This window comes from Triticum aestivum, chromosome 4B, assembly GCF_018294505.1.
Source record: "Triticum aestivum cultivar Chinese Spring chromosome 4B, IWGSC CS RefSeq v2.1, whole genome shotgun sequence".
Classification (NCBI taxonomy): Eukaryota; Viridiplantae; Streptophyta; class Magnoliopsida; order Poales; family Poaceae; genus Triticum; species Triticum aestivum.
Window position 1 is genome coordinate 116,290,016 of NC_057804.1, and position 72,089 is coordinate 116,362,104.

Below are 72,089 nucleotides of genomic sequence, written 5' to 3' on the forward strand. Positions count from 1 at the left end.
GCGTGGAGGGATAGCCTCGCCGGCGGTGGGGTAGCGCTTCGCAGCGATGCATGCTAAGCAGAGCACCTAGTCGCCGGAGGCCGGAACAGGCCGTCCCGGCGACGCTGTAGGAAGAAGATAAGAAATTGAAGGTGCATGTCGGTTGTTGGATATAAATTCAATGGCTGGGGATGTTAGAATCATTTGTTGACTAAGTTGACAACGCCTTGCGTAGGCTTGGACCTATTGGCCCAGTTGTTAGCCTAGAAAATGTGGCATATATTTAACCCATGTTTTCTAGAATTTACAGCCCATTTGCTGGGCTGGGTGAACAATTAATTTTGTGTCAATCTGGCCCATTTAATATTTTCTAAGAAATCCCAGCCCATTTACACTTTCTTGAAATACACAAATTAGCTGAGCTTGTTCTACATATAATGTTAGGTTAGAATGAGCAATTAATATCAAAAAATAAACCAGAGCGACACATTTTTTATATATAAAATTAACAAATTAGCGAGTTATTGCTCAAAATAAAAATGAGCGCGTTATTATTACATTGGTCCTTAAAATCTTCGCAAGCTTTTGTACGCAATCACCGGGATTTTCCTTGCATGTGAGTCAAAAACAAACAGGATTTTCCTTGCCAACTTTTGTTAAACATTTACATTTATAAGTTAATAAGATGTGGGATGTTTTATAATGTATATATAAGTCTCTATTAAATATATGATAGTAGTAATAATATAAATCTATATAATGTGGTTAGAAGGGAAAACATAAATTGGACACATCATTATTATTCTTATATATAGATAAATAGAACAGAGATCTACGTTTTATTAAAAAATACATTGGGATACAGATCTTTAAGAAAAGTAAAACCTACACTAGGAGGCCCATTGGCCGATATGTACATTATGGGCCTCAAAAATATGTTGAAACCACTGTCTCTGTAGGTCGTGGGCCACGCATGTTAAAAAGCAAAACCTAGGCCTAGCTGATACTTGTTCGCCCTCTGGAAAAAATGATACTAGCTAGATCCCCGATACCCCTTTCCCGCAACAACAACAAAAAAAGATCTCCGATACCCCTTAAAACAAAGCTCCCTGATGGCATTGTTGGAAATTTATTTCGTTTATTGACTATAGGTTGACAAACCCGTGGGCCCCAATGTTAGTATACAATTAGGAGGAAGATTTTTTCCAATGAGGCACTTGCTTGCGTACGGCTTGGACCTGGTGGGTCCCCACTGTTAGTCTCTCAGCGTATAGTCCTCTCCTGATTCCTCTCATTTGTTGAGCATGTTGACAATGACATACGGCAGTGCCACGGCGAGCGCACACGAACGGGAAAGAACCGGAGCCGGGAAGACGCCTTCATTCTTCCGAACATACCGCACTAACCCGGTGGATGCAACCCTCTCACCCAAAAGTAGTACTGCCCGTGTTCGATTCCAACTGGTGCAGTTGAAAAACATCTAACACTTCCCAAAAATGCGTCCCTAGTTTAACCAGTTTTTTGCACACTCAACATTGTCTTGCCATTTTGAAAATAGCATATCTTTTTGACTTTGCATCATATGAAGATGTGCTATACGGAATGTTGATCAGGATGATGTTCACTTGTTGTTAGTTCCAGTTTTACCATGAATAAAATTTCCAACATTCTGTTATCCATGTTTCAAAACTGCATGTTGATTTAAATGTTCTGCCTCTGAAACATACAGTTTCTTATATGAAAATCTCTTGGACAAGCAGCCATCAGCAATGTTGGATTTGAAGTCGCGCTTCTTCAATCCCCCAGCAACGCGAGGGGGAAATAAACTTCCGTCCCATGCTGCCGGTTGGGGAATGGAACAAACTAGATTAAAGAGGGGGTCGGCGGCGCGACTAAAGAAGCACATCCGACGCGATTATTTTTCTCAGTGGATGGCTCTTGATGGTATTTTTTACTTGCCTCTGCACCATACAACTTGTATTTTTAGCCTCCCAGACCACGGTGGACCAGCAACCCCATTTGCTGGGCGAGCCAGCCTACAGAAAGAAGCACTCCATTTTTCAGAAAGCCCCGAAAACAATGCAGTACTATGTTTGTTTTGAGGCCGAAAACATTATGACAGGGGTTGAGCGAGGGAGGGGAAAGACAGAGCAAAAATATAAAAAAAAGAGCTGATGCGCCGTTGCTACCCTAACAAGCAGGTGCAATTCTTCTCGGGAAGGTGTGATGTTGAAACCCACAGACATACTAACAAGTTCACACACAAGTACAACAGAAAAGGTAATTATTTGTATCAAACTCAGGTTCACAGGACACGTTCATATTCATAGCCAACATTCACAATCAACAACTCAAAAGATTCACATATACACAAGTTCAACATGTCTATGCATCCAAATGATTGATAGATCACAAGACAATATTCATAGATAATTCACAAAAAGATTCAGATATACGCATGTTCAGTATGGTTATGCATCCAAATGATTGAGATCACAGCGAATATCATCCATGGACAAACTTTAATTACCCAAGGTACATACTGCTAAATGATGTTTAGTCTGAGGTAGTTCTTGCTAAAATTAATGCTTGTTCGAGTAAACTTTCGAGTACATAAGAGGCAGCACAGACAATCTGAAGTTTTCTTGTAGGTTTATCCTCGATATAGTGGCCTCGATGCCGAGGGGTGAGGGAAGTTTGAGCAACTTGGCCACTACTTTCATCCAACTTGTTTACTGGCTCATCTTGGTCCTGTTGCTCGTCAATATTCTACATTGCAGACAAGAAAGGAGGCGGTCGATAAAATGAACCACCTAATTTTTTTTGTGTAGTCCAACTGAAATGGAGCATCCCTGGTGTGCAAATTGATTAAGTGCCAGATGAATATACGCATCAACCAACTTGTCTAGAATCTTTAGACTCCATGCCATACAGTTCGCAACCATGTGTGCCGATAACCAAAAGGCAGAAGTTGGGACCAAATACTAGACTGCGTTTTTCTGGGCTATGAGCCAAGCAATATTTTTGGCGTTCACTCCTAATACTTAGAGTTTGACAACTGGTTGACGGCGGTTGATACTCGAATGAATATACGCACTTCTTATTATCAAGATCGATGCTTGGCTGAGTGAACTTTGGAGTACATAGCAGCAGCATAAGTATCTGTCCATCAGATATTTTTGTGCAGTTCTACTGAAATCGCCCAATGTAATGATTTGCCTGCGAGTTCAGGCTCCAAGTTACTCCTTTATGAAATCGGAAAACAGTAGCACAATACCAAATTACCAATACATATGACAAGCACAATAATTAGGATAAAGACCGGTACCAACCTATGTGAGGTAGTATATCAATTACTATTTCCTTTGACTGGAAGCCGAGATAAGCGACGGACAGGAAAGGGAGAAAGCAAGCAAGCCGAGACAAAGCGACCGACAGGAAGGGATGGAAACGGTCGAGGCAATGAAGCACTCAAAGTTTTTGTGTAATTCCACCAAAATCGAGCATCCTTGTTGGCACATATATTGAGAGAGTGAGATTACTATAATAGTGGGACTAGTTGATGAAACATACACTAACAAATAGAAGCACCCTCATTATCTTAATGGGTAAAGTTAGCAACATAGTAGATATTACTTTATTTAATCAGTCCCAATAAGCTCAACACTCCAAGCATTGCCATGTATATATCATAGGTTGCAAAACTTTAACGTGCAAAGATAAAGGAGTTTCTCATGACAGTAGCAACACACTAGCACAATACATATATAGGTACAACAAACTAATATGGCTGAAGGCCTTAGCCCAGTACCAACCTGAGCAAAAAAGCTTATTCAAGTAGTCCCAGAAGAGGTGATAAAGCACTCACTGGAATCACCCAATAGTATATATTTTTGTGCACATCAAATGTATGGTTGAAATATATAACTCTTGTTTACCAGTGGTGAGATTATATCGAAAGATTATCAAGAACTTCCAGCAGAATTAAAGCACTGGCTGGGATACAGTTCATTGTATTCTCTTGTGCAGTTCCACAAAAATGTACGATTGGCCAACATGATCCCTGTTTGCACAAGTAGGAACAAGGTGAAACCTTCATTAGCTTAGTGAAAAAGGATAAAAAGACAATAGCATTATTATGTCATGACACTACCAAGATTCCCTCCCTGCTCCACCACATGATTCACCTCCACAGACACAGATATACACGTACATGATTCATCACAGGTGCTACTAAAGATTTGTTTTACTCCGACAGGAAAATTAGGCAGCAATAAATTAGTGCTACTTAAGTACTCCTAATTAATTAACTGACCTTGTAGGCGAGACAGCAGAAGTGGAACGGCTCCCTGGAGGATCGTCTCACATGTAAGGGAGACGTTGTTGGAGCCCTTGAATGGCCTCGACTGAGGCCTCAACTTCAGCAAGATCACCTTGGCACTGTTGATCATGTAGAGTTGGGTCACATACGCATCCACAATCCGGTTAATTAGTATGATGTGTCATCAAGCCAAGTACTACTCTGCTGCATTTCTCTATCTATCTCTACTTAATTATCTATTACTCTTATACTCTTACAAGAAATCAGAGTTGGTGATCTTGCTGTTAAGTGCATCTTGATGTTACGCGCAACGAACGAGCATCTTGCTATTCTTCCAAGTAAATTAAGACTAGTAGCAACACAACAATACAATACCACTAGCAACATGTCAGGATAACATAGGATGGTACCATCGAGTGATCTTCTTCATTTCCTCCTCCTCCTCCTTCTTCTTCCTCTTCATGCTCTGTTTCTCTTTCTCCGCACCAGTTGCTAAAACCAAGTACATGATTGGCCTTCTATTTCAGAATTGGTTTTATCAGTGAGGGAATGCAAGTGTACTAGTAAACAATAGCATTATTTTCTCATGGCAGTCCAAAACAGAGATGAACACATGCATTAAATATCATTCTTTTTAAGTTTGCAAACATTTTTTGAAAATAAGTGAACAAATTTCAAATTCTAAACAATTTTTCAATTTTTGGAAAAATTGAAAACAGGATTATATTTTTGGAAAAATGAACTAATTTAAAAAATGTAAACATTTTTTAAGATTCTGATTATTTGTTGAGAAAAGAAAAAGAAACCTGGAGTGAGTAAATTGGGCTAGCTCTTACTTCTCTCTATTACGTTCATCCATCATTATTAAGCCAGGTGCAATGAGTATGTCCGTTATTTTTGGGTCGTTCGATAAAAATGCTTGATTTATTCTCTCCAGCGGATCATTATAGAGCACTAGCCAATGCATGCGATGGATTTTCTTTCCTCTAATTGGTGCATTGTATGTGGGCCCAATTATCCCACGTGGCAGCCAAAATGTAATATTTACATGGAAACTGCTTCTTCACGCAGTCATTGGCTATAGTTAGATGCATTTAATCATCGGTTGTCTCATGGCCGTAGAGTTTTGGCCCTCGAGCGCTTTAAATTCAGATGAGAGGGTTTGTTTACTTGTCAATTTAAATACTAGCTTCCCTTTTTCTTACCCTAAATTTCATGAGTTTATATACGTTTTCAAGTTGTGTGGAAAATGAATAAACCGCCTCATGAATTGATAGAGGGTGAATAGGGGATACCGATTATCCCTTGAAAAACGAACGCACAATTGTTTTGTTACAGATGAGCAGAAAGAATTTAGCTCACATTTCTCAAAAAGAAAAAATTTAAGTCCCAATGTTCTAGATGCTTTTTACGCAGGATTATTGATGAACATGAGATAGACAGTATGTTACGAGACTATGGGATTATGATATAACATAATATAAGATTGCAAACTGACAATGTTTAACTTGGCCGTGTTGTATGTTCATCAACTGCACATTCACAACCTAGATTTAGGGTTAATACACATATATGATTATAAATTCAAATATAGTGGGGAGTGCCTTAGGGAAATTGAGTGTGTCATTTAAAACTACTTAGAGTTGATATGTCATGCCTGCACATCCAATATTCCCTAAATTTAAGTACATATCAATTTTCTCTCCCGTTGCAACGCACGGGCATATCTGCTAGTCTTACCTAACGGAAGGTTATGGTGCCAATTTGGATGGTGAATATTGGGAGATAGATCTCCCTTTGTGTAGTTCCACCAAAAAACCAATGTTTCCATTCTGACATTCCAGTTAAACAGCACAAAATTCACTTCTTTTGAGAAGTGTTTTGTGCAGTGCACCAAAAGGTCCCAATAGCAACAAGGTGAAATGGATATCCCTGTTTGCACAAGAAGCAACAGAGGAAACAGTCAGAGTATCAAACAATTACTGGAAAAAACAATTTGCTAAACTTGTCATGGCTTATAACAGTGTCATGGCTTCATTTTACCTGGGGCATTAGATTAAGAACAACTAAATATTTGCTATAAGGGCATGGGACAGTGGGTGCACCAGCAGTCCAGCACCTGTACCTAAACCGGGGCATAAAGTGGTGATTCAGAGTTTGTTGCCCTGAGAAACAAACATCCAAGAAACATATCTGGGTTGGTCCCATTTTTGTTCACTCTAGCCACCTACTCCTATGTGTGGATAACAAATCTAGTCCTAGTCATACCACTTTGTAAAGCATTTTCCCTATATTTCTCTTTTCAACCAAGAGATGGGTTGGATGACCAGTATGTACTACTTTCACCATCTTTCCTTCCTGTTTGTACCAAGTCTGATGTACGTACTAAATCCCCCCCTCCCTTCATTTTTTATTTGAACCAAGTACAACATTCGACTCCATGAAGTAGCTTTACCTCTAACAATAGAAAAAAAATTAGGTGACGTTGGACCATCCGATTGAGAGGGGCTGAGAGGTAGAAAATGATGCACATGCAGCGATGTAGCAAGCTAGCGAAGTAGAGCTAGGCCGGTTTCGAAGGAAGATATACTTGGAAGTCTTCGGGGTGTGGATAGGTGTGCGGCAGGAGGCCAGATCCGCCCACACTAGGGCAGCGACGAAGAGATCGGAGGACCTCCCGCGCCTGCACTCGGCCAGAGATAACAGTGCGGCCGGCAGTGGGTCTCCTCCCTCGCTGTCGACGATGGCCTAAACGCTGCCCCTCCTACCCTTCGACGGTGGAGGGGGATACGTCCGGATTTATAACCAGCGGTGAGGATAGAAAGACAGTGTTTATCACCGCTATCTTGTTTAGATCTAGAGACGATGAGAGTGTGTGAATAGAGCAACCCTAGCAAGCAAGCACGGAGGCTCCGGGCTCTATATATATAGTGGGGTAGTTTTCTTTTTTCACTCCATCAAAGCAATCGTTTAAAATTGTGTACATGCGAGGTCGCCGTTTTTTTTTTGAGTTGTTGATTGTTGTTTGAGATAGCTACCCGCTTATTCCAAGTGGTGTTACAGTGTGCCAGGTTGCACTTCGTATCATTCAAGTCTCGTACTAGACCCTCCATTAAGTGAACAACCACCGTCTCGTATAATTTGTGAACAAACCCACGGCTAAAATTATCGGAAACATGGGATAACCCAACATGTATTATTATTTATATTTTCTATGTGGGAGTATCCTCAAAACAAAATGTGAGAGTACAATATTTATTGGGCCCCTTTGTAATTTGTGCTAAATTTTGACCAAAGATTTAACTGACAAAACGGTAGTGCATGTTAACAAAAAATATATCATTTGGTTCATATTTGAACATAGTTTTCAATGATGTAATTTTTTGTGACATGCATGAACATTTTGTTAGTTAAATTTATAGTCAAAATTTGGCACAGATTTATCATAGGGACCAATAAACCAGGACGGAGTATTGTATATGACTAGCCGCTCTATCTACATGCAGGACATCAAAGCATCCGGGCCCACGTGCCATCCACCAAATCGCAGTGAGGTGCTACAGTTGAGACTCACCGGTCACCCCGGTGTGGCCGTCATGACCCGTCATATCACAAAACCCACACCTTTACCAGTAGTTGTAAAGTGGCCTCGAAGTTGGACTGGACGAAGCAACCATCATTTCGCTAGAACGCTCGTTAAAGCCCTTTCTCCCCTTGAAGAAAACCTCACTCCAGGCTACTCACTTCTGCCATTTTTCTTCTGTACCGGGGAAGGAAAGGTAGGCGAATCAATGATGCTACTATATTTTCTTTCCAAGAATCTTCTTTTTGCCAAGCACCGACCGATTCTCATAGCCTATTCTTTTCCCGTTTTCATTGCAATTATGGTTTCCTTTCAATTGCTTTTTGTTTGTCTGTTTATTGATGGATCCTGGAGCACTAGGCAAAGAGTTGCCGGAGAACAACCCACTCAAGGTATAGATCTCCAGGACCTGAGCACCGATCAACGAGTTGGCCATGTCGGTGGGCCAACCCATGGAGACGAAGAACTCCAAGAAACAAGCACTGGCCAAAGAGTTGACAACGTTGGCGGACGAACTCCTCAAAGAGAGCTAGAAGAATAGCAAGGGCCACATCGTGCCTACCCCAGAAACACTAATGGCCACCTATGAGAGGCTCAAGGCCAAGATTGAGGAGATAGTTGCCGTTGAGAAGCAGTATTTCCCTGGCAAGGTGATGGCCTTGGGAGGGATGGGATCCCCCGGCGAGATGCACAAGGTAAAAAATGGCTTACCATAGTTGTGGTTTTTGATTATTTGCAATGTGTTTGCTAATATGTTAGGGTTGTGCAGGTGCCGGTGGATGTCCTTGATGATTCCGCTGTCGCGGTCCATCCTATGGACAACACCCCAGAGATCGTTTTGATGCCGCGGTCCGTCCTGTGGACATCGCCCCAGAGATCGATTCCGACGCCGCTATCCGTTCTGTGGACATCGCCCAGAGATCGATTCCAATGTCGTGGTCTGTCATGTGGACATCGCCCCGGAGATCGATTCCGACAGTGTTGTTCGTCCTATGAACATCGCCCCAGAGATCGATTCCGATGTCACGGTCCGTCCAGTGGACATCGCCCCAGAGATCGATTTCCATGCCATTGTCCGTGTTGTGGTCACTGCTCGAGAGATCGATGAGAAGAAATAGTTGATCACGCTAATCCTTTGAGGTAGTTTCCATTGTGTTTAATTACCAGAATGATGTGTGTTATCAAACCATCTAAGGGCTAGTGCACTGTCTTGTGTGGGCGGTACTTGCTACTTTTGTTTGATAGTGAATCATCCAAACCCTCTCCGAGTTATGGAAACAGATGTACCCTCACCAGCTTTTGATGTAATATATGGCATGCTTAGATGTAAGTTTGAACTGTTTATCATATCAGCAGGGCTTGTTTGATGATTCTTGGTGTTAGTAGGCTAGCTACTGTGTGAGCTATAGTACTTGCAAAACACTCATCGAAGAGAAACGTTGGGGCTGATGAGCTCATGGTATGCTTATAGGTCTGATCCCTCATAGATCCGCCAATAGCCCAAGCTCCTAAAATTGTGGGCTTAGCGATCGATCAAACAATAGTCCATAATTATACATTAATTCACATCAAACTCAAAGAGTTGGTTCACAAATACATTCAGGCCTCATTTAGTTCATAGGGTAGGAAAATCGTAGCGATAGGAAAGTCATAGGAAATGACATGACATGTATCTTAAATCCTATGAGTAGGAATAGGAAAGGAGATTCCCTTTGATTCACATCATAGGATTTTTTCCATTGAGTCTAGGCTAATGTTTATTTTCCTATGAAATGTGGAGGATAGGAAGAATTCCTCCATAGGAATATGATTCCATTCCAATAAACCAAAAGGCTCTACAGAATCTTTCCTATAAAAATCCTATCCTATGAAATTCCTACAAGATTCCTCTAAACCAAAGGAGGCCTCACGTTAATAGCTAGCAAAACTTGCACGTACTTGTAAAATGCATGAGTGTGTAATTTTTTTGTTGGAAGCGTGAATGTGTAGTGACGTCGTACTTTCGGAGTGGCTACAGAGAGTGTGTACGTGTGCTAGAGGGGTTGTGGGATGGAGAGAGATCTAGAGAGAGAAAGACCCTCTTTCTACTCATAATCGTTAGATTGATAAAGGATATTTTTTTAGAACACAAAAACATAGCATTACAGAGATGTACAAATCCTAGGCGGCCTAGTTTGGCCTATTGGGTTTCAGTGATATGACGTGCTACAGTGCCATCCAGTCTTCATGTGTGGTAGCAGTATTGCGAGTACAGTAACTTCTCTTGAAGAAGCAGAATTCAATGAAGTCATGATGGCTCCTTCATCCGACCAACATACAGTGGGAAAGGTTGGGCCTGTGCTATGACCGGGGTGGACCAGGATAATTTTTTGCATGGCAGGTGGACCAGGATGGTCGACGTCCCACATGACGAGCAACGAGTATTGATTGTTTATTTTCTATGAAAGCTATTGTCTCCACTGTTATGATGGAGGAGTGTGAAACACGGCAGCCCAGTGAACTTGGCATGGGCACAACTCCCTCCTTCCTCATGTACCACAGTGTTGACTATAAGGTTGGCTATAAGGTAACAAATTTTTCTCACTTTCTCTATCTATTTCCTCTCAGATGTTTTTACCTTCTTTTTTAGACACAATTGTTTTTTATACCTCTTTTTAGAATTAGTTTTTTATACCTAGGAACATGTGTAGAGACTCCTTGACTTTGTCAATGCCTCTCTCTTCTCCACATAAGTGGGCTTATAGCCCAGTATTGTACTACCTACTTGCTATGAATGCGGGAAGCTGGCGTCTGAGGGGGGAGTGCACGTGGCATGGGGGAGGGGTTTTCTAGTGGGCCGGGGCGGTCAGAAGTGGGCTTGGAAGTGGTCTAGAATCCCGCATAGCCCACCTCACATTATCACCATATTTCTTGGAGTCCGTGCGCGGTGGGCGGGCGATCTCTTCTCCCTCCCCCGTCTCTCTCTTCTCAGCCAACGCCCGCCGAGCGATTATATTTCGGCTATCGACAGTTTATTCAATTGCAGTCCCACATGTCGGTGAAAATGCAAGACAACGTGTGTCCCCTCTGGTGAGCGACGTGCGAGCCAGACTGTCAGGGGTGCGACGCGAACACAACAAGCGTGCTTTAAGTGTGCCACCTTTTCCGTTTGAACTTGCAAAGCATAACATTTTCATGTGATCGATCGATAGAATCCAGAACAAAATGACAAGGGCGGGGCTTTCCCGCGCATTAGGCGTGCTAGTTTGAGTGGTATGACGTGCTACAGTGCAAACAAAGCAAATTTAAAATTAATCAGATGAAACTCATTACATTTTGAAAAGTTTTCCTATAAACTGGATGAAACTCATTACATCTTTCACACAAACCATACTAAAACCTACTATAAACCTAATCTAAACGATCGCCGGCGCCCGACCACCATGTCTGGCCATGAGCCCCGAGAACTGACGCTCGAGCTATTGCCTTTGCCTCCTCCTCATCCGCCTCGGCTTTGTCCAGCTCCGCCTCGATAACCTTCTCCTCCAGAGCACATGGTTCTAAAGATTTCCGCCTCCACATCGCCGTCAAGCGGCTAATTGTCCACAGATGTTTACCGCACCAAGCTTGGCATCGACTGACTGGAGGAGTGGTGGCCTTCCTGGGACCAGAGCAGCGGCGACCTACCATGTACTACTCTTCCTTGCTATCGTCTGCGCCCTCACACGCGTGCCAGCTTCATGGTCGTGACGGCGGAGGGCGGCCGGTGGGGAGTCGGCGATGTCCTTCGTCTGCTCCTGCGACAGTACGTCCAAGAGAGCTTTGGAGCATACCTGGAGTGGAGCCGCCAATGTCCTTCGTCTGCTCCTGTGATTGTACGTCCAAGAGAGCTTTGGAGCGCTAGGAGGCCATGGTTGGAGTTGTGCCGACAGAAGGAAGGGACCGGAGGAGAATGACTGTGGGTCTTTGGCTATGGCTGGGAGTTGGGGCTGAAGTTAATATACCGGACGAATGGCAATGAGCCGCAGCAGACGGGCGGACGGCTGGCGCCCAAGTAGTTTCATCGGTAGCCACGTGTCAGTAATGTGGGCGGCAGACGGATGGATGGCTGTGGTGTCGTTAACACGAAGCAGTCGCTTGCACCAGGATGCCGCGCGGGTGGGCTCTCTCGGTCGTCACATTGCTGCAATGCCGGCGCCTGTGAGAGGTCATGTCGGGTGTGAATGCGGCATTGACATTTTGGATCCACGGTGACTGTTTCAGGCAGGAAGCACGCGCTAGCGATGGAAGGGGTTTCGGTAGGATAGGGCAGTTAGACGCTAGCGTGGTGGTAAAAAGTGAACTCATGGATGATGAGCTTTTGAAGCATATGCGGCACGTACGGACAACCAGGCGTCCATGCAACAGCTCTTGTCGCCAGCTAGACTTCGACGACCACCACTAGACACCACACTACATAACTTATGAATAATGGATGAATCGATCAAACACACACTCGTGTGTAGTGGCACTATGACCGGTCACTCACGATACATATATAGGTACCATAGTACCCTCTCTAGTTACGTTGTTTTATAGATTGTTGTTGTGATGGATGATAAACATGAGCAAGGCACCGAGTCACGTCGTTGCGTCGTGTGCAGATCCATGGCTAATGTCGAGCAACTCGGCGCCCAAGCATGAGTACGACGTTGGTGTTTAGCCAGGTGAATACATGCTCGATGTTCACGGAGGCTGCCTCCAAACATCTTTTTTAGACCGCCAGGGCGCGCAGGTGACAGCCTCGCCGTTTGCGTTGTGCCATGAGCAAGACTTTGATTAAGAGGGTGATGTGCATGCATTAGCATGGTTTGACAGCATGAGCGTGAGTGTTTGCACATGTACATGCTACTTGTGTCTATGGACGGTGTGTGCTAATGTGTGCATCATGTATAATATAAAAAATCAGTTTGTGCATTTAACGCAAAGTATTTCATTTTAATTTGGCTGACGGGTGTGCGTTGCAGCGACGAGTCCGTGGTTTGATTCTTCACATACGCATAATTTTGGTTTTTATTTCTTTCTCCACTGATAGGTAGGCCCGCATAGATAGATAGATATAGAACACGAGCTGATGAGGCGCATGTGGACTATTTGGCTGGTAAACCAGAAAAATATGGAGCTATACGCTGAGCCTGTGACCATATAATCACCATAGCTCGTATACAATGATCAAAGTGATCTATTGAGACAAGTTCTATGACCGCCAATGCATTTTACTTGGTAATAAATAACCAGGATTGAAGGGGAATCCAAATTTCCTTTGTCTTCTGTCCTTGAGCTCTTAACAAATCAATGCACTATATACGGTTATCCAGCCACTCCGCCCCATAGCTCTCACCAAGCGTCGTTCATGCCACCGCAGTGCACACTAACCGGTAAGCAAGAGATGGCATTCCGCTGTGCCGAGTTCCTCGCTGCCCAGGACCGCACATAAAATGGTAGGGAAGCGATGGCATCCCGTGCCAAGTTCATCGCCGCTCGCTACCTCACAACTACATGGGCAGACTTTGAAGCTGCCATGGCCGAATGGGCGGTAGAGCAAGAGGCGGCCAAAGCCACACAGAGGAAGCGGAAAAGGCAGAAAGCATTCAAGAAAATAGAGGCCCGCTGCCGGAAGAAAGAAGAGGATGCACGCGCTACTGCAGAGAGCTCGGCGGAGATCCAAGCACGGTAGGGTGTCTCCGACAAAGCCGGGAAGGAGAACGATGGCGTCTGGCCAGCATGTGAGAAGTAGTAGTACTAGTAGTAGTAGTGTGTGTGTGTGTCTCCCGTACATTTGTCCAATTAATTACAAGCATATACCAGTACTAGTTACTATTGTAGTTTTTAGATCAAATTACCAGTACATTAGCCTAGACTCGATGGAAAAATTCCTATCCTATGCATCAAATGGCATCTCTTTCTCTATAGGAATTGATATGCATGTCATCTCACTTCCTATTATTTTCATATTCCTATAAAATTCCTATCCAATGAACCAAAGGAGGCCTCTACTGGAGTACAGTACTACTGTAGCTAGCAGTACCGCTGGTACAGTAGTTTTCTTCAAGAAGCGAAATTCAACGAAGTCCGAGCAACTTCATAGTGGGAAAGGTTGGGCCTGTAATTTGATGGCTTATTAGTCATTATTACTGCGGTGCGACGACTGCGGTGACTCTCCCCTGGAGTTCTGTGTGCATGGCAAGTGGACAAGGATGGTCGACATCCCACATGTTGGCGAATGGAAGTATTCTGTATGATATCAAGGAGCAAGGAAACTGTGTGGTATAGTATCACTTCCGATTTATATTTATTTTTTATTATTGATGAAAGCTAGTGTTTCAACTCTTACGACGAAGGAGTGCCAAACATGGCACGTGCTGGATGTCCTACACGTCAGTGAAAGGAGTGGGACATCAATAGTGTGGTAGAGCGTCTCCACTTCTTCCACTTCTAGGTCGGAGACCACACGTAGTACTAGTGGTATGAATGATACAAAGTGCGACCCGGAGAGAAAGACGCGTCTAGTTGGAAGGTCTCGAGAAAAACTACTCAATTATTGCACTCAGTTTCCTAAGAAATTGTGGTAAAAACATTACTTGCAATGCATGCATGTGCGACCAATATAAATGACCCATAAAAAACTAGTACGTGCACTCAAAGATTTAATGGACATTGTAATCTCAACATGGGATGGGGAGCTATAAATTTGAATTTGAAACTTATAAAACAAAATATTTCAAAACAAATGAACTGGAAGAGAGGGAGTATACCGTAGGACATCCCATACGAAACAAGTCCCCTGGTTTGTCACCGTGAAGATGCGGTTAGAAAGGAGCACATCATCTTCGTACTTGTACGGCAACAAATCGGCCGCAGACAGCATGGTCCACCTTTGACCACCATGTGCAGGGTTCGTGAGAGCAATCGCGATGTCGAACACCGCGATGAGAGTGTAATTTTGGTTGGCGAACGACCTTATCGGGGCTTCCAGGATTGCTATCTTCTTCAATATCACCATGCTTCCGTCGTACCAATTCAAGTGATGGCCCGTTGCATGGTTGATCCCAATGTTGGACAAAGGTTCTATGGGAATGGTGTCACTGTTGTAAATGTTGCGAAAATTGATGTTGGTACCCTCCCGTACATATGCAAGCCAATCTCCACTGACACCAAGCCTAACCTGTGAAACAGTGGGCGGCGAGGGAATTAGGAAATGGACACGGAAGTAGTCTTTAGAATGCATTTACTATGTGATCAAACTCATCACTTACCTGCTCATCGAACAAAATCCGAGTGCCCCTCAACGTCGGCATCTCGAGGGGTGTCAACTTGCAACTACGGCCACGCCACGCTGGAGAGACCCCCAAGGAAACATCCCCGTGTGTTGCACGTAACATCAAGATGCATTGTATGAGTAGTTTATCTTGTGAGAGAAAAGGATGAACGAGGGAAGTCCTTATGTGCAAATGTGGAGAGGGGTGTGGGTATATTTTTTCAAAATTGCCATAGTTTCCTTCCTATACGTCAGATATAAATCAGACGGCCTATATTGCAGGATGGCAGGCACACCATCATCACCAACTCTATTTTTATAAGAGTAGAGATAACAAGAAGAGTAGTAGAAGAAGAGTAGAGATAGAGATTAGGGAGCTGGCGGGCGGTTCATTATACGGCACGTTCGCATCCATCCACTAGCCCGGAATTAAAGCACGCACGACATTTACAACGACTGCGATTAGTTGTTTTTCGGGCACATGGACCAACGCGGACTAGCGGACCTGGTCGCCCTTTTTCGAGCACGCCTTCGACAAGTATGTGCATGACATGTGTGCATCTAAATTTTGCATGACCAAACCGTGCAAAGCGGAGCGGTAGGCTGTCGAATTGTAGCCTGCATGTTGCAGCCATGTCATCCACACACAACCTAAAGGCCAATTCATACTCCGCTAGACTATATTGTACAACTATGCATTGTTCGGCATGAACGTTCCTTGGAGCTCGTGCTGCAACAGGCGTACTCCACAGCCCGCTTCCCTTCTCCTTCCTCTTCCACCGCCCGCGCACGTCAGCGGGAAGCGACCGGTCAACCCTTATATAGGAGTGCTTAGCACAAAAATATGCATGCATGATCACTAAAATTTCCTTTCTCTTGTCTGTGTGAAATAAATATGGCGTGAAACTCAAAGCCCTTTAAGTCTGAGTATAATGGAAATCATCGTCCTCCTCCTACTCCGCTTCGCCCGCACCATATTAAAGACCTCCTACTACTATATATTGATGGTGCATGTAGGGGGGAATAAAACGAAGGGATGGTCTTATTGGTTCGGGGATATAGGGGAAGAGCGAGAGAGGGGGTAGCTAGAAGGAGATCGTTAAGTGTGAGTGTGTGTTTTACCCATCCAGGCGGAAGTTATGTGCACACAAGAAGATAACGATTCGATGTGGGGTTAGGGATGAGGGTAATTAACTATGTATGGAGACATAGGAGACCTTAAACATGCATGTGTGAGAGGTATACATGTATACATGGGATGTGTGTGTGTGTGCGCGCATGCGCGTGCATGATCGAGATAAAAGAAAGAAGACATAAGTCATAAGATCAAAGACATGGGAGAGATGGGTTGGTATGACAATATGCATGCATGTGAGAGTGGAGGGAATAAGGCCCGACAATTGAGCATGTGTTTTTGTCTTTAAGAGATAGTGGCGTGGGCTGGAGCATGCATCTATGGCGATCAGAGGGAGCGAGACAAAACGGTTGTGCAAAAGAGATCAACCTATAGATGCATGTATGGAGAGACAAATATAGCGTGCATGGTAGGAAGCAAGAGTGCATGCGAGAAAGAAATGTTGACGGAGAAACTACAGATAGATAGAGTGATAGAGATCCTAGCTAGAGGGACATCGGCTAGTTTGTGTGTTAGAGATGTCCGCTGAGTGGTTCAGAGAGTGAAGTTATGTGTGTGTGAGAGAAAGATAAAAAGAGGGTGCATGACTGCATGTAGAGAGAAACATATATAGTGTGCGTGATAGGAAGCAAGAGTGAGGGCGAGAAAAGAAGGTTGATGGAGAAACAGATAAATAGAAAGATAAAGATGCTAGCTAGTGTGTGTTAGAGATAAGAGTCGAGTGGAGCAGAAGGCTGAGTTATGTGTGAGGGTCTGAGAGAGATAGAGAGAGGGAGCACGTGAGTCACATAAAAACAAATATGAGAGAGAAATGAGATCCCATCAGACATAATTTTGTGTTTGCGAGAGAGAAAGATATTTCACAACCTGAGTGATAGCTAGAGAGACATATCAGCGGACGCGAGATATCTCTAGGGAGAGAGAGAGTGTGTGTGTGTGTGAGCGACATACAAGAGAATGTGGACAGATATGAGACCCTGGGAGAAAAAGTTTGTATTTGTGTGTGAGAAAGAGATAATTAAGAGGAAGCAGAGTTGTACCTTCTCATACCTAAGGAGCGCAAGACATCTCTGTGTGAGAGGGGGTGTGCTAGTGGCACACAAGGGAATAGTAGATAGAAATGAGACCCCGGGAGACAAAGTTTGTGTTTGTGTGAGAGAAAGAGATTTCACAGGGAGAAGCATAGTTAGAGACACATATCAGGGAGCGAGGTATACTTAGAGAGAGATAGAGTGAAGGTTGAGGGTGAGAGTACCGTTAGTGTGTTACAAAGATAAAAGGTCATTGTCGACATACAAGTAGCACGAGAGATACCCGAGAGACGATGAAGGCGTATAGGTCTAGAGAGAGATATAAGCGTGAGTGATAGCTATATGAGACGAATATCTGGATTAAAGGGGATTCAAATATTTAAACTAGAGACCACGACATTGATAATATCATAACGAAAATTGGTTTATCAAACATGCATATTCATTTGAATTTGGGGACACGTGTAATGTTATATAGTTTATCAATATTAGTGGTCCATAGATTCTTTAATTAGAGACAATGCATGGTTTATATGCAATTAATGTCTAAACGGGATTACACTATATGTTGCGTGTGTGAAACACATTATACATGCTTGAGAAGTAAAAAAGAACCGCATGAAACACAAATTAATTGGAGACGGTTAGCGAGGAATGCATACATTAGATTTCAACATAGAGTGGTTTCAAATATTTGAAAATCCAAATTAAGATGGATCCAGCCTTATGAATCTGAGATCATGCCATTTGTAAACCATATTTATGTATAAAGGGTGTTGTGCTTTTGAAAGTATATATAAAAAATGATGTATATATATTTTTATTCGGATACAAAATGGATCCTGCCCGAAAAGAAAATACAAACTGGATTTGAATTGAGTTGGCATGGTAAACTTGCACTCTTTCTCTGCAAAAATTTGAACGAAGCGGGGAAAGTCACAGTAACCGCCCAAAACCAAAATCTACGAGATGGAAATTACTGCCTATCCCTGACACGCAAAGCCTATTGGCTCGATTTATATAGGTTTCGATAGGGGTAGGCTTGTAATTTCACCCAAACGTGACATAACCGCCTCCACCTCTCACCTCCCCGGATTCAAACACCGTGGGCGCCAAAACACAGTTTCTCCTCGACCGAAATCGCCTCTGACCTCCCTCCCCGATTCATACACGGTGGGTGCCAAAACAAACTCTCGTCAGCCAAAATCTCTGTCGGCAAATATTTGGTGTATGCGAGATTACCGTCCTATCCCCAATCGACTATTATTGATGTGATGTAGGAAATTTTGAACGGGGGCTAAGTTTGTAAATTTCCTCTCATTTGAGACAAGCGCACCGTGAAAACATGGTTCCCCCCTTCCTATCTCCCTCCATTTCCCCATTCGTACCCTGTGGGCGCCAAAACACCCTTTCCACCGTAGTCTCCTCCATCCGCCACCCCATCCACCACCGTCCTCCTCCACCATGCCGGAGCTGATACCCTGATGCCTCGTCCATTACAAGAGATCGACCTCTCTCATCCACATCTTCAGAACATGATCATTGATTCACGTCCTCTTGCTTCATCCGCGCCATCGTCCTCCTTACCAAGGCTGCTCGTACAACCGTATCGTCCATCGCGCCTGGATATTTCCCTCGCCACCACTGTCTGCCCTCGCTACCGTAACACCCTCAACGCCTGGACGGATGCTTACACAGCGCCACACCAGAGGCGGTACTCTTTCGTATCTGCTCAAGTTATTTATCTCAACAAGAAAATAGATCGCCACTGCTTTACTGTGACTTCTTGTCCATCACTTAGAATCTTACTTGTTAGTTGAAACCAAACTGGTTGTGACGTTGCCTTTGTCCAGTTTGCACATTCAGATCTGTCGTGGCACGCGCACCACTATACTCGCAATGCTTATGGTTTTCGCCTTTTATATTCCACATTAGGTTAAATGACAGTTGACTGAATTTCCAATTGGGGTTAGTTCATTTTTGGGAGTTCGCCGGAGGGAAGGAAGGGGCTCGCCGGAGGGCTACCCCATTATCTATCTTAGGGTTTTGGGTGGGGATAGTGGTTGTGGGGGGGTGTCGTCGGGCTATGGTAGGGCCTCGCCGGAGGAAAAACTCGAAGCGGGTGGGGGTGGGGTTAGCTACAGGGATGGCCGGGGGTGGCGGAAAATTGGAGCTGGTGGCCGGTTCAGGGGAGGGCGGGTGTCAGTGTCAAAACCGGCGGATCTCGGGTAGGGGGTCCCGAACTGTGCGTCTAAGGCTAATGGTAATAGGAGACTGGGGACACGATGTTTACCTAGGTTCGGGCCCCCTTGATGGAGGTAATACCCTACTTCCTGCTTGATTGATCTTGATGATATGAGTATTACAAGAGTTGATCTACCACGAAATCAGAGAGGCTAAACCCTAGAAGCTAGCCTATGGTATGATTGTTGTTGTGTCCTACGGACTAAACCCTCCGATTTATATAGACACCGGAGGGGGCTAGGGTTACACAGAGTCAGTTTATAGAGAAGGAGATCTACATCTGAATCACCAAGCTTGCCTTCCACGCCAAGGATGATGATGAGTCCGGCGCGCAGATTGTCTTCGGCATTGCAAGGCGGGTTCTTCTCCAAATCCGGTGCACCTGTCGTAGCGAATAGTGTCCGGCCTCCCAGTAAAGGTTGTACTCCTTGGCTTCTGTGCCTCCATAATGGCCATCTCCATGTGTCGATCAAAGACGAGGGGCCAGGGCATTTTTGCATTTGCCACCCTAATCCCGTAGGTGGGTCGTCTATTTGAAGAGACGGGGATCTTCAGATCCAAATCACACCATCTCCCCCCCAAGCAAGCATTTCACATAGCGCGCCCAAAAGAGGCCATCTCATCATGACCGGATGTTGCAGCCCTGCTCGCCGCTCCCCTAGCCCGAAGCTAGGGGATTGGGAGAAGTGTTCCATCCCTCACAGCCGCCTGATAGAGCTACAGACCAAAGGGTTCCTTCCGCCCGCATATATGGTTCCCGTCTGATCCAGACTAGCAACCTATAATGGCGGGGAGCAAGCGGAGAGATTCCCTAACCCATCTCGGGGGGAGCGGGTATGCCTTGTCCCATATCTGCTAAGAGGTGTCGGGTTTCCAATCCACCCATTCCTCCGCGGGCTCCTGGAGTTCTATGGTCTCAAGTTGCATAATCTTACCCCCGCCTCCATACTGCACATTGCGGGCTACGTTGCCCTCTGCGAGCTGTTCCTGGGCTGTGAAGCTCATTTTGAGCTATGGAAGAGGTTGTTCTGCCTCGTCCCCTGCAACCAGGAGGGATCCATATATCAAGTGGGCGGAGCCAAAATATGGCGCATCGCCCAGACGAGATACTTGTCTGGTACTCCAAAGAAGGCGTCCGAAGACTGGCCCTCGGAGTGGTTTTATGTCGATGACGTTCCCCTTCTGGACCCAGCCGGACGGGCCTTCCTGAGTTCACCAATACTCCGCTGAAGAAACGCCAAAGCTGGCGCCCTCGGAGCCCCCAGGAGGAAGAAAACAGGGAAGTCTTCTATCTGATGAGTCGGATACAAACCCTGGCCAAATCAGGATTGGCAATAATTGAAGTCATGTGAGTATGCATTATAAGGGGAGTGCAACCACTTCAATATAGGGGAAAACCCATGTGGCACTTCAATGGAGAAGACGATGCCTCCCGCTGCAGTCGTAAAGGCCCGGACTCCGCCACATCCTTGGCAAGGATACTATCCGAATTGTACAAGGGAGAAGAAGAGGAGTTCCTCCGCATTAAACCGCGGGATGGATTTTCCATGTACAACCCCCGAAGCTAGGTAAATTGTTGTTTGTTACTCGACTCTACTCGTTCTTACCTTCTTGACCACAATTATTTACCTTACTGTTTTAAAAGCAGGAACTGAGGAAGGCCGTAAAAGAGTTCAACAGCCCTTCTCCGCAGCCAGAGGATCCCGGCCAGGCTCTCAACCCCGGACTCCAAGAAGATCCGGACATATCCGTGGAATTCGTCGATGGGACCTTCTACCAGGCAAGCAGAGGCGGCTCTAGTGGCCATCATCGCGGATTATCCCGCACTGCTACCTGTGTCACATGTAAGTAATGTTGGAGTTCCAACCTTTCGAAAGGATTCCTTCGTTTTTCCATACCTTATAATCAGATGCCGCACTTTTATAGAAACGGCGGTATGGATGCTGTGCGGGACCCGTGGGGGCCTCTCAGCAAGAGGCGCCTAGACAAGGCAGGCTTAAAAGGAAGGCGGTCAGGAGCGGCACACAGGCGCAAAGGTATTCATTGAACTTGCCTTGTGGGCTATTTGGTCTATTTGTCGAGACGTGATGGCCTATATTATGTCCTGTCAGGAAGCACCGAGCTGTGTCCGGGGACCCTACTGGCCGCACCTCCAGCAGCTGGATTCCTGGACCGGATTCATAGGTGGAGGCTGATGTGGGGATAGTGCCAAACTATCCTCCCGCGGAGGATATGGATATGCTTTCCGCCACAAATTCCGAAGTGGAAAGCGCCATGAATCACCGGCGCCGACGGGCCGTACTCCCCAGTAGTATTTTTTCCGAAGAGGCGTTCAATGCTTTTAATTCCGGACACGCTTATATCCGCGCTTCTCAAGATGGACTTGCCAGAGCAACGGACCAGTATGTGAAGGATATACGGGTAAGAGAATTTAATAAGTATGTGTAGTAGTAGCCCCTGAGACTTGAAACAGTTGACACAACTGATTTAAGGATCATTAAATGCATAGGTTCTTGTAGAGAAGAATACCCAGTTGTCTCAAGAGCTGGAGGAGTGTATGGCCCGGATGAAGGCCAATGTAGCCGAACAAGCAGAATCCAAAAAGGCTTCCTCTGGTAATAATTTCTTTCTACCAGTTTTATGTCTTCGGCGTGGTTTATAAACCTGATGAAATATTCGACAGATAATTCCGGAGGAAATCCGGAGACTGTGGGAGATAATGAGCTGCATCTGCGAAGTCAGCTGAAGGCGGGAGAACGCGTGCTGACGCGGTCTATCCAAGAGAGGAATAAGCTGCAAGATGCTAATCTCCAACTGAGCGTCAAATTGAAAGATGTTCGGGCTCATCTCGCAGACTCCGTGAAGGAGAACCGAAGGCTTCGACGCGGCATTTATAGTAAGTGCTTGAACGAACTATGGTATAGTTCGGCGAGGAGGCGTATTGACAGAGTTATGTCTGGAGGTATGTTGATGGGACGCCCTGAAGAGGAGATGCCCGGGTCTGTAGCGGATATGCTGCAAGAGCTTTCACAACTGCCCCAACGAGCTCGGTAGGTGATGCAGGGTATTGCCCAGGCTTTGTGGCCGTCTGCTTCCCTGTCAGGAGGCATGGGCGAACTTGTAGAGATGCTTAAAGGAGCACGGTGGCGCTTCCAACTATGGAAGATATCAGCTTGTCGGCAAGCTGCGAGAGAACCTTGGGCCATGGTGAAAATGTGATACGCCAAGGCTGACCTGAACCATATGGCCGAAGTCGGACCGGCTGGGCCAGATGGACAAGAGATACCCGTTAGTTTGGTATATGATCAAGTAGCATTAGCTGCAAAGTATTCCCAGCGGGATTGAAAGCTAGATAGCCTGTTGGATGGTATAGAGGAGGAGTACAACCAGCCTATATGATTATGTAATTTTGAATGGGCTCATGTACTCCCTAGCCGGGTTGAAAATCATTTTTCATGGCAGACCTTTTCGCTTCAGCCCCCTGATCCGACAGTCCGGGGTGTATCCGAATACCCACACAGTAATAAAAAACCGGGGTATGTGTGGAAACCAGGCGTAGGGGTCATAAACGGACAAGTACCCAACTAGTTATGTCATATTACATGGATAGTAAGAAACATCTTCTAGAGAGAATAGTTCCGTTAGGGGTTCCTTTCTCTGAGTACGCATGCATCGATGTGCATGTCCGAACTGCACATAAGAACACAGTAAACAAAGCATCTGGGTATTTTCGTTGTTAGGAACGAGAACATCTTTTGTTCACCGACCGAATATTCCCTTAAGAATGCTAGCTTTCGGCTTCACCCAGTCTGAGGTACACATCCGGCTCAACCGGCAGTAACAATCGTAGAGGTGCTCCCCTTATGCCCTAGCCGAATTAACGGGAACATAGGGCATAAATACAAGAGCCAGGCAACCCAGCATGGCCAAAACTTAAGTCATATCGATGCATATAATGGTGAAGAAAAGGCACATATGGAAAGAAAAATGCATATGTGGCTGGCAAGAAGCCATTAAAGTGGTTATATTTAGCTTCCGAATAGGAAGCCCCTAGGTATAGTGTGCACGCATAATGCGGCCGGAGTGCCTAGGGCATCCATACAGTTATAAGGCTGTAAAAAAGGAAAAGGGGGCGAGGAAGGAGGAAAAAGAACATAATCGAAGGGGCGGAGAGTAGGAGACGAACACTGGGTTCGGCGCTAGGCGTAGAATCTCCAGAGTCTGGTCGCGTTCCATGGGTTCGGCTCGAGTCTGTTATCAGAGGCGTTGCGCAGACGGAACACTCCTCCAGTGAGAAATTTATCAATGATGAAGGGTCCTTCCCACTTGGGTTTGAGCTTGTCCTTCTTCTTCTCCGGTAGGCATAGAACGAGTTCGCCAATGTTATAAGTCTTGGCCTGTACTTCTCTGCTTTGATACCTTCGAGCCTGTTGCTGATAGAATGCGGAACGGACTTTAGCGACATCACGCTCTTCCTCCAAAGCATCTAAGTTGTCCTACCGGTCTAGCTCGGCTTCCTTCTCTTCATACATGCGCACGCGAGGTGAGTCATGAATTATATCGCAGGGCAGTACTGCCTCTGCGCCGTACACCATAAAATGGTGTGTATTCGGTGGTGCGATTCGGCGTGGTCCGCAGCCCCCAGAGTACGGAGTCGAGTTCCTCGACCCAATGCGTCTCTGATTCCATCAAGGATCGCTCTAGTCTGGGTTTGATGCTGCTCATAATAAGACCATTTGCACGTTCGACCTGACCATTTGTTTGGGGGTGATAGACAGAGGCGTAGTCGAGCTTAATGCCCATTTTGCCACACTAGGCTTTCACCTCTTCAGCTGTAAAATTCGAGCCGTTGTTAGTGATGATACTGTGGGGGACGCCGTAACGGTGTACAACCTCCGATATGAAGTCTATCATCGGTCCGGATTCGGCCATTTTAACTGGTTTGGCTTCTATCCATTTGGTGAACTTATCCACCATGACCAATAAGTATCTTTTCTTATGGCTTCCCCCTTTAAGGGGTCCCACCATATCTAGCCCCCAGACTGTGAAGGGCCAAGTTATGGGGATCGTTTGGAGAGAAGTAGGTGGCATATGGCTCTGATTGGCAAATAGTTGAGAACCGATGCAATGTTGGACAAGGTCCTGTGCGTCCGCCCGGGCTGTCGGCTAGTAGAATCCTGTCCAGAAAGCCTTGCTCACGAGAGCTCGGGCTGCTGCGTGGTGCCCGCCTAGTCCGGAATGGATTTCGGCTAAGAGCTGCCGCCCTTCCTCTTCGGAGATGCATTGTTGGAGCACTCTAGTGGGGCTCTTATTGTAGAGTTCTCCTTCATGGACTTTGTAGGCTTTAGAGCGTCGCACAATACAACGTGCCTCATTTTGGTCCTCGGGGAGCTCATGCCTATTAAGATAGGCCAAGAAGGGCTCGGTGCACGGGGCGATGACAGCCATTATCTCGTGGGCCGAAGATGTTATTTCGGTGGCAGAGCCTCCGATTATGTCTGAAGGTTCGGAATTTGGGGTTGTGTTCGGAGCCGGACTAGTAGTGCCGGACTCCCCTTCCCATGCCACGGATGGCTGGAACAATCTTTCAAAGAAGATGTTGGGTGGGACGGGGTCGTGTCGAGCGCCGATGCGGGCGAGTATATCAGCCGCTTGGTTGTTTTCTCTGACCACGTGGTGGAATTCGAGCCCCTCGAGCCGCGCTGATATTTTGAGGACGGCGTTGCGATAGGCCACCATTTTCGGATCCTTGGCGTCAAAGTCTCCATTTACCTGAGATATTGCGAGGTTCGAGTCCCCACGCACTTCGAGGCATTGAATGCCCATGGATACCGCCATCCAAAGACCATGCAACAGAGCCTCGTATTCGGCTGCATTGTTAGAGTCTGTGTATAATATTTGGAGGACGTACTGCACCATATCTCCAGTGGGGGATGTCAAGACGACACCCGCTCCCAATCCGGCTAGCATTTTGGAGCCGTCAAAATGCATGATCCAATTGGAGTACGCGCCGTACTCTTTAGGGAGTTCGGCCTCTGTCCATTCGGCGACGAAGTCAGCCAGTACTTGTGAATTAATGGCCCGCCGTGGTTTGTATGTTATGTCGAACGGAAGGATCTCAATAGCCCATTTAGCAATTTGGCTTGTTGCGTCGTGGTTGTTTATTATGTCATTGAGTGGAACTTCGGAGGCCACCGTGATCGAACACTCTTGAAAGTAGTGTCATAGTTTCTGGGATGCCATGAAGACCGCATATGCTATCTTTTGATAGTGTGGGTACCAAGATTTGCATGGAGTGAGGATAGTGGACACGTAATATACCGGCTTTCGGAGCGGAAACTTGTGTCTGTCTGTTTCTCGTTCGACGACGAGCACTGCGCTCACAACTTGATTTGTTGCGGCTATGTATAATAGCATAGGTTCGCCAATGTTCGGCGCGGTCGGGACTGGGTTGGTGGACAAAAGTGCCTTTATTTCTTCCAGTATGGCCATGGCCGTATCCGCCCACTCAAACTGTTCGGTGCGTCGAATAAGGTGATATAGGGGTAGTGCCTTTTGTCCTAAGCGGGAGATAAAGCGGCTTAAGGCAGCCACACATCCAGTTAATTTCTGGATCTGTTTGAGGTCTGTTGGTACAGCCAAATGCGATAGAGCTCGGATTTTCACTAGATTGGCTTCAATTCCTCTATTGGAAACGATGAAGCCGAGCAATTTTCCATAGGGTACTCCGAAGACACACTTCTCTGGGTTGAGCTTGATGTCGTATGTTCGGAGATTATCGAACGTGAGCCTCAAGTCATCTATTAAAGTTTCGACATGTCTTGTTTTGATGACCATGTCGTCTACATAGGCCTCTACTGTCTTGCCGATTTGTTTCTCCAGGCATGTCTGAATCATGCATTTTTTTGAATATTTACTGTAGGGTAAAAACCCCACAGCCCTTTATTGCAGTCTCAAAGAATCAAACTGTACAGAGAAAGGTAAAGATTACTACCCTAAACTAAAGGTTAAGAAGGACTTACAATTACATGAGGGAGTTAACCCAATCTACAAGCCTAGTCTTAGAGCTATCCTTAAACCTATGTGACAGGAGAAGGAGATCATGTACAAAACTGCTCCTCCAGGAAGCAAAAGTAGCCTGAACGCCCCTGAAGGTTCTCCCATTTTTGAGAATCCAAATATTCCAAGTAGCTGTTAGCATAACTTCAAAGAAGAAAGGATGCCCAAATCTATGCCTTGCTTGAGATTTAGATTGTTGAATAGTAGAACCATGTGACCAATCGATCTGCAGGTAGTTCCAAAACCTGGCACGGAAATTATATCCAAAGAAGAGATGTGCCCTGTCCTCCCAAACAAAGGCATTACAGATGACACATACATTATCAGCTGTAGGCGATCTCCAGTGCCTGCGGACCAGCATGTCCTTTGTGTTGAGCCTGTCAAAAAATAGAAGCCAGCCAAAAACCTTAATTTTCATAGTACATCTGCTCTGCCAAAGCCACCTGCAAGGTTGAATAGTGGGGAGGTGTGTATGCATGATGTCATAGAAGCTCTTTGCAGAAAACTTCCCAGATTTACCAGGCCAAACCCAAACATCAGGCAATGTTGGATCTCTCTGGAGATTGAATAACCATCCTTCCAAGGTTTCCAATTCATTTGCTGCCTGCTGAGAAATGGGCAGATGAAACATGGAGTACAAATCCTGAGTTTGTAAAAAATCCCTGACAGAAACCTTATCATCCAAAACAAAAGAGAAAAGCCTTGGTAATCTGAGGCTAAGAGGCCTTGAAGAGCCACCTACATGCCAAGCATCCAGCCAAAAGAGAGCAGAATCACCCATATTAACTTGCACTGAAGCAATCGACCTATATGTGTTAGCAATCTTGATAATGTCTTTCCACCAGAAGGATCCAGTTAGGACTGTTGCATGGCGCACAACTCCATCATAATAACTATCCCAAATCAATTATACCTAAGGAACCTGCTGCTTGTTATAGAACTTATGCATTTGTTTGAGAAGCAGACCTTGGTTCTGGACATTGAGGTTTAGGATGCCAAGACCTCCCTTATCCTTCGGTCGACAAACTAAGTCCCAGGCAGCTAAAGACTGCTTAGGCACATCAGAATTTCCTCTCCACAAACACTGCCTGAAGATCCTATCCAAATGTTTGATAATACCAGGTGGGATATGCAAGCTGCAGAGGAAGTATATGGGCATTGAAGTAAGCACAGATGTGAGCAATTGCAACCTGGATCCTTGGTTGAGCATGGCAGAGCTAACAGACAGTCTTCTTTCAACACTATCCACTAGGGGCATGAAATAAATGATTCTAGGCTTTGTTGTATCAAGTGGAAAACCCAGATATGTGAAAGGTAACTGATCAAGCTTACATCCCAGGATGGAAGATAACCTCTGTGCCTCAGTGGGATCAACATTTAGTGGCACCATTGAAGATTTTGCAAAATTAACCTTAAGGCCAGTAGACTGTTGAAAAACATGGAGCATGTTCTTGAGAGCTACCAACTGGTCCTCAACTGCAGAAAGGATAATTATTGTATCATCAGCATACTGTATGATAGGAAAATCAGGGTCCTGAGATGGGATTGGAAGTGTTAGAACTCCCTTAGCTAGCATGTCATTGACCACTGATTGAAGTAAATCAGCAGCTATGACAAATAAGAGAGGGGATAGAGGATCCCCCTGCCTAACCCCACATTTACATTTGAACGGTTTGCCAGGCACCCCATTAAGCAAAACAGAAGAGGACCTTGAGGAGAGAATCTCTCTAATCCAAGAAATCCATTTGGCATCAAAACCTTTGTGTTGAAGAACTTACAATATGAGATCATGCTCCACTGTGTCTTAATAGGTTGCGCCGGCGTTTTTGAGCCTGAAGGGCATGGTGTTGAAACAGAAGGGGTCGTACGGAGTGATGAAGGCTGTTGCAGCCTGGTCGGACTCCGCCATCTTTATTTGATGGTATCCGGAGTATGCGTCGAGGAAACACAATGAGTCATGTCCTGCGGTGGCATCGATTATCTAATAAATGTGGGGGAGGGGGGAAGGATCCTTAGGGCAAGCTTTATTGAGGTCTTTCAAATCGACACACAAGTGCCAGGATTTGTCCTTTTTTGGTACCATTACCAAGTTTGCTAGCCAATCCGGATGTTTGATGTCTCTGATGAATACGGCCTCAAGTAGCTTGGCTAGTTCTTATCCCATGGCTTGCCGCTTAGGCTCTGAGAAGCGTCTAAGAGTCTGCTTGACTGGCTTGTATCCTTTCAGTATATTGAGGTTGTGTTCGGCCAATCTGCGTGGGATGCCCGGCATGTTTGAAGGGTGCCAGGCGAAAATATCCCAATATTCACGCAGGAAGGCTTGCAGTGCGGCATATGTTGTGGGGTTCAGCTGTGTCCCTATGGAAGCTGTCTTTGAAGGGTCCATTGGGTGGACCTGGAATTTGACTATCTCGTCTGCTGGCTTGAAGGAGGTGGATTTAGGTCGCTTGTCGAGTATCACGTCGTCTCTGTCCACTGTTGCTCGCAGTGTTGTCAGTTCTTCCGTCACGAGGGCTTATGATAATGCCTCCAGGGCGAGGGCGGACATTTTATTTTCGGCACGGAGTGCGACATCCGGATAACTAGCTAGAGTGATGATTCCGTTGGGCCCGGGCATTTTGAGCTTCATGTACCTGTAATGGGGTATAGCCTGAAAACTCGTGAATGCGTCCCGCCCCAAGAGGGTGTGGTATCCACTGCTGAACGGGGCTACTTGGAATGTAATTTCTTCGGACCTGTAATTCTCCACCATGCCGAATACCACATCCAGTGTGATTTTTCCCGCGCATTGTGCCTCTCGACTAGGGATAATTCCCCTGAAGGTCGTACTGCTTTGTTCAATGCAGCTCTTGTTGATTTCCATCTTGTTAAGGGTTTCCTCATAGATGACGTTTAGTCCGCTTCCGCCGTCCATGATTACTTTAGTAAGCGTGAAGCCATCCACGATTGGGCTAAGGACCAAAGCAGCTGGTGCTCGGACTGTCCAGAATTGGGGTTCGTCACTGGCATTGTAAGTTATAGCCGTGTCGTTCCATGGGTTTATTGTTGCCACATGGGAAACTTCTGCGAGGTTGCGCTGAGCTCGCTTGCGCCTATTATTTGAGGCGAAAGTCTTGAAGACTGTAAATACCGTATTGTTGTTTCCGGCGGGATATTTTATGAGGAGATCCTCACTGCTTTTTGCTACCTACCGGAGTATCCAACATGCTCTAAGGCTATGCGTTGGCACAGTATCCGGTGTGCTATGAATCTTACACGGTCCGTTTAGCCATTCTTCCAATACGGTTCCGCGCCTTGCGACGGGCTTTATTTTTTTGGTACTTGACTCAGGTGACTTACGAGAGTTTACCCTTTTAGTTCGGACAGGGGATTTGGCTAGAGCCGGATTGTCCCAAAAACTTATTTGGGTTTTCCAGGTGCTTTCCATCGCGCAGTACTTTTGCACTATGGCCGCTAAGTCAGCGAAGTGTAATATTTCACGGTGATTTATAGCGTTGAGAATCGCTTTGTCCGTGCAATGTTTGCAAAAGAGGGAGATTGTGTCTGCCTCGCGATAGTCCTTGACCCTGTTTATCACAAGGAGGAATCTGGCCCAGTAATGATGTACTATTTCTTGGGGCTCTTGTCTAATATGGGAAAGATTGGATAAATCTAGGTGGGTGGGCAGATTTGATTCCGAATCCCGACCCGATTTGGGACTCAAGGGCAAAGAAGCTTCCGAGCTTAAAGGCTCGGGTTCTGGGACGTTGCCCGATTTCTTTGGCCCACCCCCCGATCCTGAGTCCGGGATCGGGGTCATGTCCTCCCGCGAGCGGGTGTCCTGCTTGGAGAGCTCGGAGATCCGGACATAGTTCGTCCTCAAAGTCGAGGGAGAATTAGGGTGATGCTCTTCCACTACCGCTATCTCGTGGGTGACCGGTGGCGAGCGAATCTCCCTTTGATTAGGTTTAAGCCTGATCCAGTCATAGTCTGTAGCGACACCCAGGGCGGCGATGCGATCCAAGAGCTCATTGAGGGAGCAGAGCTCCATTGCGTCCATCTGTTTGGCAAATTCCAAATCAACATGGAGGCTATTTTTAATGACCTGAGAAGTCATCTTCGGCGCAACCACCAATCGGGCGGCCATAACGAAGCCGCCCAGCCGGAGAGTTTGGCCTAAAGCCAGGGCTCCCCTGGAGGTGACGTTGTCTTTGACAACGAGACGAGCCATCAGGCCTTATCGCGACGACATAGTGGAACTCTCAATGAAAGCACCAATGTCGGTGTCAAAACCGGTGGATCTCGGGTAGGGGGTCCCGAAATGTGTGTCTAGGGCTAATGGTAACAGGAGACTGGGGACACAATGTTTACCCAGGTTCGGGCCCTCTCAATGGAGGTAATACCCTACTTCCCGCTTGATTGATCTTGATGATATGAGTATTACAAGAGTTGATCTACCACAAGATCAGAGAGGCTAAACCCTATAAGCTAGCCTATGGTATGATTATTGTTGTGTCCTACGGACTAAATCCTCCGGTTTATATAGACACCGGAGGGGGCTAGGGTTACACAGGTCGGTTTACAGAGAAGGAGATCTACATCCGAATCGCCAAGCTTGCCTTCCACGCCAAGGAGAGTCCCATCCGGCCACGGGACGAAGTCTTTTGTCTTGTATCTTCATAGTCCAACAGTCTGGCCAAAGTATATAGTCCAGCTGTCCGGATACCCCCTTATCCAGCACTCCCTTAGCAGGGGTCGGTGGTTCGGCCGACAACCTGTGCGGTGGTCTTTAGGGGAAGAATAAGAGGCGAGGAAGAAGAAGCGTAGGATCTTCATCCAACCGCCTGAAATGGTCGACTGACCCAAATGACGAAAGTCAGCCGACTTGGATGTAGACATTCCCATATAATCAATACTATTATTGTAGGTGCTTCAAGACTTACGTGCAAGCAGTGCTCCTCAACCCATCAATCTAAACAACATGCCGCTCATAATTCCAAACTTAGTTGCTCAAATACGAATCTGATATGATGTTAACATAAACAGAGAATGTTTAATTGGTCAGTTAATGTTCCTACTTTACTTTCGAAAAGAACATGCACCACATATCGAGGGATAGCATGGAGTTGCATTCTTTATGTGCTCTGGTTCATCATGTGTGGCCAACCAACATTTTATTTTCCAAAATCTGCTTGCTCTTCTTTAGCATGCTCCTCTTCTGTTCTTCCTTTGTAAGTACTCACTCCGTACCTAAATATAAGTCTTTGTAGAGATTCCTCCATGGACTACATACAGCGCAAAATGAGTGAATCTACACTCTAAAATATATCTATATACATCTGTGTGTGATCCATAGTGGAATCTCTACAAAGATTTGTATTTAGGAACAGAGGGAGTATAATAGTTGTATAGTATGTTCTTTGTAGTGAAGAGGAGCAGGCACATTTGCAGTGTACAGATCAATTCTGTCGCTTGTCATGGACGCTTTCAACCCTTCGTGTTGGTCTTCATGTCGATTGTCATGGATGCTTTCAACTCTTCGTATTCGATCGTATGTTCGCCTTTGAGAGTTAGACTGATAGTAACAGTGAAAGGATCGATATGGTTGACTAGAGGGGGGGTGAATAGGCAACTAACAATTTTTAGACTTTTCTTTAACAATTTAAACCTTGCAATGAAATAGGTTGTCTAGATGTGCAACTACGTGGACAACCTATATGATGCAAAGACAATAAGCACACAAGCAAGCAATAGATACAACTCATGTAATCTTGCAAAAGTAAAGGGACAAGATAACCAAGAGTGGAGCCGGTGGAGACGAGGATGTGTTACCGAAGTTCCTTCCTTTTAAGGGGAAGTACGTCTCCGTTAGAGCGGTGTGGAGGCACAATGCTCCCCAAGAAGCCACTAGGGCCACCGTAATCTCCTGACGCCCTCAAACAATGCGAGATGCCGTGATTCCACTATTGGAGACCTTGAAGGTGGCAACCGGACCTTTACAAACAAGATTGGGGCTATCTCCACAACACTTGGAGGCTCCCAACAACACCACGAAGCTTCACCACAATGGAGTATGGCTTTGAGGTGACCTCAACCGTCTAGGGTTCTCAACACCCAAGAGTAACAAGATCCGCTAGGGATAAGTGGGGGGAATCAAATTTCTCTTGGTGGAAGTGTAGATCTGGGCCTTCTCAACCAATCCCGAGCAAATCAACAAGTTTGATTGGCTAGGGAGAGAGATCGGGCAAAAATGGAGCTTGGAGCAACAATGGAGCTTTGGGGGAAAGAGGTAGGTCAACTCTGGGGAAGAAGACCCCTTTATATAGTGGGGGCATCAATCCAACCATTATCCCACTGAGCAGCCCCGCACAGAGCGGTACTACCGCTAGGGAAGGGCGGTACTACCGCTCCGGGCGGTACTACCGCTCCGGGCGGTACTACCGCTCAACCCAGCGGTACTGCTGCGCTGACAGGGCCCTGACCCCAGGGCGGTACTACCGTGGGGGTAGGTGCGGTACTACCGCTTGGAGCGGTACTACCTCCACAACTACCGCCCTTAGTACCGCAAAACCCGACACGAAAAACATCGTTCTCGAATTGAGGCGGCAGTAGCCCGGAAGCACTGCGGTACTACGGCCGAAGACCCCAAGCGGTACTACCGTTCGGAGAGCGGTACTACCGCTTGGAGCGGTACTACCGCTCTGAGAGCGGTACTACCGCTGGGGAGCTTCGACGGTACTACCGCTGTGGGTCGCGGTACTACCGCTGGGGCAGAGCAAAGCATACTAAGGGGAAAACAGCAGCTCCAATGAAGCGGAAAGAAAACGAAGGGTGTGATATGGATGCACGTGTTGATTCCACCCTAGTCTTATAAAAGCGGATCCCCTCTTGATAGTACGGTGACTCCTACGAGACTAGTCCACCAACAACGAAATGAAAGAGCTACACCGTCTTGAATAAAACACCGAGGGGAGAAAATCATCTCGTGCTAAAGGATGAATCTCTGAAAGAACTTAACGCACGCGATTAGTCCGCACAAGTATTGTCATCAATCACCAAAACATCTTGGGGATAAATATGCCCTTACAATCTCCCCCTTTTTGGTGGATTGATGGCAATACAGGATTTGCACAATATGAGAGATATAGAACAAGCGCAAACACCCCAACGTCCTAAAAGTTAGATGTGCTCCCCCTAGATGTGTGCTATCTCGATAAGTGCTTTGGACTGCACGGCACACATACTAGGATCAATGCTCCCCCTACATTTTAGAGACCAACCACCTAAGTGGGGTAAACGAGAGTAGGAAAGATAATTAAACAGGATAAGCATGCAACTCATAAGTTAACTTAACAGGATAAGCATAGCAAAGATAACTTAACAGGATAAGCATGCAACTCATAAGCTAGATAGTGACATAGATAAAGATACTGGAAAGATAAGATAGCATATGTCTCACACCATATGACTCGAGTTTAGGTCTCACTGACACAACTTAGGTCTCACTGACACAAACCAAAAGCGAGGAAAACACAAACACAGAAGACGGAAGACACAAAGCACAAAGCACAAATCCCTAAAGTCTCTCCCCCTTTGGCATCGAGACACCAAAAAGGAGAGGGGGTGTTGCTACGGCTCCAGGTGAGAGCAAACGAGGAACACACACATCAGAGCTCAGAGGGATCATCTGCACCACCGTCGTCAGTCTGGAAGTGCTCGGCATCAGAATCGGTCCACGGGCAGTGCTGCTGAATCCACTCCTCCTCCTCGGTAAGCTGATCCTCAGATCCACTGATCACAGTAGCACCCATCTGACGCATGAGTTCCTTGTGGCGACCTCGGGCCTTCTTCTCAGCCACATGAGTCATGTACTAACCGTGAGACTCCACGCAGAACAGCTTCTTCACCTTGAGCTTGAGTTTCTTGGCCCAAGAGGGCTCTGCCTCAGAAGGCACGTAGTCATCATCTTCATCCTCAGCCTCAGCCCCAATCTCCTCCTCAGTCTCCATGGTAGCAGCAGATGAAGGAACTCCAGTCCTAGGGGTCTGAGTGCCCTAGTTATCCTTCTTCCTCAGACGCTTGACATCATGAGAGACCAACTCTCCAGTCTCCAGCAACACCTTGGGATAGACACGATCCCAGGCCTTCTCAATGAGCAGCATGATGAACGGACCATAAATCGGGCACTTGCGCTAGGAGATAGCAGATAGCAGCTCAGACCACATAACATAAGAGATATCCAAGGACTCTCTGGTGTTCTGTCCCTTCTCACGCTGGCAGAAGAGAAGCATGTCCACGAGATAGGAGTGAACCTGGTCCAGATTCCCGATACAAGGGAAAAGAGTCTCTCTAAAGATACGGTGAAGGATATCCAGATAGGTAGGCAGCTCATAGGTTTCCTTCTTCGTCTCAGGGTTGATCCTCAGAGTGCAGTATGGCCATAGGGCTTGCTTGTGAGTGGCATTGGCGCGACGGTGGGGGCGAAAGCCAACAGAAGACACAAGACCTAGATCTTCCACCCCAATCAACTCCATGAAAGCTTTCCACTTGACTGAAAGCAACTTGCCATTGGTCATCCAAGTCAGTGTCCTGTCCTCATCAGTCCCAAGGTGAACCATGGCATAGAATTGGGCCACAATATCAGCATCATAGTCCTTGTTGAATTGCATGATCCTGAGAATGTTCAGTTGAGTGCACATCTGAAGAGCTTCACCAAAGTATTTAGGATTGTTCTCCATATGCTCGGTGTCGATGGAGTGCATGTTGACATAGAGATTCTTCTTGGCTTTGAGAACATCAAATAAGATGGCAAACTGGAACCTGTTCCAGAACGGACGGTTGACCAAAGTGGGATCTTGGTCGTCCTCATACGGGTTGCGGCGGCGCCTTGCCCAGAACTCCTTGGGCGGCATTTCTGGCACGGTTTTGCCTGGCTTTGGCTTGACCCCAGGCTTGTTCTGCAGTTGAGGAGGAGGTGGAGAACTAGAAGATCCTCCGGTAGGCTTAGTGGTGCGGTAGTGCTTGGACGAGGCACGACCGGGGTTGACACGACGAGCCTGATGCTCAGGAACCTCATCACCTGGAACCACACACACACAAACACGCAAACAACCAGAAAGAATGAGCGTAAGCCACAAAACACGAGCAAAAAGATCACTAAGAGGTAGGAGCATGACAGAAACTGGTAGAGGGGCGGTAGTACCGTGACCCTTAAGCTGTAGTACCGCTCTAAGTGGTAGTACCACTCTGGAGAGAGCGGTAGTACCGCTCTGGAGAAAGCGGTAGTACCGCTCGAGGCGGGGAAACAGCAGTTTCCTACTTCGGTGGTCAGATCCGGTACTACCGTCCTACCAAATTCAAAAATACTCCAACCAAACACTAATCCAAACTGTCTAGAAGCAATCTCCATCCTACTCAAGCCTAGATCTGGCCAAAAATCTAGAGATGCAACTGCTATTGCCCCTAAGAAGCTAGATTGGAAATCTAGACAAAAGGAAAAAGAGAACGGGGGCAATACCAGCATCCATGGCAAGAGGAAACGGTGGGGATCGACTCCACCAAAGGAAATGGAGAGGAGCGCCCCGGAGAGGGAGATCCGCCGGAGCCCTCCTGCGGCGCTGGTTGCTGAGGAGAGAGGAACAGAGCGAGGGGTGAGTGAATGGGTATGGGGGAGAAGAAAACTCCCCCTGCCCCCAATATAACCCCCGGCCCACGCCTCACGGCGGTAGTACCGTGCTGGAGGGCGGTAGTACCGCTAGGAGCGGTAGTACCGCTCGCCACCAGCGGTAGTACCGCTTCAGCAACCACACTGCTCCTGAACCTACGGCTAACGCTCCAAATAAAACGAAAGCAAGGGCAAGAGAAAGAGAAGACCAACCAGGCAGCACACACACAAACAACGGAACAGAAACCACTCAAACAAAAACAAACACACGAAACAGAGTGAGCTCTGGCCTCTCTCAGGAGAGGACGGTGGCCGGAGCCACCTATGTTTGAGTCAATTGTTATGGCACCGCGAAGAATTATCCTTGGTGCCATGACCAACACTCGTCTTTGAAGCACAAGTACCATAAAAAATGGCTAATGTGAAAGGGTTGATCGATTTATGCATAATGGGGGGAAGGAGAGTTCATTGAGAGAACAACACTCCCCCTATGTCCGTGCCTACATCTAAGCTAGACACCAAGTTGAGTGGGGTGGGGTGTGCAAGGGTTCAAGTCACATTGCTCGAATCAATGGTATTTAGCTCATGCCTTAACTCGCGAAATCTTGCTTCATCCATGGGCTTCGTGAAAATATCTACAAGGTTATCATGAGTGTTGACATACTTGAGCTTGATCTCTCCTCGCCTAATGTGATCCTGGATGAAATGATATCGAATCTCAATATGCTTCGTCTTGAAGTGTTGCACCGGGTTGAGAGAAATCTTGATGGCACTTTCGCTATCACACCAAAGAGGCACTTTGTCACAAATGACACCGTATTCCTTTAAAGTTTGCCTCATCCATAAGAGTTGTGCACAACAACTACCGGCCGCCACATATTCAGCTTCGGTGGACGAGAGAGATACACAACTTTGCTTTTTGGAAGACCAACTCACCAAAGAGCACCCAAGAAACTGGCACCCTCCAGAAGTGGACTTCCTATCCACTTTGTCTCCCGCCCAATCGGAATCCGTAAATCCTTCAAGCTTGAAGTTTGCCCCTCTTGGGTACCATAGGCCAAAGTTTGGGGTATGAGCCAAATATCGAAAGATTCGCTTGACCGCCACATAGTGACTTTCCTTCGGTGCATCTTGAAACCATGCACACATCCCCACACTCAACATGATATCCGGTCTAGATGCACAAAGGTAAAGCAAGGAGCCAATCATGGAGCGATATACCTTTTGATCCACCACTTTACCATTGGGATCAATGTCAAGTTGGCACTTGGTGGGCATTGGAGTAGAGGCCGGCTTGACATCACTTAGCTTGAATCTCTTAAGCATGTCTTGAGTGTATTTGGCTTGGTTGATGAAGGTACCTTCTCTTCTTTGTTTGATATCAAAACCAAGGAAGAACTTCAACTCTCCCATTAAAGACATCTTGAACTTAGAGGTCATGAGAGTGGCAAATTCTTCATTGAAAGCTTTGTTAGGGGAACCAAAGATAATGTCATCAACATATAGTTGGCATACAAACAACTCCCCTTTGACCTTCTTAGTAAAAAGAGTGGGATCGATTAGCCCAACTTCAAATCCACGATCTTGTAACAACTCGGTAAGGTGGTCATACCACGCACGTGGGTCTTGTTTAAGGCCATAGAGTGCTTTATCGAGTTGATATACATGATCCAGAAAGAAGGGATCCTCGAACCCGGGGGGTTGCTTGACATAGACCAACTCATTAATAGGACCATTAAGAAAAGCACTTTTCACATCCATTTGTTGCAACTTAAAGTTGTGATGGGAAGCATAAGCAATCAACAAACGAATGAATTCAAGGCGAGCAACGGGAACAAAGGTTTCACCGTAGTCGATACCCTCGACTTGGGAGTATCCTTGTGCTACCAATCTTGCCTTGTTGCGAATTATGTTCCCATGAGCATCTTGCTTGTTCTTGAAGATCCACTTGGTTCCAATGATGTTATGGTTCGCGGAAGGCCTTGGCACCAACCTCCACACCTTGTTGTACTCGAAGTTGTTGAGTTCTTCATGCATGGCATTGAGCCAATCCGAGTCTTCGAGCGCCTCGTAGACCTTATGTGGTTCAGCACAAGAGACAAATGCGTGATGTTCACAATAGTTTGCTAATTGTCTACGAGTGCTTACCCCCTTTCTTAGGCTTCCAACCACATTCTCCATGAGATGACCTTTGGTGGTGAGTTTGGAAGCAATCTTCGCGGCACGACGCTCCAATTCCTCCTCGGATGTCGAAGGAGGAGGGTTCACTTGATCATCTTGAGCGTCGTCATGAGCTTGTTCTTGATCTTGAGCTTGCTCAAGATCTTGAACTTGCTCGAGGGGGAGAACTTGACCTTGGGCATCATGTGGAGGTTCACCACCATCTTGAGATTGATCTTGCCCTTGGTCTTGTTCCCGAGGTTGAGGGCCTTCACTTTGTTCTTCGGAAGCGTGTGGGTCTTGAGTAGGTGAAGGCTCCACAGAGGTGGAGCATTGTCCTTCTCCTTCGGCCACAAGGGGTTCCTCAATGGGTAGGATATGACCAATACACATTCTTCTTATGGCTTGGGGAGGAATTTCATCACCTACATCACAAGTACCACTTTGCTCCACTTGGGAGCCGTTATTTTTGTCAAACTCTACGTTACACGTCTCCTCAATGAGTCTGTTCGACTTGTTGAGAACACGGTAAGCATGAAAGTTTGTAGCATACCCAACAAATATGCCCTCATGAGCTCTAGCCTCGAATTTAGACAAACGAACACCTTTCTTGAGAATGAAACACTTACACCCGAACACCCGGAAGTACTTGAGATTGGGCTTGTTCCCGGTCAGTATCTCATACGGAGTCTTGTTCAAGCCTTTGCGGAGATAGAGTCGATTGGATGCATGAAATGCTGTGTTGATGGCTTCGGCCCAAAAGTTGTATGGAGACTTGAACTCCGCCATCATGGTCCTTGCCGCATTCATCAACGTACGGTTCTTCCTCTCCGCAACACCATTTTGTTGAGGGGTATATGGTGCAGAATATTGATGCTTGATCCCTTCATCACTAAGAAACTCATCCAAGGTGTAGTTCTTGAACTCGGTGCTGTTATCACTTCTTATTGTCAGGATCTTTGCATTATGTTGACGTTGAGCTTCATTTTTAAAGTCGATGACGGTTTGTTGAGTCTCACTCTTCCTCTTGAAGAAGTATACCCAAGTGTATCTTGAATAATCATCCACAATCACCAAGCAATACTTTCTACCCCCAAGACTATCAAAGGATGGAGGCCCGAAGAGGTCCATGTGCAGGAGCTCCAAGGGTATCTTCGAGTAGATGATAGTCGTGGGAGGGTGAGCCGTCTCATGAAGCTTTCCTTCAATACAAGCACTGCAAACACGATCTTTGGCAAAACTAACATTCGTTAGTCCATGAACATGGTCCCCCTTGAGAAGACTTTGCAAAGATCTCATATTGACGTGGGCTAAACGGCGATGCCAAAGCCATCCCACATCAACTTTAGCCATTAGGCATGTCGCGGTTTTAGTGGGTTGCTCTGAAAAGTTAATCACATAGAGACCATTCTCGACATGCCCAACAAAGGATACTTTAAGAGTCTTGCTCCACAAGAGGGCCACAGTATCAATATCAAAGAAGGTGGCAAAGCCCATGAGTGCAAGTTGACGAACGGAAAGTAAATTGAACGCAAGGGACTCAACAAGCATGACTTTCTCGATCGTTAGATCATGAGAAATGACAACCTTGCCAAGACCCAATACCTTAGAATGTGAGGCATCACCCCATTCGAGATTGGTGGGCATAGATGGGATCTTGTGCACGTCCACCACCAAGTCCTTGCTCCCGGTCATATGATTTGTTGCTCCACTATCGAGCAACCATGATCCCCCACCGGAAGCAAACACCTACAAGATATCAATGCTTGGTTTTAGGTACCCATTGAGTAATGGGTCCTTTGATGTTAGTAACAAGGGTCTTAGGAACCCCAATAGAGCATTCAATGTACTCACAAGAAGAACCAACAAATTTAGCATAAACATGCCCATCGCTAGCACGACACAACACATAAGAAGGGTTAAAGTCGCCGGCTTTGTTGGGAGAGATGGCTTTGGCGCTCTTTGGCATCACCACTCCTTGCATTGTCATTCTTCTTCTTAGGAGCACCCTCTCCCTCCTTCACAAAAGTTTGCTTGAGCGGGGGAGGTCGATTGGTCTTGCTATTCATCTCCTTGTTCTTCTTCTTGTTCTTGGACTTGGGCGTGAACCCAACTCCCTCCTTGCCCACAACTTCCTTTTGATTGCTCAAAAGGTCATTTAGGTTCTTCTCGCCTTGTATGCATGACACAAGACCTTTCTTGAGTTGTTCCTTCAACTTGGCATTCTCCTCCACAAGATGCACATGCTCACAACATGGGTTAGTAGCATTTGCATTATCAATTAAGACCATGTGAGGAAATGTGGCCTTTTCCTTGGTAAGCTTAACTTGGAGTTGAGCATGAGACTCCTTGAGGTTTGCATGAGCACCTTTCAAGACCTTATGGGCCTTGTCAAGTACATCAAACTCCTCCTTGAGTCTAGCATGATCAACCCCAAGTTTAGCCTTCTCGGAAGTTAGAACACGAGACACAACAAGAGCATGATCAAGATCTTTCTTTAATTTGGCATGGTCATCGTTGTGTGACTCCTCAAGAGCCAAACGATGCCCACGCTCTTTAGCAAGATCATTAGATAGATCCGATATCTCATCGGCGTAATCACGACTATGACCTTCCATCTTAGAGATGGTTTCTTCGTGAGCCTCTATCATGTCATTGGCTTCACCAAGTTGTTCCAAGAGAGCAACGAAGTGCTTCTTGGATTTGCCCTTGAGCTTACTCATGAAGGACTCAAATTCATTAATCTCCTCATTAGACCTCTTACCATTATCAAAGTCATCCGTTGAAGGAGGATTAGGAATAATGGTGGTTTTGATATTGGGGGTTACCTTGTTGGTGGCCTTAGCCATGAGGCACTTGGCGGTGATGTTCTCGTTAGGTGCATCGAAGAGAGACACCCGGGGAGTTGTGACAATGGCAACGGATGCCATGGCCATTGTTTCACCATCTTCATCATCATCGTCATCCTCATGGTATTCTTCTTGAACTACCAACCCGCGAGTAGGAGTCTTCTTGGTGAAGTTGTTCTTGTTGGGGAAGGACTTGGCTTTGTCTTTCCGGATGAACTTGCCACCATTGTCTTCCCGCTTCTCGTAAGGACAATCCGCAACGAAATGGCTAACATTGCCATAGTTGAAACAAGTTCTAACTTGTTGCTTTCCCTTGAGGCCACTTGAGTTGTTCTTGTTGAAGTTGGGTCTTGTATTCTTCTTACTCCAAAATTGTCTTGAGGCAAGAGCCATGTGCTCATGATAATCATACTTCGTGTCCTCGGGGTTGCTCTCCTCATCTTCCTCTTCTTCTTCTTCCACACTAACCTTGGCCTTCAAGGCAAGATTGGGCTTCTTTGCCCTTTGAGAATGGAGCACCGCATTGTCAGCGGTCTTGTCCAAGATGCTCATTGCAACAAACTCATCCAACACTTCACCTGAGGTCATGGAGTGGAAGTCCGGTCTTTGGCGAATGACGGAGGACATGGCCTTGTTGTAGGGCGTCATGGCCTTGAGGAACTTGCGCTTGATCCAGTTGTCATCCGTGTCCTTGCTCCCATGATCTCGAAGTGCGACCGCGAGTTTGGTCACTGAGGGAGTCCCGGATTAGGGGGTGTCCGGATAGCCGGACTACCATCATTGGCTGAACTATCATCGGCCGGACTATCATCATCATCGACCGGACTCCAAGACTATGAAGATACAAGATTGAAGACTTTGTCCCGTGTCCGGATGGGACTTTCCTTGGCGTGGAAGGCAAGCTTGGCGATACGGATACGTAGATCTCCTACTATTGTAATCGACTCTATGTAACCCTAGCCCTCTCCGGTGTCTATAAAAACCGGATGGCTCTAGTCCGTAGGACACAACAACAACAACCATTACAATCATACCATAGGCTAACTTCTAGGGTTTAGCCTCCTTGATCAAGTGGTAGATCCACTCTTGTAAACATCCACAATTTCAATATCAATCAAGCAGGACGTAGGGTTTTACCTCCATCAAGAGGGCCCGAACCTGGGTAAAACATCGTGTCCCTTGTCTCCTGCTACCATCCGCCTAGACGCACAGTTCGGGACCCCCTACCCGAGATCCGCCGGTTTTGACACCGACATTGGTGCTTTCATTGAGAGTTCCTCTGTGTCGTCACCGATAGGCTTGATGGCCTCTTCAATCGACAATGACGCAGTCCTGGGTGAGACTTTTCTCCCCGAACAGATCTTCGTATTCGGCGGCTTCGCACTGCGGGCCAACTCACTTGGCCATCTGGAGCAGATCAAAAGCTACGCCCCTGGCCGTCAGGTCAGGTTTGGAAGCCTAAACTTCACGGCCGATATCCGCGGGGACTTGATCTTCGATGGATCTGAGCCACAGCCAAGCGTGCCGCGCTGCCACGACGGGCACGACCTAACTCTGCCGCCGGACGGCACCTTGGAGGCCGCACACGAATCCGCTCCGACCCATAGTCCGGAGCCGATCGCACGGATCGAGGACGGATGGCTAGACACCGCCTCGGGAGCTGCAACTTCCATGGCGATGGAGCCGAACACTTACCTTGTCCCGCATAAAGCCCATGACTCCGAGGTGCCGGACCCCCTGCCGGACTCCGAACCTCCTGCGCCCTTGCCAGTCGAATCCGATTGGGCGCCGATCATGGAATTCACCGCTGCGGACACCTTTCAGGACTCACCCTTTGGCGATATCTTAAATTCGCTGAAGCATTTCTCACTATTCGGAGAGCCCTGGCCGAACTACGGCCAGGATGGTCGGGACGCGGACAATGAAGAAATTCAGAGCCCACCCACCACCCACTTCGTAGCCACCGTCGATGATCTAACTGATGTGCTAAACTACGACTCCGAAGACATCAACGGTATGGACGACGATGTCGGAGACAATCAAGAACCAGCGCCTACAAGGCACTGGAAGGCCACCTCGTCACATGACATACATATGGTGGACACCCCAAAGGGAAGCGATAACGAGGAACAACGGGACGCAGCAGAGGATAATCCCGCCGATAAACAACTAAAAGGGGGACGTAGACGCCGCCCTAAGTCCCGCCTCGATCAAAGCAGCATTCCTAACAACCCAGCGATAGAGCAGGGCAAACCAGCGGACGACGAACATACAACCAAGCAACCATCCGAACAAGACGAACCGGATAATGAACCACTTCACGGAGCAATCAACAGTCCGGACACAACACCGGAGCATAAGAACCTTCACAAAAGACTCGTCGCCACTGCAAGAAGTTTGAAGAAGGAAAAACGGAAGCTCAAAACAGCGGAAGACATACTCAGGATGAAGTGGAGCAAAGTACTCAAGACCATAGACAAATATGGCAATGGCCATCAAACAAAGAGCTACCCAAAGCGCAAGTTGCTGCCAGAATTTGACGAGGAAGCCATAGAGCCCTCACAGTCAAAAAATAAAGAGGCCGCCTGGCCGGATAGACGGCCAGATGACAGGCCAAAAGCGACAAGCGGCGCCACACACAAGCCGACTTATGATCCTGGGAAAACGGACGGCCCAACTAGGTCCATCTACGGGCCAAAAAAGAGGGCCCTAGGAAGTAACACAACACGACAAGTGTTCGAAGACAGCGGCACACCCAAATACAGGGGCGCCGCACACCCGCTATGTTTTACCGATGAGGTGCTGGATCATGAATTTCCAGCAGGGTTCAAACCCATAAACATAGAGGCATACGACGGCACAACAGACCCCGGAGTCTGGATAGAAGATTACATACTACACATACACATGGCTAGAGGAGATGATCTCCACGCCATAAAATACCTACCCCTCAAGCTCAAAGGGCCAGCTCGGCATTGGCTCAAAAGCCTCCCAGAAAACACTAGTGGAAGTTGGGAAGAGCTTGAGGACGCGTTTAGAGCAAATTTTCAAGGGACTTATGTCCGCCCTCCGGATGCAGACGATCTGAGTCATATAACCCAACAGCCCGGAGAGTCAGCGCGCAAATTCTGGAACAGGTTCCTTACCAAAAAGAACTAAATAGTCGACTGTCCGGACGCGGAAGCCTTAGCAGCTTTTAAACACAACGTCCGAGACGAATGGCTCGCCAGACACCTCGGCCAAGAGAAGCCAAGAACAATGGCCGCGCTAACAAGCCTCATGGCGCGCTTTTGCGCAGGAGAAGACAGCTGGCTAGCAAGATGCAGCACCAGTGACCCGAGTACATCCGAGACCAGAGATGGAAACGGAAAATCACGGCGCAGGAAAGATCAGCCCCGGAATAAAGAAAAAAGCCCAAAGGGCACGGCGGTCAACGCCGGATTCAAAAGCTCGCGGCCAAACAATAAAACACTGCCTCTTAAGGACAACAGCGACGAGCTATCAAATTTAAACAAAATTTTAGATCGGATATGTCAAATCCACAGTACCTCCGGAAGGCCTACAAACCATACCAACCGAAATTGTTGGGTTTTTAAACAGTCCGGCAGACTCAACGCCGGACACAAGGGGCTCGATGCGCCAAGCGAGGACGATGACGAACCCCACCAGCAGAGCACCGGAAGTCAAAAGACGTTCCCACAAGAAGTCAAAACAGTAAACTCGCTTCATGTGATAGTGCGGAAAACCAACACGGCACTCGCTAAGACAAGTGTCGCACGGTCCACCCCAGCGGAACACCGAGATTGGATGTCAAAACCAATCACTTTCGACCATCTGGATTAGTCCAGAAGTATCCGGAACGCAGGATAGACTGCCCTGATATTGGATCCCATAATAGACGGACTGCAATTCACGCAGGTTTTGATGGACGGCGGCAGTGACTCAAACCTGCTATATCTGGACACAATCCCCAAGTTGGGATAGACCCTACTACAATTCGGCATAGCCGCACTTCCTTCAAAGGAGTGGCGCCAGGCCCTTACGCCAGGTGCACAGGTTCATTATTACTAGAAGTTGTGTTCGGGTCACCTGACAACTTCCGACGAGAAAAGCTAACCTTTCATGTCGCCCCATTTAAAAGTAGCTATCAAGCATCACTGGGACGGGAAGCTTTCGTCTGCTTCAATGCAATACCACATTACGCGTCTCTTACGCTTAAAATGCCCGGTCCACGTGGCATCATTTCATTAAAAGGTCGCCTGAGACCCCGGACACGGCTGGACGAGTCCGGAATAAATAAGCTAGGGGCTACCTAGCCGCACACCCCTTCACAAGGGTTTGTACATATAAGCCATAATGAGCTAGCATAGGCTCAACTTTATTAATCTATATTTCAATTTTTTATGCACTTTCTCGCACAATTTCTTTTCAAACTAAGTTCCTCTCTTTTTACAGATGAACAGCGTGCACACCCGTCCAGGATACGGCACAACGGAGACACAGGTGCAGACGTGCAGTAGGGACCCGTTGCAAGGACTCTTTTCAGACTAAGACCCTACGTAAACCTTTCTTACTGTCTCTTGTTTCTATAATCCCCTGGTTTCTCATTATAACCAGAGTGGAGACTGGCGTTTTGGCATCGGCCGCGCCAGAAGAACTTGCCCGTACCTGGACACAAGGGGCTTAGGGCATTGTTTTGCCCGCTATTGTAAAGACCAAACACCTTCGGGAGTGTTCGGCGTCTCGAGTTAGGCCTTATATGCATCAGCTCCGAATCATGTCTTTGGTCAAATGTTGGGTTTGCCCAGCTCCTGTGTTTTGCTGCCTTACGTTCCGTATCACCGGCTAACGCGGCACCAGGAGAACTACTGCGATTGTGCCCCAGTTCGGCTGGGCGAGCACCTCAGTAGAGAAAGCCGAAAACTGACTGTCATGATACAGCGAGAGACTGGTCAACCACTCGATCGACCATGGGAATGTTTAGAATTCCTCCGCTTTGACGAAGGGCCGTTTCCCGGTCAGGCACATACGCGCCCCAAATTCGGAGAGCGCGGTGCCCCCAGGGGCTATGTCGTAGCCCCACCCTCGAACTCCATGGCTAAGTGAAAGTGATAAAGCATTATAGTCCGGTTGCCTCGTTTGCTACGCTACCACCTCCTTTACAGGACCGAGACATCGGATTAAGTGTGAAAACGCGCTATTTTTTGCGAACACCCCCGCACCTTGTGCATGGGGGCTGAAGCCGACGACTGCCATCTTTCAGGTTATACACACGTATACATGAACGGCCGCATAGGAGATATTCTATTACTTGAACGCACAAGTATAAAAGGCGCTTACATCATAAATATTGTTTTACATCATAAAAACGTTCATTCGAACGTAACATTTTTTGAGCACTGCGACTCTATTACACGAGCACCACGCAGCACTTCGCCAAAATAGTGCTCGGCGGGTAACCGGTTATCGTCCGAACCCGGGGTCGCAACAGCGGTGGCATCCATCTCTGTCCAATGTGTCTTCACACGGGCGAGTGCCATCCGTGCACCCTCTATGCAGGCCGACCGCTTCATCGCCTTGATATGCGGCACCACCCCAAGAAATTGCTACAATAAGCCAAAGTAACTCTTCGGCTCGGGCCTATCCGGCCAGACATGGGTCACTATATCCGTCATAGCAAGCCCGGACAACCTATTTAGCTCAGCCCACTCGGCCAAACGGTCGGTCAGCGGAAGTGAACACTCCGGACTATGGAATTGAGACCAAAATAGCTCTTCCGTCTTGTGATCCTTCTGGCTTTGAAAATGCACAACGGCATCCGCCGCACTCGCTGCTAAGTCCATATAAGGGTCCTCTTGACCCCCACAGTTCGCCCAGCTGAGCATACTTTGGGTCCGTAAACCTTCGGCGCAGCAGAAAAGGCTTGCCAGCTACAATATCTCCGGCCTGGTGCAGCTCTTCCTTTATAGCCCGCATTGCAGAGCGGGCATCCTTGGCTTCGGCGGTGGCCTTCCCCAGGTCTTCTTGCCCCGCTAGGCGCTCCTTCCCAAGAGCCTCATTGCGGTCGGTAGCATCTTTTAACTTCACGGCCATTTCGGCCATCTCTTCCCTGCTCCAGCAGTGTGCGACCCTTTCGGCCGCTAACTCCTCGGCCGCCCTCGAGGCCGCCGCATTACTCCTTCTGGCCTGCTCCTTAGCTTGAGCAAGTTCGGTCCGAAGGCTCTCCACAGCAACGGCACTATCTGCATTTCACACACATGTTGTAAGGAGCTGGCTTCGGCTCCCTTACCAAGTGACCGCACAGAAACACTTACCTTGCGACTCATCAAGTCGCCTGTTGACCAGCGTGATGTCCGCATCCGCAACAGCGAGTTGCCACTTTAGTTCAGCAACTCCATCAGTCCAGCTGGCCCCCGGACGACCCGCCACCTGCATCGGCACGACGGAAATTTAAACCTGCGATTTTGATCCTCGGCACGCTATCGATTTCGACAACCTACCGAGTCTCAGGGGCTACTATCTATACAGGGCGCATTCTATATGCAAAACTGTTAAAAGGTGTGTCATTTTAACGTACCTCAAACCCCGCCAGCAAACTCCTGACGGCATTATGCAACCCGCCTTCGGCGGATGAAATCCTTTCAATTGCCATGCTCATCAATGCGTGGTGATCTTCTGAGATAGACGCCTTCTCAAGTAGATCCTTCAGCCGTACACCAGTTGGCGCCGAACTATCTGGCTTTGCCAAACCAGGGGGCTCCCTCCGTGACGACACTTCAGGCTCGTCCACCCTATCCGACGGTGCCCCAGACGGAGGCGTCTTGCTCTCCATCATCTCCGGATGAAGGTCCCCTGAAGACGAGCTCATTTGCGAAGGACGGAGATCCGAACTACAAGGTAAAAACTTTAGTTATCCTCAGAAGCACAAATAGGGATGTCCCTTATTATAAAACTCCTTTCTTTCTACTTACAGCTCGTTGGAGGGCTGATTCTTTAAGGGATATTGTGCGGCCGGGGCCTCCCCGGACGCAGGACCCTCTGGCGAAGACTTCTTCCCCCGTTTAGGGGCTTTTGCCCCCGGGTCCTCGGAGGCAGTCCTCTTCTCCCCTTGGAGGGAGGGATTCTTGATCCCCCCTCTTTCAAGAGCCTCCTTAGGCGAGGCAGTAGCTTTCCTGCTTTCCCCTTCGCCTTCCTCTGGAGGCGCAACCTCAAGCATCCGGACCAGCACGGAATCCGGCGCGGTCTCGGGGAGGGGGGCCGGACACCATATCAATTTTGCTTCCGCTATCCACTCCTGTTTAGAAGGAAGTTGGTCATAAGGCGAATCATCGAAAGGCAAATAAACGGTATGTCCGGACTTGGAACTACTTACTTGAGTATCCAGGCGATTGCAGCTTAGGCCAGCATCCTCGGTCAATTCCGGACGCGCCTCTTGCGATCCGAAGAATAATTTGTACATCTCCAGGGGTGTCATACCCATGAAGTGTTGAAGAATCTATGGGCCCTCCGTATTGAACTCCCACAGCCGGAGAGGGCGGTGTTTGCAGGGCGGGAGACGCCTAATCAGCATAACCTGCATTACCACCACCATATCAACCTCCCTCGTTTGGAGATCTCGAATCCGGCCCTGCAGTAGGGGCACGTCCTTTGACGGCCCCCAGTTGAGCCCTTGGTTGATCCACGACATCAACCATCATGGAGGTCCCGGGCGGAATAAGGGCGGCGGCTTTTGTCTGCGGCCCCTCGGAACGGTAATATAGAACCACTCTTGCTGGCACGGGCCGAGCTCCTCTTGGAAGGAGCCAGCGGGCCACGGGGCATCGGCCCTCCTACTTATGGCCGCCCCGCCGCACTTCGCTTGACGCCCCCCGATCATCTTCGGCGCCACATTGAAGGTCTTCAGCCACAGGCCGAAGTGAGGGGTGACGCGGAGGAAGGCTTCGCAGACGACAATAAATGCGGAAATATGGAGGATGGACTCCGGAGCCAAATCGTGGAATTCCAACCCATAGTAAAACATGAGCCCTCTCACAAAAGGATCCATCGGGAAGCCTAAACCCCGACGGAGGTGGGATACAAAAATGACATACTCGCCGGGCTCGGGGGTGGGGATGGCCTGCCCTTCGGCAGGCAACCTGTGCGAAATCTCATAAGCTAGGTACTTGGCCTCCCGCAGCTTTAGCACGTCCTCCTCCGTGACGGAGTAGGGTATCCACCGGCCCTGCAGGTTGAAGCCGGACATCGTTGAAGGTCCGAAGCGCTCGAATCTGGAGCTCTAGGTGCTGGAACTTGGAGCGGGGAGAGGATTTGATGGAAGATTGAAGAAAAGAAACGAGCCTTGGTCCCGTTATAAAGAGGGAGAATACCGAGAGCCGTCTCCGTGACCGTTTGGGACTCGCCTTCGATAGAGGGGGCGTGGCGACAGGCGCGGTTGGGTTACCCACGTCCGTATTGATGAGAATCCCGGATTAAGGGGGAACACGATCTCTGCTTCGACAAGACGTGCCAAGGAAACCACTTCGCTAAATGCGCAGAGGTGGTAGAGTAAAAAACGATTCAAGTAATGGCTTGGTAGTGGCGTGACGTCATGCCGCAAAAAACGTCAGCAGATTGAACTTGTGTATATATTATTCTCTCTACGGTGGAATGTGGAACTTATTTTGCAGAGCCGGACACTATCCTGGTGTTCACAATCTTCTATCATTTGGAGGAGGAACCCGCCTTGCAATGCCAAGCAATATACGCGCCGGACTTATCGTCATTGAAGCCTGGTTCAGGGGCTACTGAGGGAGTCCCGGATTAGGGGGTGTCCGGATAGCCGGACTACCATCATCGGCCGAACTATCATCGGCCGAACTATCATCATCATCGACCGGACTCCAAGACTATGAAGATACAAGATTGAAGACTTCGTCCCGTGTCCGGATGGGACTTTCCTTGGCGTGGAAGGCAAGCTTGGCGATACGGATACGTAGATCTCCTACTATTGTAACCGACTCTATGTAACCCTAGCCCTCTCCGGTGTCTATATAAACCGGATGGCTCTAGTCCGTAGGACACAACAACAACAACCATTACAATCATACCATAGGCTAGCTTCTAGGGTTTAGCCTCCTTGATCTCATGGTAGATCCACTCTTGTAAACATCCACAATTTCAATATCAATCAAGCAGGACGTAGGGTTTTACCTCCATCAAGAGGGCTCGAACCTGGGTAAAACATTGTGTCCCTTGTCTCCTGCTACCATCCGCCTAGACGCACAGTTCGGGACCCCCTACCCGAGATCCGCCGGTTTTGACACCGACAGTCACTCTTCGAAAGAGCTCACGAGGTTCTTCATCCTCTTTCATTGCAAACTCATCAGCTTCATCTTGCACCACTTCATAGTTGGAGTGTTGAATGCTAGCACTTCCTCGATAGAGAGACTCAACACATTTCCATGCTTCTTTAGCCATGACATGAGGTCGAAGATGAGGGAGATCTTCGGGAAGGATTGCATCTTGGATGATGAAGAGAGCACTCTCATTGAATTGATTGTCCACTTCTTCTCGAGGGGTGAAGTTGCTTGGATCATGAGGATAGAAACCTTCTTCAATAATTCTCCAAAGGTTAGTATTCACATGTTTTAAGTGACGCTTGAAGCGATAAACCCAAGAGTCAAAATCTTCGTTTTTCACATATTTAGGAGGAGGACCGGCATGATTCAAATGAGTAGAGGGGATCGGTCCTCTATACACTGGGGGTTCCACATTGGCAAAGATGCCAGTGCCATTTCTACCACTAGTAGATGGACTCTTTTCACTGTTAGCTTCCCCCTTGTCGGAGGTAGCATCCGTCACCTTGTTAGTGGGATCACCCACTTTCATCGGTGAGGTAGATAGTTTAAGTCCGTCTAGGAATTCAGAAAACATGCTTTTAACCTCGGCCGTCATGGAGGTTTTCAATGTGTCTAAAGCCACATTGAATTCCTCATGTGAGACCGAGGCTCCCCCTTCGGCCGTGGACGAGATGGGATTCACACCGGAATGCTCCTCCACACCGTCGTGGGTGTCAACCATACTCTTCGGACGGCAAAGTCCTTAATAAAGAGACGAGGCTCTGATACCAATTGAAAGGATCGATATGGTTGACTAGAGGGGGGGTGAATAGGCAACTAACAATTTTTAGACTTTTCTTTAACAATTTAAACCTTGCAATGAAATAGGTTGTCTAGATGTGCAACTACGTGGATAACCTATATGATGCAAAGACAATAAGCACACAAGCAAGCAATAGATACAACTCAAGTAAGCTTGCAAAAGTAAAGGGACAAGATAACCAAGAGTGGAGCCGGTGGAGACAAGGATGTGTTACCGAAGTTCCTTCCTTTTAAGGGGAAGTACGTCTCCGTTAGAGCGGTGTGGAGGTACAATGCTCCCCAAGAAGCCACTAGGGCCACCGTAATGTCCTCACGCCCTCACACAATGCGAGATGCCGTGATTCCACTATTGGAGCCCTTGAAGGCGGCAACCGGACCTTTACAAACAAGATTGGGGCTATCTCCACAACACTTGGAGGCTCCCAACAACACCACGAAGCTTCACCACAATGGAGTATGGCTTCGAGGTGACCTCAACCGTCTAGGGTGCTCAACACCCAAGAGTAACAAGATCCGCTAGGGATAAGTGGGGGGAATCAAATTTCTCTTGGTGGAAGTGTAGATCTGGGCCTTCTCAACCAATCCCGAGCAAATCAACAAGTTTGATTGGCTAGGGAGAGAGATCGGGCGAAAATGGAGCTTGGAGCAACAATGGAGCTTTGGGGGAAAGAGGTAGGTCAACTTTGGGAAGAAGACCCCTTTATATAGTGGGGGGATCAATCCAACCGTTATCCCACTGAGCAGCCCCGCACAGAGCGGTACTACCGCTAGGGAAGGGCGGTACTACCGCTCCGGGCGGTACTACCGCTCAACCCAGCGGTACTGCCACGCTCACAGGGCCCTGACCCTAGGGCGGTACTACCGTGGGGGTAGGCGCGGTACTACCGCTTGGAGCGGTACTACCGCCACAACTACCGCCCTTAGTACCACAAAACCCGACACGAGAAACATCATTCTCGAATCGAGGCGGCAATAGCGCGGAAGCACTGTGGTACTACGGCCGAAGACCCCAAGCGGTACTACCATTCGGAGAGCGGTACTACCGCTTGGAGCGGTACTACCGCTCTGAGAGCGGGCTGGGGAGCTTCGGCGGTACTACGCTGTGGGTCGCGGTACTACCGCTGGGGCAGAGCAAAGCATACTAAGGGGAAAACGGCAGCTCCAATGAAGCGGAAAGAAAACGACGGTTGTGATATGGATGTACGTGTTGATTCCACCCTAGTCTTACCAAAGCGGATCCCCTCTTGATAGTACGGTGACTCCTACGGGACTAGTCCACCAACAACGAAACAAAGGAGCTACACCGTCTTGAATAAAACACCGAGGGGAGAAAATCGTCTCGTGCCAAAGGATGAATCTCTGAAAGAACTTAACGCACGCGATTAGTCCGCACAAGCATTGTCATCAATCACCAAAACATCTTGGGGATAAATATGCCCTTACAAACAGTACTGCGCCTTCAGTTGTAGAGAGCTGGTATTCGAAGCCTTTCTAGCCATACCGTCAATACTAGCACATATATTCCAGCAAGTTCCACTTTCCTGATTTTACTCCTGATGCTTAGGGTTTTCCCATTACATCTACACTATGATTTGTGTAGGTTCTTTGTGTCCTACTAGCAAATATCCATCCTTTAAGGCTAAATAACACACCAATCATACGTCCTAAGGTTCTTCCAATACGAATGTGATATGATACTGACATTAGCTAACAGACACACATTTAATTGGTTAGCTAATGCCCCGACTTGAGTTTCCAAATGCATGTGGCCACATATAGAGAGACATCATGGAATTGCATTTCTTTGGGCGCTCTAATTCATCATGGGTGGGCAACCAACATTGTATAGAAAGAAGGGGAATCTCAATAATATGATTCCCCTTCTATTCTTTAACATGTTCCCCTTCTGTTCTTCTTTAGTAAGTACAGTATGTTCCTTGTCAGGAAGTGGAGCACGGACATCTGCAGTCGATAGCTCTATTGGGCCGATTCTGCTACATTATTTCACACTTCAAGTTGGTCTGCCATAATATCCCGGAAATGATGGGAGCCGCGTGGTCTTTGATAGACTAGACTGATAGTAACAGTTGTGCGCCTTCAGATGAATAGAGCTGGCCTATAGGTGATCGATAGGTTGCATATTAGTAGAGGCAAAACCCTATATTTTCCAGCCAGTTCCACTTTCCTGATTTATTTATGGTGCTTATGGTGTAGCCTTATTATCTACACTATGATCTACCTGCTGGCTCTGCGCTTCATGGTTTGGCAATAAACTTTCTATATGGTATATTATGAACCTATCATCTGCCAACTATCCTTACATATGGAGCTCCCAATAGGTATCCTATTTTTTGTAGTTGTACCAGATTATATTAATATACTCACCATATTACAACACACATGGGCTCTCTCATCAGAATCCAGTGATAGCACACAAGGGTTTACAGGGAGCCCATATTATATTACAATATGTTCTGCATTACAAAGATAATCTCACTACTATTTATGTTTTCATGCTTTTCAGATATTGTACGTAATCACAATGAATATAAGAATGCACACATTAGAAGAATATTGCAGAACAGTTCAATGGGAAAAAAACTTGGCATCAAGGGATTGACGTCCATTGTGGATGCAATGAAACACACATGCTCCCGACCTATAGATTTGTATTCAGTATATGATCCTAATGACTATTCTGTGCTCAAGGAGTCAAAGGCAGATGGCCTATCCAGTTCACCCAATAAGGTGTTTGTTCTAGCAATGTTTTATTGGTTGCACATATCTTGCATAAGGTGTCTTGCATTTCTTTTGCTTTGTTGCGCCACCATCTTCTTAGTTTACTCATGATATATGTGAAGATGCCATGCCCATCCATTATCAACACCTATTCCATTTGTCGTCATACCATGTTTTTCCATTCAAATGTTATTCTTGTGTTTCGGACATCCAGAAGGAAGAGGGTGATTGCAGAACCTGAAGGAGTACAAGCAAAGTCCTTGAAAAAGGTGGTTCTACAGGAGAAATCACATAGTACTCGACATATATTGGTGATAGAACCAGTGCCGCAAAACCTAGGATATCACATCTATGTTGGTCGCTGCTTTGCTCTTGTGAGTACCTATTATCCTATCGCTGTCCTTACATTCATACATGGTGGATTATGTGACATCATTGTGCATTATAGCTTGCTTATCCACTGTTCGCTCCAAATTATCAGATCTATATGAATGCTTAAATTAATGTAGAATAAATCCAATGCTTATGAAGAAATTTAGTTCTACATTGTTCTTGTAAGTATCTGTTGTCCTTTGTCACTGTACTTAAATTTGTCAGCTAGTTCTTCAGTTACACTTTGCAGCTTATTTTCCCTTGCCCTCCATTTTCTACACATCAGATCTACATTTACTCTTGCCAAAATATTGAATAAAACCAATGTTACTGAAGAAGTTTAGCTCCACATTGCTCTTGTCAGTGCCTTTTGCCTGTATCCTGTATTTACATTTGTACTCTGCATCTTAAGTTAAATAATGGCCATTTGTTCCTACATTTTCACATCTATATTTACTCTTAACAAAATGTAGAATAAAGGAAATGCTCTTGAATAAGAGTGTGCGGTGAACTTCTTGAATTGCGCCCCCCATCAATATGGACAAGGGCTTTATAGAGCCTGTCTTCACTACTAATGTAAGTTTGTCCTCCTTGAGCCTTCAAACTTTGTTGTGTATATTTGGATAGCTATGAGTGCAAATGTTGTTTATTTTTGTTGTCTGCATCAAGTTGCTTGTTCAAAGTTTATAAAGAAGAAGAACATAAACATAAGTTTGTCCTTCTCAATTTCAGTCTTTAGCTGAACAACCTAGTTCCTTATTCGTACCATGTAAATTAAACTAAACATAGCAAGTTATCTTCTTTAGCACTATGTGTACGCTTGTGTTCTTGATTTTTAATCTAGTGGTGTGGTGAAACTACCAAGAAAAGCACAATGTCATATCCTGCTATGTCTCAACTATGAACAATGCCATATTATATTAATGTTATTTAAATTATGTCTCTTTATTTACCAATATGAAATGGTATAAATTGATATTACACTCACCATACATGCTTATACGTTGTTTAGAACTACATGTATGCTTGTGTTCCTGATATGTAATTCAGTGGTTTGGTGAAGCCAGTCGCTCTGCACAATGCCATTTCCTGCTGTCTTAACTATGGACAATGCCTATTATGTTAATGATATTTTAAACTGCATCTCTTTATTTCTGACAAAGAAATGAGATGAATTTACAATGCTGATGTGTATACGTGCAAAACCTGTTATCTGCCTACTTGTTTCTCTTTCAGGGTGACAGCACTGCTGCTAGGAAGAACTGCCACAATGATAGTGAGACGAACTCATTGTTTGTCCCTCTAACATATATTCCAGAGAAGAAGGCAACACATCTTGAGGTTAGGGATACAACCACAAAGTCATATCTTGATGTAGTGTTGAACTTACTCAGTGACACAAGATCGATGAAGTCGCCGCCTGAATCTGTTGTACTTCTTCAGTCTGAAATTCAAGCAGCAAGACATGCCTCCGCTCAAATCCGAATGGAACTCCAATCTCTATGCAAGATTAACCATAAGTACAGGACTCTATTGATGCTATGCAGCTTCAGTTGGTGGATTGAGCGTCAAAGAAGTACAGTCTCATCAGGTTGCTAAGATGCTTGCGCTGCAACTCCTGGGCCGGGCTAACCTTTCTTGAACGGTGTTGAAGTGTTGTCGGTTCTGTCTATTATTTTGTCGGCATGTTTACTTCCACTGGTGGCGACCTGCTCAGTTTATGGAATCTGTTGTCTGGTTGCCCTTTATTATCGCTAGCGGCGAACTTTGATGCCCGGGGGATGTAATATGCTATAATTTCTTTGTTGTATAGTCTAGGTTTATTCTTTGTCACGCTGTTGTAATTTATTTGTTGTTTATGCGATGGTTGCTCTGAAAAAAGGTCATAATCTTCGATCGGTGTGCAATGAGCCAATATAGGTTTATAAAATAATAATTTATGTACTAAAACTAGCCGGTCGCCAATCACTAGTACGGGCCGAACCGTGTTACATTCATCTTGGCCCATTAGTTAGGTCTAGTATTAATCTGGCCCACTATTAAGTTTCGGGCCTTCAAAAGGCCGAGTAAACTGCTTGCCTTAATTCGGCTGGAAAATTAACTAGGCTTTTAACAGCTTGAAACCTAGATTCAGCCTTAATTGTGGCCAACAAATCACGAGCCAACGGCGTGCTGTAATATAAATCGGCCCATTATTGGCCCATTCAGCTGACGAGCCATTAACAGGCTAAAATGTTTTTGGGCCTTGGCTGACCCAATTACATGACGGGCGGGAAGCATGCCGGATGTATAACAGGCCAAAAATAGCCCAACACTCTCAAGGGCCTTTAACATGCCAATAGGCAGCTTGGGCTAGAATGTAACCACCAAGACTATGGGCCGTTAAGAGGCTGAAAGTAACTACGGACCATAATTAGGCCCAGGAGCAACTCGGGCCTTTAAATGGCCGAAATTGAAACCGGGCCGAAAGAGGCCCATCTATAGATAGGGCCACTGACAGGCCGAAACTAATATCGGGCCGGACTGTTAAACGGGCCATTAAGAGGTCGATGAGAAAATAAGGCCCCCAATGGGCCCAATGGTACAGTAGATGTTAAAGGGTCGTATCTGTTATGGACCGTAATTTGGCCCAGGAAATGAAAGTCAATTAACGGGTGAGATCAGGTAACCGTAATTTGGCCCTAACTATTGGAGGCTATTAATGGGCCGGATCTGATATGGGCCATAAACTGGCCCAGAATATTGCAGTCATTTAACGGCCCGTATCTGATGTGGGCTATAATTTGGTCCACAAAATGTTAGGTTGTTAACGGGTCGGCCCATTAGATTTGACGAAATCTTGTGGGTCTGTTCCTGGGCCGGCTTTTAAACCTATTTGGGCCTTTATTGTGCCATCCCATGTGTCAACGTTTCATTGGCGATTCTTGTCAAATGGATGGTTGACATCTGTCCCAACCCTGAGCCGACACGTGGATCCTCTAGCCAATGAGAAATTTACACGTGGAAAATCCCCATTGGTCGTGGTTGTTAGCGGGTTATCGGATCCAAAACTGGACCCGATAGCTTAACGGCGACCCGTTACGGTGGATGCCACATGTAAGTCACCCTTGAGGAAAGCACTTCTATGACGCGTGATTTATCGTCATGGAAGTGGACACTTTCGTGATGATAATTTTGGTAATGTCATGGAACACTTCTACGATAGCATGATACGTCTCCAACATATCTATAATTTTTGATTGTTCCATGCAATTATATTATATGTTTTGGATGTTTAATGGGCTTTATTATACACTTTTATATTATTTTTGGGACTAACCTATTAACCGAAGGCCCCGTCCAAATTGCTTTTTTTTGCCTAATTCAGTGTTTCACAGAAAAGGAACATCAAATGGAATCCAAACGGAATGAAATCTTCGGGAGAGTTATTTTTGGAACAAACGTGATCCAGGAGACTTGGAGTTGGCGTCAAGAAAGAAGCAAGGAGGCCACGAGGCAGGGAGGCGCGCCCCCCACCCTAGTGGGCCCCTCGCAGCTCCACCGACCTACTTCTTTCTCCTATATATACCCATATACCCCGAAAACATCCAGGAGCACCATAGATCGGGAGTTCCGTCGACACAAGCCTCTATAGCCACTAAAAACCAATCGATACCCTATTCCGGCACCCTGCCAGAGGGGGGATCCCTCACCGGTGGCCATCTTCATCATCCCGGCGTTCTCCATGACGAGGAGGGAGTAGTTCACCCTTAGGGCTGAGGGTATGTACCAGTAGCTATGTGTTTTATCTCTCTCTCTCTCTCGTGTTCTTGATTTGGCATGATCTTGATGTATCGCGAGCTTTGCTATTATAGATTGATCTTATGATGTTTCTCCCCCTCTACTCTCTTGTAATGGATTGAGTTTTCCCTTTGAAGTTATCTTATCGGATTGAGTCTTTAAGGATTTGAGAACACTTGATGTATGTCTTGCATGTGCTTATCTATGGTGACAATGGGATATTGACGTGATCTACTTGATGTATGTTTTGGTGATCAACTTGCGGGTTCAGTAACATTGTGAACTTATGCATAGGGGTTGGCACATGTTTTCGTCTTGACACTCCAGTAGAAACTTCGGGGAACTCTTTGAAGTTCTTTGTGTTGGTTGAATAGATGATTCTGAGATTGTGTGATGCATATCGTATAATCATACCCATGGATTTAGGTGACATTGGAGTATCTAGGTGACATTAGGGTTTTGGTTGATTTGTGTCTTAAGGTGTTATTCTAGTACGAACTCTATGAGAGATCGAACAGAAAGAATAGCTTTGTGTTATTTTACTACGGACTCTTGAATAGATCGATCAGAAAGGATAACTTTGAGGTGGTTTCATACCCTACAATAATCTCTTCGTTTGTTCTCCGCTATTAGTGACTTTGGAGTGACACTTTGTTGCATGTTGACGGATAGTTATATGATCCAGGTATGTTATTATTGTTGAGAGAACTTGCACTAGTGAAAGTATGAACCTTAGGCCTTGTTTCCTAGCATTGCAATACCGTTTACGCTGACTTTTACCACTTGTTACCTTGCTGTTTTTATATTTGCATATTACAAATACTCATATCTACCATCCATGTTGCACTTGTATCACCATATCTTCGCCGAACTAGTGCACCTATACAATTTACCATTGTATTGGGTGTGTTGGGGACACAAAAGACTCTTTGTTATTTGGTTGCAGAGTTGTTTGAGAGAGACCATCTTCATCCTACACCTCCCATGGATTGATAAACCTTAGGTCATCCACTTGAGGGAAATTTGCTACTGTCCTACAAACCTCTGCACTTGGAGGCCCAACAACGTCTACAAGGAGAAGGTTGCGTAGTAGACATCAAGCTCTTTTCTAGCAGAGTTGCCGGGGAGGTAAGTGCTTGAAGGTATACCTTTAGATCTTGCAATCGAACCTTTTAGTTTCTTGTTTTATCACTAGTTTATTCTATAAAAGAAAACTACAAAAATTGGAATTGAGGGTTCCTCATATGCTTCATCTTTTTAATGTCTTTCGTGAAAATGATGGGAAGGAAATTGTGCTCAAGTACTAGAAGAAGAATTACATAGAATGATTGCCATACAATATGTGAATGATGAGCATGATTGCAATGTTGTTAGTATGAATTCTTTGAATACCCATGATGCTAATGATATGCAAAGCCACAAGCTTGGGGATGCTGTGTTTGATGAAGATGATATGTTTAGTCCCCCAAGTTTTGATGAGAATATTTATTATGATGAAAGCATGCCTCCTATTTATGATGATTATATTGATCAAAGTGGGTTTGGAAGAGTGTCAACTTTAGGAAGTAATGATCCCACTATTTTGGAGGATGTTGAATTATTGTGATAATTATGAAAGTGTATTTGGAGAGGTCATGACTTTATTTAGTGATGAATCCACTATTTTGGAAGAGGTTCCAATTGATTATGAGAACAAAGTTGCTATCTATGATGATTATTGTCATGACTTGTATGCTACTAAGAATAATGATAACCATGAAACTTGTCATCATGATTTTAGTTTTCAATTGGATTATGCCTCACATGATAATTATTTTGTTGAGTTTGCTCCCACTACTATTCATGAGAAGAAATTTGCTTATGTGGAGAGTAGTAAATTTTCTATGCTTGTAGATCATGAAAAGAATGCTTTATGTGATAGTTATATTGTTGAATTCATTCATGATTCTACTGAAAATTATTATGAGGGAGGAATATATGCTTGTAGGAATTGCAATAATATCAAGTTGCCTCTCTATGTGTTTTTTTGAAGTTATGCTTGTTTAGCCTTCCTATGCTAGTTGATTATTGTTCCCATAAATTGTTTGCTCACAAAATCCCTATGCATAGGAAGTGGGTTAGACTTAAATGTGCCAGTCATATTCTTCATGATGCTCTCTTTATGTTTCAATTCTTATCTTTTATGTGAGCATCATTGAAATCATCATGCCTAGCTAGGGGCATTAAACGTTAGCACTTGTTGGGAGGCAACCCAATTTTATTTTTGTTCTTTGCTTTTTGCTCCTGCTTAGTAATAAATAATTCATCTAGACTCTGTTTAGATGCTTTTTATGTTTTAATTAGTGTTTGTGCCAAGTAGAACCTTTGGGAAGACTTGGGTGAAGTCTTTGCGATCTTGCTGTAAAAAACAGAAACTTTTGCGCTCACAAGGTTAGCTGCCATGTTTTACTGGAGAGGGATTTTAGGCTAATTCTTTTTGCAGATTATTAATAGACAAATTCCTCAGGTCCAACAATTTATTTCAGAATTTTTGGAGTTACATAAGTATTCGAATGATACAGATTACTACAGACTGTTCTATTTTTGACAGATTCTGTTTTCTATGTGTTGTTTGCTTATTTTGATGAATCTGTGAGTAGTATCGGATGGTATGAACCATAGAGAAGTTGGAATAAAGTAGATATTACACCAATATGAATTTAGAATGAGTTCACAACAGTACCTAAGTGGTGATTTATTTTCTTATATTAACGGAGCTTACGAATTTTCTGTTGAGTTTTGTGTTGTGAAGTTTTCAAGTTTTGGGTAAAGATTCGATGGACTATTGAATAAAGAGTGTAAATATCCTAAGCTTGGGGATGCCCAAGGCACCCCAAGGTAATATTCAAGGACAACCAAGAGCCTAAGCTTGGGGATGCCCCGGATGGCATCCCCTCTTTCGTCTTCGTTCATCGGTAACTTTACTTGCAGCTATATTTTTATTCATCACATGATATGTGTTTTGCTTGGAGCGTCATTTTCTTTTGTTATTATTTGCTTGATGTTATTTATAATAATGTTTTGCATCTATATTTTCAATAAAAATGTCAAGGATATCCTTTACCATGCTTATTTTGCAAGTATACATGTTGTCGTTTCAAAACAGAAAGTTTACCATTGTTGCAAAAATTCCCTAGAAAAGTAAGAAAATGATAAAATGTTGAAACTTTTTGCATATTGAGCTCTGATAAATTTTATACAGTGTAGTAGTTTTGTAATAATTTTTGGAGTTAGGGAAGTGTGATAAATCTTGCATTCTTTACAGATTGTACTGTTTTGGCAGATTGCTGTTATGTTTGCATTCTTTGCATATGTTTGCTTGTTTAGTGATTCTATTTGAGGATAGGAGTATTAAATATGCAGAGACATTTAGTATGCAATTTTGAATAATAATTTTTGTGATTTGTTACATTAGAAAATGATAAGGTTTTTGCATTGGTTTATACTAACTTATCTCACGAGTTCTTGTTGAGTTTGGTGTGGATGAAGCTTTCGAGATTTAGGAAACCGAGATATAAAAGGAATTAAGGAGACACAAAAGCTCAATATTAGGGATGAACAAGGCACACAAAGATAATATTTCAAGAAGTCTCAAGCATCCAAGCTTGGGGATTCCCCGGTAGGCATCCCACCTTTCTTCTTCAACAATTATCGGTTGAACCTATGTTTTTGCATCTTCACATGATGTGTGCTATCCTTGAAATGTCATTTTGTTTTGTTTTGCTTGATGGTTGAATAAAATACCAAGATCTGAAATCCTTAAATGCTAGAGAGTCTTCACATAGTTGCATAATTATTCGACTACTCATTGATCTTCACTTATATCTTTTGGAGTAGTTTGTCATTTGCTCTAGTGCTTCACTTATACCTTTTTAGAGCACGGTGGTGGTTTTATTTTGTAGAAATAGATGAACTCTCATGCTTCACTTATATTATTTTGAGAGTCCTTAGAACAGCATGGTAATTTGCTTTGGTTATAAAATCAGTCCTAATATGATGGGCATCCAAGTTGGGTATAATAAAAACTATCATATAGAGTGCATTAAACACTATGATCAATTTGATACTTGATAATTGTTTTGAGATATAAAGGTGGTAATGTTAGAGTCATGCTAGTTGGGTAATTATGAAATTGAGAAATACTTGTGTTAAAGATGGCAAGTCCCGTAGCATGCACGTATGTGCTATGTCTTGAGCTTGCGTTGGTTTTCCTTGAATAGGAAAGGGTGATGCAGCAATAGTAGCGTAAGTATTTCCCTTAGTTTTTGAGAACCAAGGTATCACTCCAGTAGGAGGCTCCTCAAAAGTCCCGAGCACCTACACAAACAAACAAAGAACTCGCAACCAACGCAATAAAGGGGTTGTCAATCCCTTCACGGTCACTTGCGAAAGTGAGATCTGATAGAGATAGTATGATAAGATAAATATATTTTTGGTATTTTATAATATAGATAGGAAAAGTAAAGATGAAAATAAAATAAGATTGAAAGCTTATAAAATAAAGGATAGACCCTGGGGCCATAGGTTTCACTAGTGGCTTCTCTCAAGATAGCATAATTATTACGGTGGGTGAACAAATTACTGTCGAGCAATTGATAGAAAAGCGAATAATTATGAGATTATCTAGGCATGATCATGTATATAGGCATCATGTCCGTGACAAGTAGACCGACTCCTGCCTGCATCTACTACTATTACTCCACACATCGACCGCTATCCAGCATGCATCTAGAGTATTAAGTTCATAAGAACAGAGTAATGCTTTAAGAAAGATGACATGATGTAGAGGGATAAACTCATGCAATATGATATAAACCCCACCTTATTATCCTTGATGGAAACAATACAATACGTGCCTTGCAACCCCTATTGTCACTGGGTAAGGACACCGCAAGATTGAACCCAAAGCTAAGCACTTCTCCCATTGCAAGAAAGATCAATCTAGTAGGCCAAACCAAACTGATAATTCGAAGAGACTTGCAACGATAACTCAATCATACATAAAAGAATTCAGAGGAGATTCAAATATTTCTCATAGATAAACTTGATCATAAACCCACAATTCATCGGATCTTGACAAACACACCGCAAAAAGAGTTAGATCGAATAGATCTCCACAAGCGAGGGGGAGAACATGGTATTGAGATCCAAAAAGAGAGAATAAGCCATCTAGCTAATAACTATGGACCCGAAGGTCTGTGGTAAACTACTCACAACTCATCGGAGGGGCTATGGTGTTGATGTAGAAGCCCTCTGTGGTCGATTCCCCCCCCCCCCCGGCGGAGCGCCGACGAAGGCTCCAAGATGGGATCTCACGGATACAGAAGGTTACAGCGGTGGAAATTGTTTTTCGTTGGCTCCCTAGATGCTTTCGGGGTACGTGGGTATATATAGGAGGAAGAAGTAGGTCGGTGGCCTCCCGAGGGGCCCACGAGATAGGGGGCGCGCCCTGTAGGGGTGGGCGCGCCCTCCACCCACGTGGCTGCCTCGGCTGCTTCTTGGCTTGCACTTCAAGTCCTCTGGATCACGTTCGTTCCAAAAATCACGCTCCCGAAGGTTTCATTCCGTTTGGACTCCGTTTGAAATTCCTTTTCTTCAAAATACTGAAATAGGCAAAAAAACAGCAATATAGGTTGGGCCTCCGGTTAGTAGGTTAGTCCCAAAAATGATATAAATGTGTAAAGTAAAGCCCATAAACATCCAAAAGGGGTAATATAATAGCATGGAACAATCAAAAATTATAGATACATTGGAGACGTATCAAGCATCCCCAAGCTTAATTCCTGCTCATCCTCGAGTAGGTAAATGATAAAAACAGAATTTTTGATGTGGAATGCTACCTAGCATATTTCTCAATGTGTTTTTCTTTATTTTGGTATGAATATTCAGATCCAAATGATTCAAAATAAAAGTTCATATTGACAAAAGAAATAGTAATACTTCAAGCATACTAATCAAAGCAATCATGTCTTCTCAAAATAACATGGCTAAAGAAAGTTCATCCCTACAAAATCATATAGTTAGTCTATGCTTCATTTTCGTCACAGAAAAATGTTCCCAAATTCTACACCCCCGATGACAAGCCAAGCAATTGTTTCGTACTTAAATAATCTCAAACTTTTTCAACTTTCACGCAATACATGAGCGTGAGCCATGGATATAGCACTATGGGTGGAATAGAATATGATGATGGGGATTGTGTGGAGAAGATAAAAAAGGAGAAAGTCTCACATTGACGAGGATAATCAACGGGCTATGGAGATGCCCATCAATTGATGTCAACATGAGGAGTAGGGATTGCCATGCAACGGATGCACTAGAGCTATAAATGAATGAAAGCTCAACAAAAGAAACTAAGTGGGTGGGCATCCAACTTGCTTGCTCACGAAGACCTAGGGCATTTTGAGGAAGCCCATCATAGGAATATACGAGCCAAGTTCTATAATGAAAAATTCCCACTAGTATATGAAAGTGACAACATATGAGACTCTCTATATGAAGAACATGGTGCTACTTTGAAGCACAATATATGAGACTCGCTATATGAAGGACATGGTGCTACTTTGAAGCACAAGTGTGGCAAAAGAGATAGTAACATTGCCCCTTTTATTTTCTTTTTTTTCTTCTTTTTTGGGGCCTTTCTTTTTTTGGCCTTTCTCTTTTTTTGGCCTTTCTTTTTTTCTTTTTGTCCTTTCTTTTTTTAATAAGGGACAATGCTCTAATAATGATGATCATCACACTTTTATTGATTTACAACACATGAATTACAACTCAAAACTAGAACAAGATATGACTGTATGAATGCCTCCGGCGGTGTACCGGGATGGTGCAATGAATCAAGAGTGACATGTATGAAAAATTATGCATGGTATCTTAGCCACAAATACGATGTCAACTACATGATCATGCAATGGCAATATGACAAAAGTAATGTGTGTCATGATGATAAACGGAACAGTGGAAAGTTGCATGGCAATATATCTCGGAATGGCTATGGAAATGCCATAATAGGTAGGTATGGTGGCTGTTTTGAGGAAGATATAAGGAGGTTTATGTGTGATAGAGCGTATCATGTCACGGGGTTTGGATGCACCGGTGAAGTTTGCACCAACTCTCAAGGTGAGAAAGGGCAATGCAAGGTACCAAAGAGGCTAGCAATGATGGAAAGGTAAAAGTGTGTATAATCCATGGACTCAACATTAGTCAAAAGAACCCATATACTTATTGCAAAAATTTAGAAGTCATCAAAAACCAAGCACTACGCGCATGCTCCTAGAGGGATAGATTGGTAGGAAAAGACCATCGCTCGTCCCCGACCGCCACTCATAAGGATGCACAATCCAAGGACACTTCATGTTTCAAATTTGTTACACAACTTTAACCATACATGCATGCTATGGGACTTGCTAACTTCAACACAAGCATTCCTTAAATTCATAATCACCCAACTAGCATGACTTTAATATCACTACCTCCATATCTCAAAACAATTATCAAGTATCAAACTGATCATAGCATCCAATTCACTTCCTATGATAGTTTTTATTATACCCAACTTGGATGCCTACCATTCTAGGACCAATTTTATAACCATAGCAAATACTATGCTGTTCTAAGAGACTCTCAAAATAATATAAGTTAAGCATGAGAGAGTAGCAATTTCTACAAAATTAAGCCACCGTCGTGCTCTAAAATATATAAGTGAAGTACTAGAGCAAAAACTATCTATCTCAAAAGATATAAGTGAAGCACATAGAGTATTCTAATAAATTTCAATCAAGTGGGCTTCTCCCAAAAGGTGTGTATATCAAGGATAATTGTGGAAAACTAAAAAGCAAATACTAATATCATACACGACGCTCCAAGCAAAACACATATCATGTGGCGAATAAAAATATAGCTCCAAGTAAAGTTACCAATGAACGAAGACGAAAGAGGGGATGCCTTCCCGGGGCATCCCCAAGCTTAGGCTTTTTTCTACTCTTGAATATCTTGGGGTGCCATGTTCATCCCCAATCTTAGGCTTTTGCAACTCCTTATTTCATAGTCCATCAAATCTTTACCCAAAACTTGAAAACTTCACAACACAAAACTCAACAGGAAATCTCATAAGCTCCGTTAGTGAAAGAAAACAAAACCACCACATAAGGTACTGTAATGAACTCATTCTTTATTTATATTGGTGTTAAACCTACTGTATTCCAAGTTCTCTATGGTTTGTACCACTTAATACTAGCCATAGAAGCATCAAAATAACCAAACAACACACGAAAAACAGAATCTGTCAAAAATAGAACAGTCTGTAGCAATCTGTAACTAATGCAAACTTCTGGTACTCTACAAATCCTACAAAAATAGGAAGTCCTGGACAATTTGTCTATTTATATACAGCAAAAAGAATCAATGAAAACGCATGTTTCTGTGATTTAACAAAACTAATTTCATGCGCCCAAAGTTTCTGTTTTTCAGCAGAATCAAATTAACTATCACCATAGGTTATCCTATAGGTTCTACTTGGCAGAAATACTAATTAAACCATAAAAACACATCCAAACAGAAGGTAGATGCAAAATTTATTACTAAGCAGAAACAAAAAACAAAAAACACAAATAAAATTGGGTTGCCTCCCAACTAGCGCTATCGTTTAACGCCCTAGCTAGGCATAAAAGCGAAGATAGATCTAAGTAGTGCCATCTTTGGCACTCAATTCATAAGTAGCTTGCATGATAGATTCATAAGGTAATTTGATTTTCTTTCTTGGAAAGTGCTCCATGCCTTTCCTTAATGGAAATTGGAATCTAATATTCCCTTCCTTCATATCAATAATCGCGCCAATCATTCTAAGGAAAGGTCTACCAAGAATAATAGGGCAAGAAAGATTGCAATCTATATCAAGAACGATAAAATCTACGGGCACCAAATTTCTATTTGCAACAATGATAACATCATTGATCCTTCCCATTGGCTTTTTAATGGTGGAATCCGCAGGGTGCAAATTTAAAGAGCAATCATCAAGATCATGGAAACCTAAAATATCACATAAGTTTTCGGAATCATGGAAAAACTAGCACCCAAATCACACAAAGAAAAACACTCATGATCATTAATTTCAATCTTTATAGTAGGTTCCCACTCATCATTAAGTTTTCTAGGTATAGAAACTTCTAAATTAAGTTTTTCATCATAAGATCGCATCAAGGCATCAACAATATGTTTGTAAAAGCTTTATTTTGACTATAAGCATGAGGAGAATTAACAACGAATTGCAGCAAGGAAATACAACCTTCTAAAGTACAATTATCATAATCAAATTCCTTGAAATCCGAGATAGTGGGTTCAATACTATTTAAAGTCATGACCTCTCCAATCCCACTTTTACCAAATTTAGCATCAAGATCTAAAAACTCCGATATATTGGGACGCCTTCTAACTAAAGTTGACTCATCTCCAGCCCCATTATTATTAAGATTCATAATGCAAAACAAAGATCTAATAGGAGACACATCAATAACTTTAAGATCTTCATCATTATTTTCACGGAAACTAGAAGAACACGCCTTTACAAAGCAATCTTTCTTAGCACGCAATCTAGCGGTTCTTTCCTTGCACTCATCAATGGAAATTCTCATGGCTTTGAGAGACTCATTGATATCATTCTTAGGAGGAGTAGATCCAAGTTTAAGAGAATTAACATCAAGCGAAAGTCTATCAACGTTCCTAGCCAAATCATCAACCTTGAGCAATTTTTCTTCAAGCAAAGCACTAAAATTATTTTGAGAGATCATAAATTCTTTCACATTATTCTCAAAATCAGAGGGCATCTTATTAAAATTACCATAAGAGTTATTGTCGGAATTTCCATAATTATTAGAGGAATTACTAGGGAGCGGTCAAGTTTCCTCTATAAGCATTGTTTCCAAAACTATTCCTACCAACAAAATTCACATCCATAGATTCATTATTATTCTCAATCAAAGTAGACAAAGGCATATCATTGGGATCAAGCGGAGCATTCGGAGTACTAAGGAAATCATTATTATTGGTATTGGAGAAATCACACAATTTGGTATTATCTTGCGCCATGGCGACAAGTAATCCAACACACAAGCAAACAAAAAGAGGCAAGCGAAAAAGAGAGAGGTTGGGAAAGAGAGGGCAAATAAAACGGCAAGGGTGAAGTGGGGGAGAGGAAAATGAGATGCAAATGGCAAATAAAGTAAATGCAAGGTAGATGAGTTTGTGATGGGTACTTGGTATGTCCTGACTTGAGCGAAGACCTCCCCGGCAACGGCCCCAGAAATCCTTCTTGCTACGTCTTGAGCTTGTGTTGGTTTTCCTTGAAGAGGAAAGGGTGATGCAGCAATAGTAGCGTAAGTATTTCCCTTAGTTTTTGAGAACCAAGGTATCAATCCAGTAGGAGGCTCCTCAAAAGTCCCACGCACCTACACAAACAAACAAAGAACTCGCAACCAATGCAATAAAGGGGTTGTCAATCCCTTCATGGCCACTTGCGAAAGTGAGATCTGATAGAGATAGTATGATAAGATAAATATATTTTTGGTATTTTATAATATAGATAGGAAAAGTAAAGATGCAAATAAAAGTAGATTGAAAGCTTATAAGATAAAGGATAGACCCGGGGGGCATAGGTTTCACTAGTGGCTTCTCTCAAAATAGCATAAGTATTACGGTGGGTGAACAAATTACTGTCGAGCAATTGATAGACAAGCGAATAATTATGAGATTATCCAGGCATGATCATGTATATAGGCATCACGTCCGTGACAAGTAGACCGACTCATGCCTGCATCTACTACTATTACTCCACACATCGACCGCTATCCAGCATGCATCTAGAGTATTAAGTTCATAAGAACAGAGTAACGCATTAAGAAAGATGACATGATGTAGAGGGATAAACTCATGCAATATGATATAAACCCCACCTTTTTATCCTCGATGGCAATAATACAATACGTGCCTTGCAACCCCTATTATCACTGGGTAAGGTGATACGTCTCCAACATATCTATAATTTTTTATTGCTCCATGCTACTTTATCTACTATTTTGGACTATATTGGGCTTTATTTTCCACTTTTATATTATTTTTGGGACTAACCTATTAACTGGAGGCCCAACCCAGAATTGTTGTTTTTGCCTATTTCAGTATTTCGATGAAACAGAATATCAAACAGAGTCCAAACGGAATGAAACCTTCGGGAACGTGATTTTCTCACCGAACGTGATCCAGGAGACTTGGACCCTGCTCCAAGGAATAACCGAGGAGGTCACGAGGGTGGGGGGCACCCCCCCTGGGCGCGCCCCCCTGCCTCAGGTGCCCCCTGTTGCTCCACCGACGTACTCCTTCCTCCTATATATACCTACGTACCCTCGTCAAATCAAATACGGAGCCAAAAACCTAATTCCACCGCCGCAACTTTCTGTATCCACGAGAACCCATCTTGGGGCCTGTTCCAGAGCTCCTTCAGAGGGGGCATCTACAATGGAGGGCTTCTACATCAACACCATAGCCTCTCCGATCAAGTGTGAGTAGTTTACTTCAGACCTTCGGGTCCATAGCTAGTAGCTAGATGGCTTGTTCTCTCTTTTTGGATCTCAATACAATGTTCTCCCCTTCTCTTGTGGAGATCTATTCGATGTAATCTTCTTTTTGCGGTGTGTTTGTTGACGATGAATTGTGGGTTTATGATCCAGCTTATCTATGAATAATATTTGAATCTTCTCTGAATTCTTTTATGTATGATTGAGTTATCTTTGCAAGTCTCTTCAAATTATCCGTTTGGTTTGGCCAACTAGTTTGGTAGTTCTTGCAATGGGAGAAGTGTTTAGCTTTGGGTTCAATCTTGCAGTGTCCTTACCCAGTGACAGTAGGGGCAGCAAGGCACGTATTGTATTGTTGCCATCGGGGATAACAAGATGGGGTTTTTATCATATTAGATGAATTTGTCCCTCTACATCATGTCATCTTGCTTAAGGCGTTACTCCGTTTTTAACTTAATACTCTAGATGCATGCTGGATAGCGGTCGATGAGTGGAGTAATATTAGTAGATGCAGAATCGTTTCGATCTACTTGTCTTGGACGTGATGCCTATACACATGATCATACCTAGATAACATCATAATTATTCGCTTTTCTATCAATTGCTCAACAGTAATTTGTTCACCCATCGTAGAATATTTATGCTCTTGAGAGAAGCCACTAGTGAAACCTATGGCCCCCGGGTCTATTCTCATCATATCAATCTCCGTTACTTTATTACTTCCTTTTGTTTTTACTTTGCCTTTTCCTTTTTACTTTGCATCTCTATATCAAAAAAATACCAAAAATATTATTTATCATCTCTATCAGATCTCACCCTCGTATGTGACCGTGAAGGGATTGATATCCCCTAATCGCGTTGGTTGCGAGTAGCTATCGTTTTGTGTAGGTACGAGGGACTCGTGCGTGTTTTCCTACTAGATTGATACCTTGGTTCTCAAAAACTAAGGGAAATACTTACGCTACTTTACTGCATCATCCTCTCCTCTTCGGGGAAATCCAACGCAGTGCTCAAGAGGTAGCAAGAAGAATTTCTGGCACCGTTGCCGGGGAGTTTGCGCAAAAGTCAACCATACCAAGTACCCATCACAATCTCTATCTCTCGCATTACATTATTTTCCTCTCGTTTTCCTCTCCCCCACTTCACCCTTGCCATTTTATTCGCCCTCTCTTTTTCGTTCGCCTTCTTCCCGTATGTATCTTTGTTTGTGTTTCCTTGTGCCTTCTATATGCTTGCATCTTTGCTTGCTGAAAATCTATTGATATGGATCCACTTAAAGTGTTCTACTTGGATCATCTTCGATCCTTATGCGCTCGTGCTGAAACCCCAACTAGCCTAGTTGATGGGAAATCTTTAGATGAGCATGCTCATTTTGTGTGTCATCGTTTATCTGAAAAAGGGAGACTCTTACGATATCATATAAATAGTTTGATATGCTATGCTTAGAATCTTTGTGAAATGTGTGATTTTACTTGTTGCTCTAAGAACCCTAAAAAACACCTTCCCTACCTATGTGAGTTAAATGATAATGAAATCTTATCTTCTTATGCAAAGGGTGTTTATAGTTACTATGATATCGAACAAATTGAAGAATTTGTTGTTTTGAAGGGTGCTCATGAAGTTGATTCTTTGATTGAAAAGTATGATTTTACTCTCAACAAATCTGAAAATTTCGTCATACTTAAATATTGCAATGAAAACCTTGCTCATAATGTCTATGTCCAAGAATTTATTGAAAGAATGACCGTTGCTTTGGAAGAAAATAATGTTATGCATGAATCTATAGATAATGATGATTCCGATGATTTTATTGAAATATCCCTTGATGAACATGATGCTTGCTATTCTTGTGGCCATTAAGCCAATATTTATGAAGACGAATTTGCTATAGTTCCTTATGTTAAAAATGAGATTGTTGCTATTGCACCCATGCTTGATAGCTCCCGTAACGAAAAGCATGACTTAAATGATTCTACTATAAATTTTCTTGATGTCAATTGTGCTAATAATATGCAAAACCCTAAGCTTGGGGATGCTAGTTTTTCTATGTCTACTACTTGTTGCAATGATCACGATTGGGGTGATTCTTCTTATGATCTTGAAAATTTATTTAATCCCCATGATGAATATGAGATTGATAATATTGTTTGCAATAATATTGAAAGTGGGTTTGGAA